This window comes from Rhinatrema bivittatum, chromosome 1, assembly GCF_901001135.1.
Source record: "Rhinatrema bivittatum chromosome 1, aRhiBiv1.1, whole genome shotgun sequence".
Lineage (NCBI taxonomy): Eukaryota > Metazoa > Chordata > Amphibia > Gymnophiona > Rhinatrematidae > Rhinatrema > Rhinatrema bivittatum.
In genome coordinates, this window is record NC_042615.1 from 212,659,418 (window position 1) to 212,731,506 (window position 72,089).

The 72,089-nt window shown below is 44.5% G+C and overlaps 2 protein-coding genes across 2 annotated transcripts; one reads left to right on the top strand and one right to left on the bottom strand.

The window, feature by feature from the left end:
- Positions 1-7,447: 7,447 nt before the first annotated feature.
- CCDC96 (coiled-coil domain containing 96) lies at positions 7,448-9,212 on the bottom strand. Its single transcript, XM_029591600.1, has one exon. It carries the CDS (start codon positions 9,179-9,181, stop codon positions 7,700-7,702), a length of 1,482 nt encoding a protein of 493 aa, XP_029447460.1. The 5' UTR covers positions 9,182-9,212; the 3' UTR covers positions 7,448-7,699.
- Positions 9,213-9,288: 76 nt separating this feature from the next.
- Positions 9,289-38,093, top strand: TADA2B (transcriptional adaptor 2B). Its single transcript, XM_029591613.1, is given in 2 exon segments — positions 9,289-9,820; positions 34,429-38,093. Coding segments are annotated over 2 exon segments (1,503 nt in total). The 5' UTR covers positions 9,289-9,310; the 3' UTR covers positions 35,422-38,093.
- The last annotated feature ends 33,996 nt before the right edge of the window (positions 38,094-72,089 follow it).

Genomic DNA, 72,089 nt, shown 5'->3' on the forward strand with positions numbered 1-72,089 from the left:
CTAACTGCACTAACCACATCCTCTGGCAACAAATTCCAGAGTTTAATTGTGCGTTGAGTAAAAAAGAACTTTCTACGATTAGTTTTAAATGTGCCCCATGCTAACTTCATGGAGTGCCCCCTAGTCTTTCTACTAACGGATCGCCCAAAGCTCCAGGAAGCTGATCTGGCAATGAGTTTCCTAAGCAGGCCACAGACCCTGCGTGCAGAACCCCTCCACATGGGTATCCCACCCCAGGGTGGACGCATCCATGATAAGCACAACTTGGGTAGGGGAAGACTGAAACAGAACACCCCCCCCCCCGGCTCCAAACTGGGCAGGCTTTCTCACAAAGACAAGGAAGTTCGGAGAGCCGGAGTAACACGGATACATACATAGAGGTCCTGAGTGGCCTGCTGCCATTGGAACCGCAACATCCATTGAGCTCTGCGCATATGCAAGCGAGCCAAGGAATAACATGCACGGATGCAGTTATGTGACCCAGGCGTTGGAGCTTACGGTTGGCCGAGACCTGCTGGCTCCAGAGAACCACTGCCAGAGTGAGCGCCCGATTGCGAGGAAGATAGGCTCTGGCCTGAGACGTGTCCATTCGGGCGCCGATAAAGCTCAACTGACGGAGTAAGATGGGGCTTTGTGTAGTTGATGAGAAACCCCAGTGACTCCAACACCCGAACGGTCAAGTGCAGGGACTGAAGTGCTCTCTCCTGGGTGGGGCTCTTGACCAGTCAATCGTCCAGGTAGGGAAAGACCTGCACCCCCAGACAGCAGAGGTATGCACCCACTACTGCCAGACACTTGGGGGTAGATTTCCAAAAAATACGCGAGCACGTACTTTTGTTCGCTCACCCGGCGCAAACAAGAGTACGCCGGATTTTAATAGATACGCGCGTAGCTTTTAAAATCCGGGGTCGGCGCGCGCAAGAGGGTGAACATTTGTACACCTTGTGCACGCCGAGCCCTGTGCATGCTGCCTGTTCCCTCCACCTCCCCCCACCTTCCCCTCCCCAACCCCCCCCCCCCCACCTTTATTATAAAAGTTATGCCTGCCTGAGGCAGGTATAACTCGCATGCGCCAGCCAGCTGCCAGCACGTGATTCCCCGGTCCGGGAGCAGTTTCGGAGGCCTCGTCCACGCCCTCAAAACACCCCGGGGCTGGAACCACGCCCGCCACAACCCGCGTCCCGGGGCTTGTGCGTGCCGCCGAGCCTATTCAACATAGGCTCGGCGTGCGCAGGGGGAGCTTAGGGCAGGTTTTCGGGGGTACACGCGTATCCCTTTGAAAATCTGCCCCTTGGTGAAGACCCGTGGTAACACCCTGTACTGGAAATGCCTCTCGCCCATGACAAACCGAGGATACTTCTTGTGATCGTGGAAGATCTTGATATGACCGTAGGCAACCTTCAGATCGAGGGACCAGGAAGAGAATCAGGGTGCCCAGAGAGACCATCTTGAACTTTTCTCTTCTTAGAAACCTGTTCAAGGCTCTCAGGTCGAAAATAGGATGGAATCCACCTGTTCTCTTTAGAAACAGGAAATAGCAAGAGTAGAACTCTCGCCCTTGCTGCTGCAGTGGAATGGGTTTGACCACTCTGGCCATTATGAGGGCGGAGAGCTCCATCAAGAGTATTTCCTGATGCGAGGACAGACGCCAAGAGAGGGGCATGGGAGAGAGTTCAAGGGGAGACCCAGGAAGTTCAATCGATACTCTCGACAAATGATGGACAGTACCCACTGGTCCGAGGTGACACTTGGCCAGTGGTTCATGAAGAACCATAGCTGGCCTCTATCCGGAGGGTCCGGCATTGAGAGTATGGCTGATTGGCTTATGCTCCCCTGTGGCCAGTCAAAACCCTGTAGCGGGGCTCAGCAGAGGTGCCGGCTGAGGCCTAGGGGTCTGCTGCTGTTTGGAGTGGCCCCTAGAGCCCACATGCTGAGAACGGGCATGACAGACAGGAGGATAATACTTCCTCTGGCGATCAAAGGACCTCCTTGGGCCCTGCCATGAGGATTTTCTGGCAGAGGCCGGCGGGTCCGATTTACTGGAAGAGAGATGCTAAAGGATCTCATGGTGCTCCTTCAACTGAGTCATGGTATCGCTCACCTTGTCACCAAAGAGGTTCTCTCTAATACACAGGTCTGTGAGCTTCTCCTGCACCTCTGGCCAGAGATCAGAGGCTTGGAGCCAGGCCATCCTGTGGGCATCAATACCTGCTGCTGCCACCCTAGCTACCCTTTCAAACACGTCAGAGGTGGCACGCACCTCGTGTTACCCACATTCCAGGTCCTGCTGGACGACTGCCAACAAAGTGTCCTGCTGCTGCAGGGGTAGGCGCTCGGAGAACTCCTGAACCTGTTTCCAGAGATTCCTGAAACACCTTCCTACCCAGTGCATCCAGTGCCCTGGGCTCTCAACCCAGGGGGTGCGGAGGCATGGGTGCAGGAACACTTGGTCTTTTTGAGTGCAGACTCCACTACGACCGACTGATGAGGGAGTTGACGCCTCTCACACCTTAAGGCATGCTGTACTAAATAAACAGCATTAGCCTTCAGAGGCACGGAGATGGGATGTTCTCAAATTCTAAGGAAATGAAGATGTCATGGACAGAAACAGCCACCGCCTCCTTCGGGACATTGACAAATTAGAGAACCTCCAGCATCTTATGCCTGGCATCCTCTTCCATTAAGAAGTTGAAGAGGATGTGGTTAGTGCAGTTAGTATAGCTGTGTTTAAAAAAGGATTGGATAAGTTCTTGGAGGAGAAGTCCATTACCTGCTATTAATTGACTTAGAAAATAGCCACTGCTATTACTAGCAACAGTAACATGGAATAGACTTAGTTTTTGGGTACTTGCCAGGTTCTTATGGCCTGGATTGGCCATTGTTAGAAACAGGATGCTGGGCTTGATGGACCATTGGTCTGACCCAGTATGGCATGTTCTTATGTTCTTCTTATGTTCTTATGTAATGATTTCTGCCAACGCCTGGACAAACCCTGCAAAGGTCAAGTCCCCAGGCGGGTACTGACACCGCTCTTCCGAAAGAGACAGGTCCAAGGGAAGTGTTGCTTTCGTGCCTCTTCTCGCCCTCACTCCACCCTCTCTACCTTGGGAGTGACTCCCTTCGGCTCTGACGGACAGATGCAGCCGTGGCTTCTTCCTGCCTCTTGGTCCCGTTGTCCCCGGGCTGGCTTGACGCTACGGATCCGCCATGTTCCTGATGACGTAAGGGCACAAGCTACAGACGGGCGCAAATCTCGGGGGCATTCCCCCGTAGTGACATCATCCATTTTCACTGTAAAAGGTCTTTGTTTGCTAACCTCTAACGAGTTAGCAAGGAACTCCAACAGGACTTGCTTCGGCAGTCCACGCTACTTGCAACAACGATCCGAGTCAGCCAGGGGAATTCTTCTCCACTGCGCGGCCTTTTCAAACTTACCAGGAGTACCCGCTCCACGGGGGCTCCGCTCTCTCTTCTTGATTTCAGATTGCCAAGACGGGATCCGGTACTCGCTCCTCGAGGGCCTACGTCCCTGAATATTCAGAAGACTCCTCATTGCCTGGAAGCGATCGCAGACGTGAACACAGTGAGTTCTATTGTAAATAGGAATCGGTTCTCGCTCCACGAGGGCCTACATTCCTATAGCTCTGAAGACTCCCTTCCGTCCAAGACGTTATCGCAGGTACGGAGATCGTGAGTTATATTGGCAAGATTGCAGATAGGAACTGGTACTTGCTCCACGAGGGCCCATGTTCCTAGAATCCTTTACAGACTCTCTTCTACTCCAGAAGCCATTTCATATACAGCTATTGTGAGTTCTTATTACATTCTTATTATAGGAACCAGTGCTCGCCTACGGCTCCTGTTCCTGAATATACTGAAGACTCTCTGTGGCATAGAGACCATTGCAGACATCTACTATTGTGAGTGTACCATCTTGTATCCAGTATACCCCATCTACTCACTACTTCTAGTCTCTCTCTACAGCTTAGCAACCCAGAGATTATATTTCAGTATCAGAAGGACTTCAGCCCTGCTGGACACTTCGACTCACTACTGCCACCACTGGTGGTTCAGCTTCCAGCCTAATAAAGAACTATTTGTGTTTATTTCATATTCCAGCCTAGCCGGTGGTTCCTCTCAGGATCTCCTCCTGGGGGTGCTGTCATCTGCCATCGGCCCAGGGATTCACCATTTCCTCCAAGTGATCATGCCTTACACTACTGTCACTCTGTGGGAGCCAACCACTACAGACCACTAATATCACTTTCGGAAGTATTATATAGCTAACTCCTCTTTCTATGGGACTTGCCAGCAGCCTATATATAACAGATTGCTACTCCGCAGCGGAGGCATGATAGATTGCTATCTCAGTAGTGAAGTACAATATACCTATTATTAGCTCCTCTCCTCAGAAGAGTATCATTGAACAGATTGCCAACTCCTCTTCCCTGGGGAGTTGATCCATAACAGATTGCTACCTTCTTCCCTTACAGGAGCATCTAACAGCAGTTCGCTAACAGATTACTAACTCTGCCCTCTTGGCAGGGTAAGCACTACAGATAGCTAACTCCTCCCCTCTGGAGGAGCAGATCCTGACAGATCATGCTAACTCCTCCCCCTTTCAAGAGGAAAGCAGAACAGATTGCTAATTCCGCCCTCCTGGCGGGGTGAGTGATGACAGATTGCTAACTCCTCCCCTCTGGAGGAGGAGAGAGTAACAGGAAGATCCCCCAAGTCATCAGACAAAGACTTGGAGGTATCATCCCCCCATGGGTCATATGAGGCATCTTCCTCGCTAAGATCACTCAGAGACACCAGTGAAGGGCCCCTGCCCAGGCCCCTCATCTTGGACACCAAGGGCCGACGACGCCATGATAGAAAAAGACCCGGTGAGTGATCGATGACCAGCAGCCACAGAGGAGAACTACCGGGAATCGACAGCACAGAAGGGAGAAAATGTACCGCGCCGCCCAGTAACTAAGCCGGGGGATGGAGAGGAACCCGGCGCAGGAAAACTTTTGATGAATTGACTAGAAAAAGCTTTCCGATCAGAAAAAAAAGAGCACGAGCTCCACAACCGCTCCGCAGAAAAGAAGCTGGAGAGAGACCACGTGTGGACAGTAGCATGCTCAGTGAGCCAGTTTCTAGAAACTTTCTCAGAAGTTTCCTATGCTGGGCTCCATCTGATGATGTCGCCCATGTGTGAGGACTAGGAGAATACATAAAATAATCAGCTTTCAGCTGATTATTGTTGCTGTTCACAAGAGACCGTAATACTGGATTAACTACTGAACAATGTTCAGGGCCCAGGAAATAGTCTTCCCCTTTACCTGACAGGGAATCTTGGACTTTCAGAGTACATCATGAAAAAAAAAAAATGACACACTTAAGCCCTATTTGAGGTATGGTCTTTGGGGTTCTGTGAAGAGACACTAGTCCAAAGAATAAGACAAGACAAAGGAACTTCAGAGTCATCACCATCACACAGACCTGAGCACAGGAACCACCTGCCAATCTGATGTACAACAGAGGTTTGGCCAAACTGCCAGAGTAATTCTATTATTACTTGCGAAGATTATCAGAACACTACTTTTTGTTTACATGTTCTCTCCAAGATCCCAAATGTATGCATATTTCTAAACTTCTGTATAAATATATTATATAATCTGATTGATATTGTCTTTGTAATAATTATAATAAAATGTGTTCCAATATTATTCCTTGAGTGGTAATTCCCCTCACAATGGGGCGGATTTTCAGAGCCCTGCTCGCGTAAATCCGCCCAAAACCGGGCGGATTTACGCGAGCAGGGCCCTGCGCGCCGGGAAGCCTATTTTACATAGGCCTCCCGGCGCGCGCAGAGCCCCGGGACTCGCGTACGTCCCGGGGTTCTCGGAGGGGGGCGTGTCGGGGGGCGGGGCCGGAGCGCGCGGCGTTGCGGGGGCGTGTCGGCAGCGTTGCGGGGGCGGGTACGGGGCGTGGCTACGGCCCGGGGGCGTGGCCACGCCCTCCGTACCCGCCCCCAGGTCGCGGGCCCGGCGCGCAGCAGGCCCGCTGGCGCGCGGGGATTTACGTCTCCCTCCGGGAGGCGTAAATCCCCCGACAAAGGTAAGGGGGGGGTGTAGACAGGGCCGGGGGGGTGTAGACAGGGCCGGGGGGGTGGGTTAGGTAGGGGAACGGGGGGAGGCAGCGCGGCTCAGCGCGCGCAGGCTATACAAAATCGATAGCCTTGCGCGCGCCGATCCAGTATTTTAGTGGATATGCGCGGCTCCGCGCGTATCTACTAAAATCCAGCGTACTTTTGCTTGAGTCTGATGCGCAAGCAAAAGTAGGCTGATCGCGCTTCTTTTAAAATCTACCCCAATGTCTTCACATCAGGGATACAGATTAACATTTGCCTCAATATTTAATTCTGAATGGAGATAGAGATGTCCAGGTTCTTTGTATTCAATGAAATGAAAACTTGAAGGAACCCCTGATGCAAGTGTTTTTTGCTGAAACATCATATGGTGTTTAATTATTAATATTTATAGTCTGCAGGTCCAACTGTTGTATTGAGCTGTTCGAATATTTTAACCAGTTTTCTAGAGTGATGTTCCATAAGCGAAATCAAAACAGTTTAATACTTAAAAAAAAAAAAAACCCAACAAAAACCCCAACAACAAAAACTCCCCTTTTTCACTAAAGAATAAAAACGAACTATGGACTATTGATATATGATTATCTCTTTTTCTAATGTGGAACACACTTTCTAGGGTATGCACATTTAGATCTTAAGACTCTTGTCATATGCTTTATAATGAAGACCACTGACCATTTTAGTAGCCACCCAAAAATTAGCTGTTTTCAGAAACATTATCTTGTATTTGATGTGATTCAGTGACAATTATAATGACTTTACAAGAGATCTAGAAAAGAAATATTTTAGATTATGTCGGAGAACTGTCCTTTTGAGAAGGCTTCTGTAAGATCATCTTTTAATTACATTATTGTTTGTTGTTGTCAATGTTTAAGTAAGTTCTGTGGATTTGTGATCTTACAAATTTAATTTTATTGCTCTGAATATTTAAATTTAAATTTATGTATTTTGTTGTAAATCATTTTGAGCACTTTATTTAGCACTTAAACAGTATACAAATTGAAATAAACTAATTGACTTTTTGTGTCAAAACAAGCAGTGTTGGGGTTCAAATTGTTCTTTACATCCCCCCAAACTGATCTGGTTGTCAGACAAACTCTAATGAATATCCAAGATATGCCTCAGGTTAAACTAGCCCAATTTGGGAAACGGTGATGGTGTGGTAGGATGCTTTGAGCACAACTCTAGAACAATTCCCGCAGGCTGCAAGCTTGTGTGATTTTCAGGACACTCAGGATGCCTAGTCATCATTTACATTTGCCATTGGTCCAGGAACTGTGCTTTTCTGGTAAAGGCAGACTACAAATGGAAAAATAAATATTGTTTAATTACTCTTAAAAGCAAACCTGTTTGTAAACTGATATTAAGAACCCTTGCTCAAGAGTGACATTATTGCAGCATATGTATCACCAGTCCTGCTATAGCCCTGTGTGACACTACATCCTGTTTTTAGGATTCAGAAACCTTTCTTTTACAATCAAATAGAAATGTTTAGTTGTGTTTAATTACAATATATTCACACCTTTCAAACTGAGCCACAAAAACGAGCCATCTACTGTGTCACTGCTGTGAGGCTGCTTTAGCCTCCTTTGCTTCCTTAGCCTCCTTGATCTTCTTCTTGATGCCGCTGCAGTTGAGGGTGAGCTCAGCATGGCGGCGTTTTAGTGTCTCCAGGCGGCGGCCCAGCTCCTCGCTGGCATCCGTCTTCTCCTCAAAGTCACGCAGCAGTGCCTCGTTGCCCAGCAGCCCACACTTCTGGCGCAACTTGACATTGCTGATGCGCAGGCTGTCGCGGGCCTGCTTGGTCTTGGTGAGGATGTCGCGCCGGTGGGCCACGGCAGCCTCTACCTCTGCCAGCTGCTCCTTCTTGCCCAGATTCTCAGCCTGCACGCACTGGAGCTTCTCCTTCAGGTGAGCCAGGATGTGCACGGTGTCCGTGATCTTCCGGTGCAGCTTCAGCAGCTCCTCATTCCGCTCCTCGATCTTCTCGTTGTACGTCTGGTTCTCAATCTTGAGCTGCTCAAAGTCAATGAGGTGCAGCCCCCCAGCTAGCTCCTCGCTGGCCCGCAGCTGCATCTCCAGCGCACTGACTCGCTCCTTCAGCTTGATGTTCTCCAGCCGCACCTGTATCACTGCGTCCTCCTTGCGCTGTTCACGGGCCTGCAGCTGTTCCACCTCCTCGGCAGCGGCAAACCTGCTCCCACGCCGGCTCAGCACGGCCAGAGCTACCTGCTTCTTGCGCTCTAGGTAGCTCTGCCACTCCTCGCCTGCCTGGTCCAGCAGCTCCTTGCAGTGCACGCGCAACTCGTCGCTCTGCTGCTGGCAGAGGGCGGCATCGTGCGCATACTGTGCCCGCAGCTCCTTCAAGGATTCCAGGGCGTGCAGGTAATGCTGCTCCAGCTCGGCAGCTGGGACTGTGGTTGGGGTTGGGGTACTCGGCGGCCTGACCGCGGAGCTCCGCCGCGGGTCCATGCTCTTCTGCCGCCGCAGGTGATTGCAGAGCTTGTGCTGCAGCAGCACCGACTGCTGCTGCAGCCGGTCCCGCTCCGTCACCAGCGCCATGTATTGCAGCCTCAGCTCGTTCCGCAACTCCTCATCCCTGTTGGGTTTCTCCTCTTGTTCCTCCTCCTCTACCTCTTCCTCCTCTTTTTCCTCTTTTTCGCTCCCCGCCGGGGAACGCTGTCCCTCCACTAACGGGACCTCTTGCTGCTCCTCCTCCTCCTCCTCTTCCACTCTTTGCTCCGGCTCCTCAGCCCCCGGTTCGCTCACCCCGGCTTCCTCCTCCTTCTGCTCCGCCTCTTCTGCGCCTTCCTCCTCCTCTGCACCGGGGCCCCCGGCATCGAGCGGCTCCTTTGGCTCCTCTGGCAGCAATGCTCCTGCCTCTGGCTGTTCCTCCTCCCCTGGCTCTCTGATCGGCGGTTCCTCCTCCTCAAACTGCAGGTTTTCTTGCTCTGGCTGCTCCACCGCGGTTGCAGGAGGCAGGTCTTCTTGCTCCTGGAGCGCGGTCAACGATCCATCCCCCGGCGGCTCCTCGGCTGCCATGTCACCCCCGGCTTCTCATCTACCGATAACGCTTTCGCTCGGTAACCATGGAGACGGCGCCGCCTCGGAGTTCGAAGAAAAACACACCCAACGTCCGAGTGCGTGATTATTATTCATAGAGACCGTGTGATGTCAGGATCAGCGCGAGCTCCTAACATCGGAGGAGTTCCCGCCGAACAGCATAGGCGGAGACATCTTAAAGTGGGACGGATTGGTCAGCGTGTTCCCGTTGAAGGCGTAACGAGGCGCGAGGCACTGCGCATGCTCATTGAAGGTAGGCGGTGGGCGCGCTGCGCTTTGGGCCGAAAGAATACCGAGTGGGCCAAGATGGCGGACCTGGGGAAGAAGTATTGTGTGTACTGCCTGGTCGATGTGACGAGCCTGCGGCTTCGTTGTACCGAGTGCCAGGATATCGAGCTCTGCCCCGAGTGCTTCTCGGCTGGTGCCGAGATAGGGAATCACCGCCGCTGGCACGGCTACCAGCTGGTGGATGGCGGCCGCTTCACTCTGTGGGGGCCCGAGGCGGAAGGAGGCTGGACCAGCAGGGAAGAGCAGCTGCTGCTCGATGCCATCGAACAGTTCGGGTTGGGAACTGGGTAAGAGGCGGGGCAGAGAAGGACTAGGAGCCCTCTAGAATGGGTTGAAAATGGTCAGGTTATATTTACAAAGTCATGCATAGCAATGCATTTCCAGTGGAGCTTCCTATTATACATGTCCGTTATAGGTAGTACCCTACCAACAGTAGGATAACCAGGTGACCTCGGACAGGCTAAGCCGCTCCTGTTTGTCCCACTTGCTGTTGTGGATATGGAGTTCTGTTTTCTGTCCGAAAAGAAGGCAATGGGGCAAAATCAGAACTGGCTCAGATTTGTCTCATATACTGGTGGCAGGATCAGAGATGACAGAAAAACGTAAGATGTGCCATCCTGAGTCAGACCAAGGTCCATGAAGTCCAACATCCTGTTTCTGGACAATGGTCAATGTGGCAGATCCCAAAAAGTAGATCCATACCTTGTTGCCCACTTCCAGGATAAGTGATGGCTTTTCCAAGTTTATGTGGCTAATAATTCCTTAAGGACTTCTTCCACGAACTTGTCCAAACCACTTTTAAACCTTGCTTTGTAACTGTTATATACCTTGCCCAGGTCTTCTGGCAATAAATTCCACAGTCTTCACTTTGCGCTGAGTGAAATATTGTCTCTGGTTTGTTTTACATAGAAACATTATGGCAGAAAAAGCCCATATGACCTATCTAGTCTACCCATCCTCACACCAACTGAGCTCTACAACCCTACCATTCCCTCAGAAATCCCTTGTGTTTCTCCAGTGCTTTCTTGAAATCAGATACTGTCCTTGTTGCCACCACCTGCACTGGGATGCTGTTCCATGCATCCACCACCCTTTATGTAAATAAATACTTCCTTAGATTGTTTCATTAAACTACTCTCTTTCACCTTCATCCCATGACCCCCTCATTGCAGTCTTCTTTCCGTTGAATCTGCCACCCTATGCTTCTCCAGTACCTGCATGTTCGATTTTATTGCCCTAGTACTTTGCTAGCTGTAAGACACTTTGTAGCATGACATTGATTTGCATATGTGTACCTTTAGTCACTCTGTTGTGGAAGAGTGAAAATGAAAGATGAAGACTTTTTTTTGAACCAATATAGTGGAATGGAATAATACTTATTCGATGATGTTAACTGCAATCATTCATGAAAAATCACAAATGTTTTCTTTCATTTTCAGTAGATAAGAATTTTATTTTACAGAGTGCTGCTTTTTTAAGCATTGAATTATATAGATATTACTTTATTTGCAATGACCCAGGGATTTTCATTCTGAGGGGACCTTTTTTTTTTTTTTTTTTACTATATCCCCATGTCATTGTAGTGAGCCTTTGGCTTAAGGCCACAGGCTGCGGCTCTCCAGAATGTGGTAATAACATGCATAGAGAGAGACTGGTAGAGTGAGATGCTATGCTGTGAGTTGTGTTTCTGGGAGAGTTAGGCTCAGTAGGCTAGGCTCTAGACTGTAAAACCCTAACAGTTCCACACCCTTGGGAGATCAGTAGTATCAAATCTCTATTGGTAAATTCCAGTCTTCTTAAGGCCCCACAGTTTAGCATATTTTATTTATTTCCATATGGTGTTCCTCCTTTTCCTAGGAAAGGCACAAGGCAGATTGCAAAGAAAGATCTGAATTGCTGAACATATGTTTTGAGGTGGGGGAATGGGATATAATATAGAACTGCGAACTGAACAATGCAAAACTATACAGGCAGCAATACCCAGAGGTTTGGAGTAGTTCCTAGAGGAAAAGTCCATAACACATTATTCGCCAAATAGACAAAGGAAAGCTATTGCTATCCCTACCGATTTTAGCTGCACCTTTTTCAGTAGCTAAGGCTTTATCGCATTTTGCGATGTGCTCTCAAAGGCCACTCTGAGGCTCATCAAATCTTCACAAGAGCACTGTTCTGCTCGTACGTCTCACTTTGAATGTCAAAGTGACCCCTAAACTAATACATAAACCTCACCTTGAGTTACTAGGTGGGCCTCCCATAGAGATATAAATACCTATCTAGTGTTAGGGCATCATGGCTAGTCTCTCTCTCTCTCTCTCTCCCTAGGCTGGTTCTCCGGGAGCTTCAAAACTACTAAAACAGGCCTTTGAGAACACATCACAAAATGCGATAAAGCCTGACCTGAAAAAGGTGTAGCTAAAATCGGTGTTAAAGCCGTGCGATAGGACTTCGCAAAATGGTAAACCCAGCCCACTCCCGCCCCTAACTCCTCCTCTTTTTCGGATTTGCATCGTACCATACGTTATGGTGCTATTGCAGGTTACCCAGGCAGAGAGTCCATCAAGCTAGGTTAAGAAGAACATTGCACAAATCTCATCTTTGAGTGAGTTTCCTCACTCCGATGCTCATCAAATCTTCACAAGAGCACTGTTCTGTTCGTACGTCTCACTTTGAATGTCAAAGTGGCCCCTAACCCGTACACTAATACCTAAAACTCACCTCAAGTTACTAGGTGGTCCCCCCAGTGGGTTGTATGTAGGAAATACCACATTCTGGCACTTATCTCAAAGTGTGAAAAAGTTATCGCAATTTGTGGTAAATTAGTGCTTTGCATAGGTATTACCGCAAATTGCGATAAACTGCCTATTACCATACAACATGCCCCTTTTTCTATCGCAGGCGATATTTAGTGCATTTTGATAAATCAAGGCCTTAATCGAGACTTGCAGTCTGAGAGTTTGCATAATTTTGCCTCATCCAGTATACTTGTTTTTAAGTATGAAGTGCTGTTTTGGTGTTTTGTGTTTAGGTTGATATATTTTATATTTACTAATTGCATTTTTTTTAAATTTCTGTTCAGTAATTCTGTTTTATGAATGTTATTTTGTGAACCACTTTGCTAAAATTCATATAGAATACATTTTTAAATAAATTTTACTGAAAAGGTGTCTCCATCTGCTAGTAGGTGATGTAAATCTACACATGTGGGAATAAAAAATTTTCTGTGTGGATTGTTAACTTGTTATAAGAAGCAAACAATAGGACTGAATGCTCAGAGTTCTTACCAGTGTTATCGTTTTTCAATAGATGTTATAAATTGCTAACTTCAGACTAAATATGTGGGCCGAAATGTGTTTGATAAACCATTCTGAGGTGGGGATCACATATCATATGAAGGTTGTGGGTGGGGTGGGAAGATCTGGGACTCATAGATCCTGTGGGTGAAAAACTGATCACTATGGGTATGGTTTCTTGCGTAGTCTGACTACAAAAGAAAATGTATTTGAAAGAGAGATCTCTACTATTGAAGCTGTTTGCAGAAAGGGTAAATATAGAGAACACAGCCCTTTAAGATTAATAAAAGAATTACACTTAATGAACATCATTTGATTAATCCCCACTTGCCACAGCTGATTAATACATGTCAGAAGTATTGCCATTAAGACCATGCTGCACTTCAGTTTCATTGTTGATAAACAGGCTGATATAGTCTACCTGGTGGAGACTTCCAAATGTGATCAGGCTATATATATATATATATATATATATATATATATATTTATTTAGGGTTTTTATATACCGATTTTCTTGATACAGATCAAATCAACTCGGTTTACATAGAACGATAGTACATTAACAATAACTAGTCAAACCTCAAAAGAGGAGACAGATTGGGAGCAGAAGGTAAAAAGTTACATTATAACAAGGGTGAATAACTTGGAATTGGAAATGAAGAGAAGGATAACCAAAGTAGAGAGATATAACAGAGAGAAGGGGCTTGGAGCCAACCTCAGGAGAATAACTCTAGCATTATAACATGATTATATGATACTCTGCTAGTTAATGAAGTAATATGAGATGATTGAAGCACAGCTGATTGGATAATATCTTAGGAGAATATAGTCTAGGAGACCGGAAAGGCTCGACCGAACAGCCAAGTCTTAAGTTTCTTTTTAAAATTTATGAGGCAGGTTTCCTGTCAGAGGTCTGGGGGTAGTGTATTCCAAATGGTGGAATATATGTGTGTGTGTGTGTGTGTGTGTGTGTATATATATATATATATATATATATACACACACACACACACATTTACAACTCATTATATATATAAATGGATAAAATAGGGGGTGGAAGTGTAATTGTATATAGCACTCACTCCTTTTAATAACTAAAGGGGGGAAATAAGAGAGACATTTCTCCCATTTGTTTGGTTTACCGAGTTCCAGTATCTGAGCTACTTACAGAAGATGAACAACATAGGATTTTATTTTTAGGAGATTGCAATATGCATGTGGATGAACCAAACGATGTATGTGACAGATTTTGTGACTACTATAACTGCGTTAGGGCTTACCCAGATTATAACTAGACACCAGGCAGGACATATCCCAGACTTAATTTTTAGACCATCCAAGGAAGCTCAATAGCTGAATCTTGCAGAAATATATTATTTCTGGATTGGTCAGATCATTTTTTTGATCATATGTAAAGTGGCCCTTCTTAGTATATACAGTGCCTTGCAAAGGTCTTGATATCCTTGTGTATTTTTCACATTCTAAAAAATATAAATCAAAATGCATTAAAGTCAGAGGAGTTTCACTGATTTACCCAACAGACTCTACCTTTCATTATGAATGAACAATTATAGCATTATTCCAAAAGTAATTAAGATTAAAACATCAAAAAGTCTTGATTGAATAAGTTTTCATACCATGCAACTCAGTACTTGCTGGAAGCCCTTTTTACAGCAACAATAGCCATGAGTTGTTTAGGATAAGTGACTACCAAGTTTGTACAGTGGAATGGTGCAGTTTTTGCCTATTCTTCTTGGCAGAAGAGCTGGAGCTCTTTCAGGTTGACTGGGGATCGTTTGTGGGCTGCTGTTTTCAAGTCTTGCAATAGATTTTTCTTTTGCATTCAAGACTAGGCCACTCAAGGATATTCATTTTCTTCTTGGTGAGTCACACTATTATTACTTTTGCTTTGTGCTTAGGATCATTATCCTACTGAAAGATGAATCTTCTTCCCAATCCCAACTCTCTAGCAAACTGGAACAGGATTTTATCCAGGATCTGCCTGTATTTTGCACCATCCATCTTTTCTCTTGATCTTCACAAGCCTCCTAGTCCCTGTTGCTGCAAAGCATCCCCACAACATAGTACTGCCATCACCAAGCTTTACTGTAGGGCTGGTGTTAACAGGGTGATTGATGTGCTGAATCTGTTTTATGCCATACACATCTGTTAACGTTGATACAAAAAATTTCATTTTGGTCTCTGACCACAAAATCTGCTCCGACTTGAGTGCAGTGTCCCTTTGTTGCAAATATTATGTGGCTTATTAAATGGCTTTTCTTCAGCAGTGGCTTCCTTGTTGTCATCTTCCCATACAGACCATGTTTGTAGAGTAATCTTGAGAATGTTGAATGGTCAACATTTTCCGCAGTCTTAGCCAGAGACCTCTAGGTTTTTTGGTTTTTTTTAATTAATCTTAAGCCTCACAGTGACCTTCAGCAGTTTCCTTAACTCATAGCTTCTCACTTTGGAGGAATGGCATTATCTTGATGTCGAACTGTTTACAATGATAGCCCTAAGGGATATTCACATATTTAAATTTTCTTATTTCCTTGCCCCAATCCTTTCCTTTGAATAACTTTATCCTGGCGTTGGCATATTTTGACCTTTGCTTCAGATTTGCTTCATATAAAGAACCTGTTTTTCTTCATCCAGCAGTATTTGAATCGGCTCATCTACTGTGATTAGGTACAGGTGGGCTTTGTTTAACTTATTATGGCCTTGTTAAGACAATGTTTTCAACTAGAGCTAATTTGGGTTTGTTCTTACAAAGGGTGTGAAGACTTATGCAAGCAAGACTTTTTTTAATATTCCTAATTACTTTTGGAACAATTCTATAATTTTTCTTTTCAATGAAAGTGTAGTGTTCGTTGTGTAGATCAATGAAACAAACGCCTGCTTTAATGCATTTTGATAAATATTTAGATAGTGTGAAAACATCTACGAGGCATTGGTCTTTCAAGGCCAATGTAAGAAGTTAATTGATATTAGTATAATTTGATAGGGGGCTGAAGCTCTTGCTTTTGCTATTTTTAAAGGCTGGGGTTTCTTAAAATGTTTATGGAATATTTTGTAATTTTAGGTTTTTTTAGTAATCTTAAAATTTTTATGTATATATGTACATTTTCTTGTTTTACATGTAAACCACATTGAATTGTTTATGGATTTGTAGTATTATCAAGGAAATTAAGCTAAATTAAAACTTGCCACAGAAAAAATGTTACATGCTTGATATACCATTGGATTTACAGAATATGCAAATACATTTTAGTTAATGATTGGAATGATGACCTGGTTGGATGTGTAAATATTATTGCCCCACTAAAATATTGGCATGCTAAATGAAAATGGTTCCTTGATTTTACAGTCCCTTTGTGCTTATTAAAACGCAAACAGGCCGATGCATTATGGGTACTCATGATTGAGCGCAATCCGATCAAGAGCACCCATAATGCAGATGGGTTGCCGCAGTAAAAAGGAGGCGCTAGGGGAAATTGTGTATCCCTAGCGCCTCTGGCAGTAAGCACCCAGGAGAGGTGGCAGTCGTCAGGTTAGGAAAATGGATGCTCAATTTTACGAGCATCTGTTTTCTGAACATGTGCACAGCCACAGGTTAGGAACATGGTTGCTCATTAATTAAACTTCCCTTTCCCTAACCTGACTGCTGGCACACTTTATTAAAAAAAAATAATAAATTTTTTTTAAACCTTTTTTTCTGTTCCTCCAACTTTAATATCACCAAGATATTAAGTTGGAAGAACTACAGAAAAGCAGTAATAGCCTATCAATATGAATTTAAATGTGATGAGCGCTATTAGCTTTGTGGGGGTTGGATGTACATTTTGGACCCGCTATCCCCTTATTGAATAAGGGGTTGTGGACACGCGTCCAAAACGCGCTAACCAGTGTGCTTGGCTGAGCGCACTGTGTTGCATTGGCCTGAAAAAACGGTGGTTAGTATGGAAATGGCAGAAGTTCTTATTAGAAAATTCTTTTTCACTCTGTGCATAGTTAAGCTCTGGAATTCATTGCCAGAGGATGTGGTTACAACAGTTAGTGTAATGGGGTTTGGATAACTTCCTGGAGGAAAAATTTGTAAACTGCTATTATGGTAATTAATAAGAGATAGTAGCTTGTGATTTATCTGATGTTTAAGTACTTGTGAGGTAATTGTGACTTGGATTGACCATTTTTGGAAACAGGATACTGGGCTTGATGGACCCTTGGTCGGACCCAGTATGGCATATCTTATGTTCTTATGTAAAATGATAAATTGTCATTCAAAGTGTTCCACATTGTATATGGGTAAACTATCTTTTAAATGTTAAGAAAAAGTATCCCTCAACCTAAACTGGACAGACATTTCTACAAGTGCTTTAGACAGTCAATGTAGTAAATCCTTCTGCAAGTTCCACATTTGTGCTACTCCCTTTACAAGACTGTGAAAATTGCAGTCATTTTCAACAAGGTCACTAGGATCAGACAGATTTATTATAGACAGACTTTACCAAATTAAATAGTCTTAGGGCAGGCAACTAGGGAAACTATAAATACCTTTCAAAAAGTTGATATGTACGCTATGAGTAAGATCGTAACATCTACAAATTCAGCTATTGTCTGCTTGACCCATGCCATCATTTTTTATTAAAACTTCTAAAAATCAGCTGTCAGAGTGGCTTGTTTATATTACAGACACCTTTCTGAAGAGCATTATCTTCCCCTCCTCTTTAAAAAAAAAATAAAAAAATTGCAGTTATTTGTCTACTTTTGAAAAATGATTCTTTAGACCTGAAAATATAGGCAATCTACATCTAGTTTCAGGTATTCCTTATGTATCGCAGCTTAATAAAAAAGCTGGACTACAATTATGGGAACATGTAGAAAGCAGTGAGCTATTTGGCCCAATTTTAGCCTGTGTTTAAATCCAGATATTGTATTGAAATGATAGTTACAGCAATGATAGACAATTTACTTGTATTGTAGGGTGAGGGCTTTACTTTATCAGTCCTCTTTTTCGATCCAAGTCCTGATTTTGATACCAGAGAATAAGAGATAAGTAGATATGCTGGTACATACAAAAAAGTGAGGCTGTCTGTTTTATTTTGTGTTCCACCCCCGACATAGGATCTGAGGAAGGCTGTTTCATATTTTTCTCCACTTGGCGTTGCCCCTATTTGGCTGCTCTTATTTGATGTGTTAGGATGTCATACTTAACTCCTTTTCATATGGTGTTCATGTCTTTATTGCCGTCACTATGTATGACGTGCTTGTGCTCTTTAATTACAGGAAAAACCCTTCTTAAATCAGGGTCCATATCTAGTGTATTCACAGCTGTTGAGGGTCTGATTTTCAGGCTATCCAAAATAAATATTCATTAGGGGCCGGATTTTAAAAGGGTTACGCGCATAAGGTACGCGTGTAACCCTTCTAAAACGGCCCTGTGCGTGCCGAGCCTATATTGCATAGGCTTCCGGCGTGTGCAAAGCCCCGGGACGTGCGTAAGTCCCGGGGCTTTCTTGGGGTGGGCGTGTTGGGCGTGACATTGGCGAGTCATCCGGAGGCGTGTTGGGGGGCGTGACACGGTCGGCGCGTCATCCGGGGGCTGTGCTGCGGGCGTGGTTTCGGCCCAGGGGCGTGGCTGCAGCCTCTGGACCAGCCCCCGGACCAGAACATGGTGTGCGGCAGCCGGCCCGACGTGCAAAGTTACGCTTGCCTCTAGCAGGCGTAACTTGTGCGATAGAGGTGGGGGGGGGGTTAGGAGGGGGGAGGCGGAGGGAACGGGCAGCACGCACAGGGCTCGGTGCGCACAAGTTGCACAAATGTGCACTCCCTTGCGCGTGACAACCCCGGATTTTATAAGATACGCGCGGCTATGCGCGTCTTATAAAATCCAGCGTACTTTTGTTCGCGCCTGATGCGCGAACAAAAAAGTACACGCGCGCGCTCTCATTTAAAATGTATCCCTGCATAGATTTAATCTGAGAACTAGATTAGTTTTGTCTATTGCAGGTATTCTAAAATCCTGACCTGCATGTACTTCTGGAGGACAGGAGTTCTTTTTACTTCTGGATTTCAGATTTTTGTATGGGGTGGGTGGGTGAAAAAGATAATTTTATAGAGAGATGCCTTCAGTGTACTGTTGGTCACTAGTCTCATAGGTAAGAACACTAATTGGCTTAGGATACTTATTGTCATGGTCTTTGGAGCACTATTTTCTGAAACTTTTTTTTTTTGTGGACAGACCTAAGAAGGGACACTTTCAAAACAATTTCCGCAAGTAAAACTGATTTAACTAGTCAACTAAAATGTGGTATTTGTTAAAATCTCCTGTTTATAATCATTATTGCAGAGAGAAAACATCTTAGAAATTTTAGCTATGCTGAGAGGAGGTGATGTCACCAGGCTTGATGGCTGCTTGAATGTGGGGCTCCTCTCTCCACTTGTCAATATCTGTTGATAATCAGGGCCATTCAAATTCACTTCTCACCCAAATTGCGTCAGTGGATGTGTAAAAGCTTTGTGATGTCTTCAAGAAAAAAATCTGTGGATTTTGGGTGCTTCTCATACTCCAAACTGGATAATGAGGCTTGTTCCAAAAGTGAGGAGGCAGAGGAGATGGAGGGCCTCTCGGAAGCAGGCCTAAATGGCGCAGCAGCTGAATTGACCTGAGACACTCCGTCCCGTGCCAAATTTTGAGAATGTTTTCTCGAACTAAAAAAGATATGAGACAATAAGCAGGAGTTGAACTTAACATCGGAAATAAGGGAATAAATTGATGGATTTGGGCTGGAGGGTGGACAAGATTGACAGTCGCATAGATGCTCAGAGGCAGCCATTAAGCGAAGCACCTCCACATGTTATCATTTACAACTGGAACATTTCAAATTAAGAGAAGCATGCTGACTTAGAAAATAAAGCATGGTACAGTAACCTTGAGGTGAAACTGGAAAATAATGATTGTGTATCACTGATATCGAGATTTTGTAAGTATTGTCTTATGCTTTGGAGGGGAGTGAAAATGAGGCTGACAGATTAAAATCAACATAATTCTGTTTCCATGATTATGCCATGAAGGAAAGAATTGCTTTGGTGGTGCAAAAGAATCTTGAAGTCCAGGGAAGAGCAGGAGATCGCGGTCTTCACTGACTTATCCCAAGCCACCCTATCTAATCATCAGGAGCTGAGGGAGGTCATGGCTTTTTTTGCAAAAAGAGAATATAACTGTATTTACTTGTGTATAAGTCAAGAAATTTATGCCTGAAAATAGGCCCAAAAAAGCCGGATCGACTTATCCACGTATACTTTCTGTGCATACTTTCCGCATATACTATAGCGTTCTTTTGGTATGCACGTACATACGTACCAGCCGCCAAAATGGAGCGGAGGTAGCCATATAAGTTAAGCGGCTAACTCTGATATTAGCAGTTAGCCACTTAACTTGTGCAACTAACTCTGGTCATGCCGCTGACCTTTTTTAAAGCTCCGTGTGATGTTTTTCAATATGGACATGACTTTTCTTGAATTCTTATCTTCCTGATAGATTGCTTATACATGGCTCAATGGATTTTAGCCTCAAAATTGCCGATCGACTTATACATGAGTATATACAGTAGATATTGGTGGATGCACCCCTTTGGGTTTATTTACACGGTTAATGGAATGTCCACAAAGATTGAATCAGCAGAAAAGGCAAGTTCAGTACTTAGGCAGAGAGGCTATTTTGGGTCCAACAACTTGCCAATGGCAGCTTGAACTACTTACCCTAAAGAGCACTTTCCAAATTGGCAACAAGTAGGCAAGGGGACTAGTTGACTATGATGCCAGTCGGGTGGCTCGGCTTCTTATAAAGAGCAGACTTGAACTGGAGTTTATCCTGTCAAACTGTTTCTATCCTACTCATGAGCTCATGTTGACACAAAATGGGCATGATATTGGCTGGAAAATATCTTTACTATATTTTTGCGCTCTAGTTTAAAATTTTACATGCTACAAGTATTTTATATCTTTTCATTTCCAGGCGTATTAGAGCTCACAGTTCATGGTGCAGTGTTTTCATGATTTTGATGATTTTGTGACTTTGAATTTGGTGGTTCTGTTAATAAGGTGCTTGTGACCCTTCTGCAGTGGCGGTTGGAAAACACTGCTCGAAACCTGGGAGAGGGCAGGAGATCATGATACCTGCAGCTTTATCAGAATAATGTTACATAATTGCTAGGAACTGAGAGAGATCATTTATCTACTGAGGACGGTGAATGTTAATAACTGTGGCCTTATGGTTAAAATTGATGGGGGGGTTTCATGAAAAGCTGGTCACGTGATACAGGGTTTAGTTTTTAATCAGCAGGGATAAACTAGCCAACAGAATGCATTAATGGTATCACAAGCAGCATCTATAACAGCTGAATACCCTAAGCTGTAGTTTATTGACAAAGGGTAGGACCAACTGGGGAAATATTTTGGGGACTAGACTTTTTCGATGGAACTGAAGTGAAGGTCTGTTGCTCCTGTTTTGTTTTATCAAGGGTATGGGTGACAGTATCATGCATATGCTTTGCTTTTTCATAGAATGGTTTTCAAGTTTATCTCCAGAATGCTATGGCTTATTCACGTCCCTATCCTAATTTTGGGCTAGTTATATTTCTGTATGATGTCATTTCACCGATATCTCTAATACTTTATGGACTTTAACTATTTATACTATCAGATTGATCTATTTTGGGGCTTCTTAAAGCTGTGTTGGTTTTGACGCAGCTTGGAGAGGTTCCTTACTCTTGATGGAGAAAAAGATCTGTAGGGAGTTGCTAGCAGAATAGTTTTGGGTGTTGGGGGGGGGGGGGGGAGAAGATGAATGTGAAGAAAGAAAGGCACAATTTTTAATTATTTGTATTGAGAATGTCGGTATATAAAAATATTGAGAATGTCGGTATATAAAAATCCTAAATAAATAAATAATTAATTAATTAATCTCCAGGATCAGAAAGATGATTTTGGGATATTTGTTTTTTAAGATGTTTGTCATGTTTTCTACTTATTATTCCTATAGCTGCAACACAATTTCCTGATTATAGGGATGGTAGGGATTTTCTCTGTTATAAGGGCGGTGGTATTTGGTGGATTTTTATGAGAGCTTTTAATCTACTAATAGATTGTCATGGCTACTTGTAGGATAATCTCCTTCAACATGAAGGCAACTCTTGTATAGAGAGATGGAGTTGCTTAAGGCTTCCATTACATTTGTGCAGGAAGCACATTGGAAGAGTCGATATGAACATCTAATGCATGCCAAAAGTTATACACAATGCTTTTTTGTTCCATATTCCAAGTATGCGTGAGTGGTACATTAATTACCAAAGAGCTTATTTTTGAATTCAAGAACTGTATCAGAGATCCTATTCTCTGGGTAGTACTGACCGATTTTCACTAATCAACTTGGATATAAAAACTTTAGCAAATTGGTTGAATAAAATTATTGGACTGTTGATACATCCAGACCAAGCGGGATTCATAACTGGGAGAATGGCTGCAGATAACGTTAGAAAGATAGCAGATATAATTTGGTGGGCACAAAAAGAGGCTATCCCTTTCTTGTTTCTAACTGTTGATGCAGAAAAAGCTTTTGATATGGTGTACTGGCCTTTTCTATTTCAGGTACTTGAGAAAATGGAATTTGAAGGTTTTTTTTGTCATGGCTGCAAAAACTTTATTTCAATCACAAGCCTGTATTAAAGTAAATGGGGGATACTCTTAATAACTTTCAAGTGGAGAGGGGGACTTGGCAGGGGTGCCCTTTTATCCCCTCTTTTGTTTGTAATTTTCTTGGAACCATTTGCAATCAGGATAAGAAACAATCCCATTATAGTGAGTTTTGGAATAGGGATGGCCACTTATAAATGATCCCTGTTTGACGATGATGTATTAGTAGATGCATATAGGGAAAAATTAATGTAGTACGAGTGCTTGGGGCCAGGCCCTCAACTGAATGCCAAGTATCCCATGGTTGCCAAAGTAATGCTGTGAGAGATTTGACCCCTGCCCAGCATTATTCCATAGATGCCTATTTAAGGTTTTTGTTTTTATACCAATCTATAACAGCACATAATTGGGCAGCAAGATACTACTAGCATATATCAGGAACACTAAGTCCTCCATGAATCTTCATTTGATACATCACCCGTTTAACCACCCTTGGGGGCTGTTTTTCTCCAAATAAAATAAAAAAAACTCTCCTGTGCCACAATCTTAACAGTGAATTTGGGATATCAATCTGGAGTGTTTGAAAGGGAGAGCCCAACCTAGGATGTACATTCATCTTGACTATTTGATCAGCCCCCAACTAGGAAAATAAAAGATCGTTCCATTTCTCAAAATATGTTGTATAGTAGAGGTGGGTAATTTAGTTTACACAAATCCTCAACCCATTTACCAATAAATACCCCCAGGTATTTAATTTTTTGTGCTGCCCAATTAAATGGATGCTTTTGTTTTAAAGATTACTCAGGCTCAAATTAACAGGAGTTGTTCAAAATTTATTTATTTATTTATTTATTTAACACTTTTTTTATACCGACCTTCATAGTAATAACCATATCGGATCGGTTTACATAGAACAAGGGTATAACTGAAGCAATAAATAAAATAGTAATTAACAAGAGAGGTGAATAAGGCAAAGTTACATTTAACAAGGAGTAAAAAACTTGGGAAGCTTAAAGCTGGAAGAAAGAAAGGCAGGAGGAATTATAACATAATACAAAAGGAATTTAGGTTAGAGCATAATGTGCTTTAACCTGTGATTGTCCTTCATTCAAAAGGATAGTGGACCTCTATCCTCTATGTCCAGGAGAGATAAAATATGTTTAGTGATTGTCTGGAGGGTCATCGAATGCTTGGTGAAATAGCCACGTCTTGAGTTTTTTTCTGAACGTAATTAGACAAGGTTCTAATCGGAGGCTTGAAGGAATGTTGTTCCATATAGCTGGTCCTGCTATTGAAAAAGCTCGGTCTTTTGTCGAGGAAAGGCGTGAGGCTTTGGTAGGGGGGAAATTCAATGTGCCTTTGTGGATATCTCTAATTGGTCTGTTGGAAGAGTGTAATTTGAAGGGGATTTCAAGGTCGAGTTGGAGTTGATGATGGATAGATTTGTGTATTAGGGTGATTGATTTGTAGAGGAATCACCCTAATACACAGATTTGTCCCAGATAATTTTAAATCCCGAAACCCTACTGAAATCACCCATCTCTCCTACCACAGCCTCCAATGATACCTCTGGGTTAGTCAAAATAAATACTACATATTCTACTGAATTATTGCATAATACTTCTTTCCCACCTTGTGTATCATTGGGTACTTTTAAAATTTGGAAAGCATGTTGCATTACACTCTTAGAGCATATTTGGGACTCGAAGGGGTTGGTGCCCTTTGATGTTTTATGCTCACAGTATGGGCTCCCCAAAGAGGAGTTACTGTCTTACATACAAATTTCCCATTTCTTAAAAAGTAGCAATATTAATATTCACCTGAACATGGGAAAATCTTTCTTGGAAGGGCTGTGTATGCAGGCTTGTAAAATAAATGGAATAATCTTGAAAATCTGTGCAGCATTGAACATAGCTCTTAAACCAGCTCCAGCTCATATGAGAGCACGGGAAAGAGACTTAGGCCACATTATATCTGAAGATGAATGGAGCTTATCTTTTTTGCGAATCACCAAGTCTTCTATTTCTTCATTATTGATTGAAAACAGCTATAAACTTCTATTTCGATAGTACCTTAGGCCAGACAAGTTACATTATATGTATTCCAGCATTAAGGTAAATGCTGGAGAGGTTGTTTACAAGTGGAAATGTTTTTCCATGTCTGGCTTGAGTGTGGCATTATTAAATCCTTTTGGAGGGAAATGAACTCTGGTCACTGAAATAGTACAGGAGTTGGTAATTCTAACTCCAAAAACTGTGCTCTTGAATATTGCAGACGAAAATCTTAGTAAATCAACACAGTTGCTGGTATAGCAGATAGTGCTGGCAGCCCACTGTGAACAGTGGAGCAGGCTGTTTCCTACAACCCTACCGATGCCTTCACTGACACCAGTGGAGGGCTCAGTTCCCCTCGATCCAGGGAACATCCTGATTCCGCTGACTCCTCCTCAGGCCGTTCTATCCTCGGTGGCCTTTGAGGAGGAGTTAGAGAGAGGCGCGTGTGGTTGGCTGGGCCCTGCAGGGCCTCTGGTTCTCTGGGTACCACCTTCGCCGCAAGAGCCTGCTCCACCAGTGCTTGTACCTTTGCTAGAGCAGTTCGACATGCTGCTCGGTATCTTGCCGACACAGCCGGATCCGGTGCCCCAAGCCCCTTCGCGGCCAATGGGTGTACTGCTGCCACCGCCACCAGCCCCCCATACCGGTGAGCGACTCCTCTGAGGAGGAAGGGCCATCGGGTTCGATGGTGGCCCGGAGACACACTGTGCCACCTCACCTGCCAGTTCTCTGTATCAATTCCACCGATGCCTTCAGAGCCCCCGATCCCACCAACACTGTTGGATCCTTCGCTGCTCTTGCGGCCTCGAGGCCCATCGATACCTTCGCCCCCCTCCCCCCCCCCCCTGCATTCCTGGAGGGTCTCAGTGAGGAGGAAGCTCCCTATGAGCCCTGGGAGGGGAAAGTGTCTGTATCCTCCTATGAGGAATCAGAAGATTTGCCTTCCAAACGCTGTCCACTGGAGGAAACTGCGATCTCCACCTGAGGATCTTTCCTACACGGGATTCTTCAAGGCCTTGGTAGAATCTGTGCCTTTCCAACTGTTGACAGAGCAGGAGTCCAGGCATAATATGTTTGAGATCCTGCAATTTGTGGATGCCCCGAAAGAGGTGATGGTGGGTACCAGTCCATGACATTTTCAAGGAGCTGGTGGACCCGCCTGTGGAAGCATCTCATCTCTGTGCTGCCGGTTAATAGGAGGACTAATGCGGTATACCTAGTCCAGTAGTCCATTGGGTTCGACCGCCGTCAACTACCCCACCAGTCGTGGTGGTAGTCAACCCTGAAAAAGTCTGAAAGGATACCCATGTCTCCGCTACTTCAGGGCACGAGCATAAAGCTCTTGTTGTGTTGGTGCACAGAGTATTTCATGGCACCATGCTCGCTGCCCACATAGCTTGCTACAAGCTTTACATGGGACAGTATTCCCGGAACCTGTGGAAGTAGAGCCTGGAATTCAGTGAGAATCTGATTCAACAATTCCAGGACTTCCAATCTATTGTCCAGCATGGCCTGGAGTGCGATAAGCACGAGGTTCGCTCGGCTTACGTCCTCTTCAAGACAATCATGAGAACTGCCACAGCAGGCATTGGAGCCCGACGGATGGCATGGCTATGGGCCTCTGACTTGCGCCTTATGTCCAAGGCCATCTGAACATAAGATATGCCATACTGGGTCAGACCAAGGGTCAATCAAGCCCAGTATCCTGTTTCCAACAGTGGCCAATCCAAGTCACGAGAACCTAGCAAGTACCCAAACATTAGAGCACAAGTTACTATTGCTTATTAATTACAGTCATAGCAGTTTATGGATTTATCCTCTAGGAACTTAGCCAAACCTTTTTTTAAACCCAGTTACACTAACTGCTGTAACTACATCCTCTGGCTGACTTGCCTTGTACAGGGGGAAATCTGTTTGGAGACAGAATTAAGGAGGCTGTGGTACCGCTAAAGAACTATCAGGAAACCCTTCAGCAGTTGTTGGCTAGTACTTTCCGACACCCAGCCTACCAGAAAGCCCCCATGACAATATCCTAAATAGCCTTTCTATCGACCTTGTAAATATTACCCACCCGCACAGAGTTCCAGGGCTCAAAGGCCTGTCCCCCAAGACAAGACAGACACCCTAGGCCACCTCGGGCACTTGCAGTTCCACTGCAGAACCCCACCACGGGGTTTTGACTGGTGGCTAGGGAGCATGAACCAGCCTTCTCAGGGGTTGACTTCAGCTATTCGCAGATCGGTGGATCTCAATCACATCAGACCTCTGGTCCTATCCATCGTCTGACAGGGTTACAGCCTGCATTTCCAGCAACTTCCACACTGCTCCCATCTGTGTCCCCAGTGGAGAGCAGCAGGGGACTAACGGATACTTTGAGTGGCGCTCTCCGCCCTCATTTCTGCTCAGGCGATCGAACCAGTTTCACCCAGCCAACAGGTTGAAGGATTCTACTCCAGGTATTTTCTAATCCATAAGAAGATGGGGGGCCTCCGGCCCATTCTAGACCTGAGAGCCTTAAACCGTTTCTTGGTAAAGGAAAAGTTCAGAATGGTCTTGCTGGGCACTCTGATTTCACCCTCTCAAGGCAGGAGACTGGCTTTGCTCCCTCGATCTCAGACACGTACGACCATATTCCCATCTTTCAGGCGGATCGACAATATCTGAGATTCCTAGTTGAAGGGAATCACTATCAGTATCGAGTTCTGTCCCTTTGGCCAGGCATCTATGCCCTGGATCTTCAACAAATATTTGGCAGTTGTCTGTGCCCATCTTCGAAGGCAGGGAATTCGTTTTCCCCTACCTTGATGATTGGCTCATCAAGGGCAACTCCCGACAAGGGGCTCAGGAGTGCCATACGCCTTACGATTGATACCTTGAAGACTCTGGGTTTCTTGATAAACTATCTAAAATCTTACCTCCAGCCGTCTTTGCAACTGGACTTCATTGGGGTGCACCTGAACACTGTCCAAGCGAAGACTTTCCTGCCTCAGGACAGAGCGGAGACCCTCGCGGCTCTTGTCCGACACATTTCCAGTTGTCCCCACAACTCCACTCACCAGTTCCTCTGACTCCTGGGCCATATGGCCGCGACAGTGCATGTTACCCCATTTGCTCGACTACACATGCGCGGGGCACTCAATGGTGTCAGGCTATGCAGGACCTGAGTGCTCATATTCTAGTCACCAAAGGTTGCAGCAATCTCTCCAGCGGTGGACATTCTCCTCATACCTGGGCAGGGTTGCCCCCTTTGGAGTGCTGAGCCCCAGGCCACACTTACCACTGACCCTTCTCAGACGGGGTGGTTCTGGGCTTCCACATCCAAGGGTTCTGGTCAGTACAGGAGTCTTGGTTCCAGATCAACCTCTTGGAGTTGCGAGCGATCCACTACACCCTGCGGGTGTTCTGAGAGCAGCTTGTGAACAAGTTGGTTCTTGTTCAGGCAACAATCTCTTGACCCGGCGCCACGACCCTCGACCAGATGGCTCGCGCAATCGGCGCACATCCACCGGGGTAAGAGTCTCTTGGCCTCGCTAGGCACGACCTGCCGCTACCGACGCTGTTCCCCATCGGCCCTGCGGACCGCCCATCCTTCCCACGATGTCAACAGGGGCGGAGAGGAGAAAAAGCCCTTAAAGCCACCCACAGGCCACCATCCGACCTCTCGACCCGACGCCACGACCCTCAACCGGACGGCTCACTCAATCAGCACACGCCCACCGGGGTAAGAGTCTCTTGACCTCGCTAGGCCCGACTTGCCGCTACCGACACCATTCCCCATCGGCCCTGCGGACTGCCCATCCTTCTCATGACATCATCGGGGGGGGCGGGCAGCGAGGAGGAAAAGCCCTTAAAGCCACCCACCGGCGCCGCGTGCTGAAGGAGCGCGACCAAAGGGGCATGCCCCTTAGTGCGCCCCTTTTTGCTGCCCCTGTCTGTGCCGCTCTCTCTTGCCTTAATCAACCACCACCCTTTGCAGCCGTCCACCCCCCCACAAAGCTCCCAACCCATCTGAACTTACTTGCCTCCACTGTCCTCCACCCCCCTGATCTCCTATAACAACCCCCTAGGCTCCATGAGGTGGAATCTTTCCCACCGGTCCTCGGACCATCGTCCTACCCCACCTAACCAGTTACCCAGCTCATAATCGCTCTAGCAGTCGGATCCCCGCCTCATACCCCTCCCCCCCCCCCTTTCTTTCTTTTTCCAACATCAGACCATCCCATCAAGTGATCCACCGTCCCCACTTGTTCTTCTCCCAACAACCATATACTTACATCCTTCCATAGGCACAATGCAAATCCCTAAAAACTAAACCCTACCCCCCTAATCTCTAAAATCCATCCCAAACATTATAGCAAAACCAATCGCAGACACTAATCGAAATTGGTCTATCTGGCATCACACTACAATGGTTCTGTTCTTATCTAGAAAACAGATACTACAAAGTCAAAATTGGCAATAGTGAATTTGAGCCCATCAAACTAACTCAAGGCATCCCACAAGGCTCCTCCCTATCATCCACACTCTTCAATATATATATATTTATATATATACTCCCCTTATGCAAACTGCTAACTGACCTAGGACTCACATTCTTCATATATGCAGATGACGTCCAAATCTTCATCCCCATCTCCGATTCAATTTCCAAACCTCTCTAGCTCTGGGATGACTATCTTAACTCCATCAATCAACTACTCACTCAAATGAATCTAGGGCTACATACCACCAAAACTGAACTCCTAATAATAAGCCACAAACCAAATGATGAAATCCTCTCTGGCCTCTCCCCCCAACCAATCAAAACCCCCAACTACTAATGAGGTAAGAAACCTAGGCGTCACTCTAGACAACGAATTGAACCTAAAAAAAATTCATAAACACAACCATGAAAGATTGCTATTATAAACTTCATGTTCTAAAAAAACTAAGACACCCCCCCCCCCCACACCTTCATCACAATGACTTCAGAATGATCCTCCAGGCACTGATCCTATCCAAAATAGACTACTGCAATTCCATATTCCTAGGACTCCCTGCAACTTCACTAAAGCCTCTCCAAATGTTACAAAACTCCACCACTAGAATCCTCACCAACAGTAGAAAAAACAAAACACATCGCCCTTATACTAAAAAACCTTCACTGGTTTCCTATACACCTGAGAATACGCTTCAAGAGTCTTACTCTAATTCACAAGACCCTATATAATCAAAATATACACTGGTTCAACACCTCCTTCTACTTTCACTCCCCCCCCCCCCCCCCCCCAAAGAACCACCAGATCTGCCAATAATGGCACATTACCTATAACCCCACCCAAACGTACGCACCTATCCTCAACTCGGGAACATGCTCTATCACTAGCCGGCCTGCCATCTGGAACAGAATGCCCCCTGACCTAAGGCTAGAACCAAAAACACAAAACTTCAAAAAAAAAAAAAAAGTTGAAAACTTGGCTATTTAAACAAGCCTACCAATAACTCTCTCACACACTTATACCCAGACCCCCAAGCGCTTATCCCCCTCAAGCCATTATTTAAATTGGTTGTTCTCTTTCTAACTTGTTTACCTCTCCAGTTATGAAAATTATAATCAAATGTTCTTATTATCTGCATTTTGCTACCTTCCTTACCACCCCCTTTCCTACACTATACCCCTCCTGCCCCAAAATTCTTTGGAGTTATTCAATTGGTTAAGATGTAATTTCCTTTCACACCTCTGTTTTACTGTAAACCGACATGATGTGCAAACGAACGTTGGTATAAAAAAGCGTTAAATCAGGTGGCCATGTGGTACCTGAACAAACAGGTGGGCGGGGTCTTCCCACTCTGCCAGTTTGGTCGTGGGCCATTGAAAAGGGCATCACCCTCCGGATGGTGTACTTCCCGGGGTGGACAACATGTTGACCAATGCCTTGAGCCTGACATTCTAGCCCCACAAATTGTTCCTTAGTCATGAGGTAGTGAACCATATCTTCCACTCCTGGGGGACCCCAGACATAAACCTCTTTGCCCCCTTGGAAAACAGAAAAGTGTGCCACTTCTGCTCCCTTGGCAAGAGGGGCAGGGGATCGATAGCAGATGCAAAGAGTTGCTGTATGCTTACCCTCCTCTTCCTCTCGTATCCAAGATGTTTCAGAAGTTGCAGCATGATCAGGGCTCCATGATTTTGATTGCCTGCTGCTGGCCCCATCAGGTCTGGTTCCCAACTCTTTGGGACCTGGCCTTGCGCCCACTGATCCGATTGGGGATGGCTCTGGACCTAATCACCCAGGACCAGGGCAGGCTCTGCCACCCCAACCTGCAAGCCCTGGCTCTCAAGGCTTGGATGTTGACCAGGTGATGGTAGGAGCTCTTAGCCTGTTGGAAGGGGTATCTTGTGTCATTTTAGAGTCCAGAAAACCTTCCACCGGAAAATTCTATAATTTGAAGTGGAAGTGGTTCTCAGCTTGGTGCGAGGATTGCGGTCTGGATCCCTTCTCTTGCTCCCCTCCTGCGGTCTTGGACTACCTGTTGTCCGAGTCTGGTCTGCAGACCACGTCAGTGAGGGTTCACCTCAGTGCCATCAGGGCATACCATCAGGGTTCGGATGGTTTTGCAATTTCTTCCCAATCTGCTAGTGGGCTGATTCATTAGGGGCTTACTACATCTAAAGCCCCCCATTCGCCCCTGGCAGTTTCCTGGGATCTCAATGTAGTCCTCTTGTGATCTAAAGTACCTCTCCTGGAAGGCAATCTTCTTGGTCACAGTTACATCAGCTTGCAGGGTAGGTGAATTGCAAGTTCTGGTGTCGTACCTGCCTTATACAAAGTTTTGTCACGACAAGGTGGTCCTATGGGCACACCCGAAGTTCCTTCCCAAGGTAGTTTCGGAGTTCCATCTCAACCAATCATTGTGTTGCCTTCTTTTTTTCTGAGGCCTCATACTCACCAAGGTGAACGTGCTCTACACCCATTGGATTGCAAGAAGGCGCTTGCTTTTTACTTGGAACGGACAGCGCCCCACTGCGTCTCCACTCAGCTTTTCGTCTCTTTCAACAAAAACAGCTTAGGAGTCGCTGTCTCCAAGCAGACTCTGTCCCACTGGCTAGCGGATTGCATTGCTTTCTGTTACACACAGGCAGGTTTGCAGCTTGATGGCCACGTCAAAGCTCACTCTGTCTGGGCCATGTCGGTCTCTGTGGCTCACTTGCGTGCAGTTCCCATTCACAAGATTTGCAGAGCGGTGACCTGGAGTTCCCTCCACACATTCGCCTCACATTATTGCCTGGACAAGGAAGGCAGCAGGACAGTCGTTTCAGACAGTCCGTCCACCGTAATCTTCCAGCCTTAAAAATCCAACTCTTCCTCCGTGGGTCCTATCCTTGGGGGCAGGCCTGCTCCTGTTTTGGTAGCTACATGTGTTGTGCATGTTGGCACCCGTTTTTTGGTGCACATGTTTGGAGCGGCCTGAAACTACTTAATCACCCATGTGTGAGGACTGCCATCCTGCTTGTCCTTGGAGAAAGCAGAGTTGCTTACCTGTAACAGGTGTTCTTCAAGGACAGCAGGATGTTAGTCCTCATGAAACCTGCCTGCCACCCCACAGAGTTAGTTTTTCTCTCGGTTTGTTTTATTTTTTCGCAAATTCTATGTTATATGACTGAAGAGGGACCCCATGTGGATGTGTGGTTAGTGGCATGCTGGACATGCTCAGTGTGCCTGTTAAAGTTTCTAGAAATTTGACAAAAGCTTTCCATGCCAGGCTCCATCTGATGATGTCACCCATGTGTGAGCACTATCATCCTTGCAGTCCTTGGAGAACACCTGTTACAGGTAAGCAACTCTGCTTTCTGTGAACTAAGCATTTTTTTCCATCGAGAGAGAGTGGGGGAACCTTTGGTACATAGGTCCTTGGATTAGATAATTTGTGGTCTAGTTACTAATGCCATGTTGGGCTATGCTCTCACCAGGAGCATTCTTTGTCTTAGTGCTTTTTATCTTGCAGATTGCTTTGGGTCTGTTTAGGTGAACCAGTATTAGATAAGAATCTTAAACTAGTTATCTTAAACTACAAATTATTGCTCAGGCCATGGAGTGAGATGGTCCTGTGACTGAATCATGACAGTGCTGCTGTTGATATATTTATTTATTTATTTATTTACACCATTTATAGCCCTCAGATCCACCATTCTCAGCGGGCAATCAAAACATACTTACAAATATACAATAAAATAGAATAAAGAACAGCTTAAAATAATCAGTCTGGTGATTATACCTCTGACAGTTATTATCTTAAGTAGAAAAGGTAAGGCTAAAAAAAAATGGGCTCAGGAGCTTTCTGAAACAAAGTCCTGTTCCAATCTAATCGCTTCAAGGAGTGAGTTCCAAAGTCTGGGGCCTCCTATACCAAATATCCGATCTCTGAATTTGGAAAAATGGGCTATTTTAAGAGATTGTACTAACAATTTTTGTTGATGAATATAATTGCCATGAGGAGAGTACTTTCAAATTAATGCTTGACTATTAGGAGGAGCAAGATTATGAAGTGCCTTAAAAATATGTGGATTTTAAAACAAACTCTCCACTCTACTGGAAACCAGTGGAGATTGGCTAAGACTGAAGTTATGTAATCCTGATGGGAGGCATCATAAATTAAATGTGCTGCAGAATTTTGGATTAGTTGTTGTACTTGCAGTTGAGTTTGTGGTAGGCCTAAAAACAATGCTGTGCAATAATCAAAAGATGCCAATACAAGTGATTGAGTCACTGTACGAAAATCAAGTGCTAACAAGAAAAGGTTTGAGAGAACACAGGATTCGCAATTTAAAAAATGAAGACTGAACCACAGAATTGATGTGAGGGTGCAATGATAGTGATGAGTCTACTATGATACCTAAATTGCGAGCCTGGAGTTTAATAGGAATAGAGTGGTTATCAAAAGTAAAGTTAGCAGGATAGTCATCTGGAGGGGGGTGTGATAACCTTGGTAAGACTGATATTGCATTGTTAAGTCAAGTCTGTTGGATGTAAGCTATTTCTTAATCTGATTCAGGCAAAAGGATAACTTCTATAGAGCTTGATCCATAGTTGAAGAAACTGGGGAAAAAAACTGTATATGTTTGCATATAGTTTAAATGAGATGTCTAAGCTGTAAGAACTGAATAAAGATTGAAGTGATTCTCACTGACCTTCATAAGCTACTTTATCTCCAGGGAACTGACTGACACTCATAGTTGAATGATATTTGGTGGGGGTGGGGGGGGGGGGGGGCACTATATGATGTCTTTCTTTAGGTCCTGTGAAGGGTAGGAGTGCTTATGCAAGCATAAAAATGTTTCACTTCCCTTTTCTTTGAATCTGAAGCATAGCATGTGCAGCCTATGGCTACCTTTATAGCACATTAGGAAGCAGTCAGTTTAGTTGGTAGCATTTTGTTTTATTTGAAGCTTTATATACTCAGAGTTGAATAGCCATTTCCTGCTTTGCTGATCTTAATTTCTGTCATCCAGATTTATGATAAGGCTTTCCTTCTTGCAAGACAAGTTAATTTTATAGGATTAAATTATGTGTTGGAATCCTAAGTTTTGTTTTCTTTTCTTTTGTTTTTGGGAGTAAGGGTGGGATGGTAAAGTAGAGCTTGTTTTAGCTTTTGAGCATTATTATTAATAAAAATGTATTGCACATTCCACAGTTATGGCAAGTTACATAAAAATGTCCATATATTAAAACAATCAAAAGCAACAAATAATAAACCATGACCAGACCAGTGAATAATTCAAAATATATATATATATATAGTGAAGTGCTACTCAGATGCCTGCTTAAACAAGTAGGCCTATCCCTTGATCTCTTCATAGAAAGAAAGATTACTGAAATTGTACGTGTCATTGCCTAACCTTTTTCCTTTGCTTTTCCCATAGGAGGATATGGCTGCTCATATGGGAGCCTCGCGGACTCCTCAGGAGGTGATGGAGCACTACGTGAGCATGTATATCCATGGTAACCTTGGGAAAGCCTGCATCCCCGGTAACATCCCCAACAGAGTGACAGATCATACATGTCCCAGTGGAGGCCCCCTCTCTCCCAGCCTTACTACCCCATTACCTCCTTTGGACATTACAGTGGCCGAGCAACAGCAGCTGGGCTACATGCCACTGCGTGATGACTACGAACTTGAATACGACCAAGATGCAGAGACGCTCATCAGTGGCCTTTCTGTCAATTACGATGATGATGATGTGGAAATAGAGTTGAAACGGGCTCACGTGGACATGTATGTGAGAAAACTGAAAGAGAGGCAGCGGCGGAAAAACATTGCCAGAGACTATAATTTAGTGCCGGCTTTCCTTGGGAAGGACAGAAAGGACAAGGAGAAGGCTCCCAAGCGTAAAATTTCCAAAGAAGAGAAGGAGCTGAGGTTGAAGCTGAGACCACTGTATCAGTTCATGTCTTGTAAAGAGTTTGAAGACTTTTTCGAGAGCATGCACAAGGAGCGGATGCTTCGCACCAAGATCCGGGAGCTGCAGCGATATCGGCGGAATGGCATCACCAAAATGGAAGAGTCTGCAGAGTATGAGGCTGCCAGGCACAAACGGGAAAAGAGAAAAGAGAACAAAAACATGGCAGGTTCCAAGCGAGGAAAGGAAGATGGGAAAGACGGGGAGTTTGCTGCCATTGAAAACCTGCCTGGGTTTGAACTATTATCGGACAGGGAAAAAGTGCTCTGCAGTTCCCTAAACTTAAGCCCAGCTCGCTATCTTACTGTGAAAACTATCATCATCAAAGATCACCTCCAGAAAAGACAGGGCATCCCTTCTAAAAGCCGCCTTCCTAGTTATTTGGACAAGGTCCTAAAGAAAAGGATATTAAATTTCCTGACAGAAAGTGGTTGGATTTCGAGGGATGTATCTTGAAAGGTATTGCTCAGCTACAGCAGCAATATTGACAAGAGAGCTGATCCGGGGCCAAATGACTCATTTCTTGCTAATGGTATTGTATTTTTGTCTAAAGACGGGACTTGTGAATTGACTCTTCCCCTCAACCCTACAAGGGCAGTAGTCTTGTTTACTCAGCCAGGCTTTGTTCTGAATGAAGCAGAAATAGCATTATGTACGAGACCAAGGATCAAAATTATATATTAATGCTTCTGAACTTTGGCATATTAAGATTAAAGACCTGCCCATAAATTAATTCCATTGGGATACCGAGGGTTATGTTTTATATTGTTGTATTGACTTATAACAAACCAAATGATTTGTTTTTCACTGGACTTTCTTACTATGTAATTATGTTCTTGTGTTCAGGTCACTGGAGAATTAGAAAATGATAGTGCCTGGTCTCTAACTACCCTTGCACTATTTGTTTATAAATCTCCAGTTGAATATATGGGAAAATGTTTTTCCTATTATTGGGTAGTGCATGCCATGCAAATGCAGCCTGCCACATGGCAGCATCCTTACTTCAACAGCAGTTCCAGGCAAGGCCGAAGATCTCCAATTGCAGATAAATTCCTCAAATGCAGATCTGAGAACTATGCAGAGCTCTGCAAGGACATACAGGACACTTGAGGTGACTAGTTTTCCCTGCTCATGAACTTGTTTGAGGGGCAAAAAGAGCTGTATTGGAAGGGCTGCATCCTATTTTATTTAGGAAGGTCACAGATTAGTTGTCTAGATGAGAGAGGAACCTTGAGATGACCAAAAATCCATAATCACAAACTCTAGTCATTATTCTTATGGTACTAATGGTTGGGTAATAATGTCTGGAACTGCAGAATCAATTTGGTCTTGGAAAACTATAGGAAAGTTGGCTGCATTCCAGATCAGATGGAGGATTTTGGTTTAAGTTCCTGCCGTTTTCCCTTGTTAGATTGTTTTCATCTGCAGTTAGTGATTAAAACTCTGCACTGTGTGGTTCAATACAATGGACTTGAGTTCATGTCTTCTATCCAATAGGGCTGACAGGTCAGTTGTGCTATGGAAGCAATGCACATCATCCTGGGGAGGGAAGAAAGAGCTGCTGCTGGTGAAGTGACCCATTGCTGGCAATAGAGTGGTCTTGCAGGAGATTTCAGCCATCTTGGCCAGTGAAGGCAAATATCACTTGAGTATGTTGCCTTGCCTAGGGAGTTTAACGAAAATGGTGCTAACAACAACAAAAAGTTTAGCTAGGAATGACCAAATGGAGATTTTGATGGTGGATAGTGAAATTGTAGCCCACCCCTGAAGAAAAGCAGAGAAAATACAGATTTTGGTGCATAAGAGTCCTCTGAATTTTGTAGTTAAATATGAACTGCGGTGCAGGAGAGCCCTCTTGAGTTTGGTGAAAAGGAAGAAAACACGCTTAAGAGCAGGATTACACATTCACATTTTACTTTGTTACATCCTGAATATAAAATGTATGTGAATGCTGTTTGCTGTGTTTATTATGATGTACTTCTGGTCATCAAATTGATTAAAAAAAAAAATCTCTAGGGATCTACCTCCCCTCCAAATTGGGGATGGACTAAGGAGACAAACTGGATCTCGCCAATTTCACTTCACACGTTTAAAGCTGGGTTCAAGTATTCCTGTGTAGTGGAGCTTTAGTGCTGAAGAGATTTGAAGACAAATCTATGGAGTTTTGTTCTCTATCTTTAGGAGAGAAATGCCTGTTTTTGGACAAAGTGTTCTGTTTTTCTGAGATTAAGATAACTTCTTGCTTTACCCAGAACAGCCTTTAGGAACATAAAACTGGCATGTAAGGAATTTGCCTTTCCTGGCCTGTAAAACCCCTTCTGGGGGAGAGATTCAGGCTTTGCAAGTTCATCTGAGACCATTGGTTGACTTTCTTTCAGAGGGGTTGCAATGTAGGCATGTCAAAAAAAAATCAGCTAGCCCTCAAGACACTTTCAAGCTAGGTCCCGGAGTCATTTTAAGAATGCATCAGAACATGGACACCTGCTTAAAATTAATCTGGAAAAATATATTAGCTGATGCTTCAGTCCTTCAGTGGAATTTGGTTTTATTGAGGCTTTTATGAGAATTGCACTGAAAGATGGAAACTGCAGCTAATAAATATTTGTAGGTTGTCTTTTCTGCTGTTAGTGTATGGGTCTGTTGTTGATGCAAGACCTTTGCTGTTGCACATTTTAAACCTCTTAAGTCCACCATGAGCCAGAGCATTATTTTATCTAAGTCATTTGACTCCTAAAAATGAGTACATTTTTGTTAAAAAAAACAAAACAAAAACCCTCAGAAAGAAGTCAGACATATATAACATTGCAAGTGCTGAACTATGCTACATTACTTAGAAGACAAAGGCTATTGCATAAGTTGACGATATTCAAACCATTCCTAATGCAGCTGGGCAATGCTTGTGCCTGTGAATATGTCCCCTCTGAGAATAAAATATGAATAGCTGGGACCTTATTGTAAATCTGACATCCTTAAGAGAGGCACTAAAAAATGAAAAATTGTGTTTTAGCAAATGTTTTACATCAAAATTACCTCTGGGAAGAATCTAAAAAAGCAGGGTTTTCCAAAAATGGTTCACCCTTCTGAGATTGTTCATACTGATTTGCAGTATTAAATACCTTTTAAAAAGATGACATTTGTTTAGAGGCTTGTTTGTGTCAGTTCAGTTCCTAGAATGCTGGTGATGCAGTAATCTACTTATTCTCACTGATCTATGAAAGAGGGGATAAGCTGTTCTCAGTTTCAAGACAAAGCATGGTAGAAACTACATGGAGACAGTATATGCTGGAATTTTGAGAAAAAGATGAATGAGTACCCATCAACAGGAAATATAATTCAACAGATGTATGCATTTTTTTTGAATGATAATCCTGACAGATGACCAGTTGCCACAGTGTAAAAATCACATGGCGTTTCCTAGCGTGTAGCAGATGGACTCAAAACAAGTGGGTATAGTGTGCTCGTGCTAGCAGTTGGAGACGGATCTGACGTCAGCACGGGGTACATATACCCCCACAGGAAGTGCAGCAATTCAGTAATTTCCGTCTCCAAAGCAGTTTGGAGCTACCTCACGCTCGCTGAGCGTTTTTCCAAATTCTAGACTAAATTCATAGAAGAAGCCTACCTGAAGACGAGCCCCGCACTCCTGCGGTGATACCATTCGGTCCCTCCCCCAGTTGAGTTTCCCGAGGTGATTTCCGTGGTCCCTCGGAGGTAAGAGCCTTGGTCCGGTGGCCGACTCGCGGCAGGGACCTAGCCCCCAAGTGAGAAGGGCTCGGGCGCGGCACAGAGGCAGCCTCGGTCCCGGTGAGGACTTGGCCCCCGAGCGAGACGAGTTCGGGCGCGGCCTAGAGGCAGCGGGTGCACTTCCTCGAGCGCGGCGGTGACGGTAATCACCCTCTCCCCCTGCAGTCGGAGACCGCCCGGGTCGCAGCCGGGAAGCGCCGAAGACAAGTTAAGGCGTACATCTTTACTTGCTGGTCTCCGAGGAAGCGAGGATTAGCGGGGTCTGCCTACGTGGCAGCCCGCCAAGGAGGTCGCCATTTTGCCTGCCTGCTCGCCGACGCCATCTGCCCTGGTTTGTCACCTCGCTCTAGCGCTCAGGTCAGACTGCGTGCATAGGCGACGGGCGTATATGTTAAGCGCCCGAGAATACTTGGGCGCATATTCAGTAAAGGCGTACATTGAAGTCACCTTGATTCATGTTGATAGGCGCACGTTGCTAAGCGCACGCTGCTAGGCGAATGTTGCTAAGCGCTCGCTGATTGGCGCACGCTGCTAAGGCACGCTGATAGGCGCCCGCTGCTAGGCGCACGTTCCTAGGTGCATGTTGATTGGCGCAAGTGGACAGGCGCACGTGGATAAGCGCACAGCTTTCGCGCATATTACAAGGCGCATACTCCAGCTGGCAGGAGATAACAGACGAGATGGAGCGTAAGAGAGCCCATGCGTCCGCAGAGCCGGCACCTCCAGAATCAGACATAAGAGCTCTAAGCCTCTGCTCAGCATGCAACCTCAGAGCCACACTGAGCGAGGATGCAGACTCCCTATGTGCCCAATGTGAGGAGGCCCTGGGAGTTCCAGGACCGGTCCCAGCCCATCGTACTTGCCAGTTCCTCAGGGAACACCCCGGACTTAGCAGGCTGCGGTGAGCAGCCAGGGAACCCGAGAGACCTGGTGCCCCTAAGGCCAGATCCTGCTTCGCTCTCCTGTGTGGAATTATTCAAGGGGATTCACGCCTTTGTCAAGATGCAGTCTGATCCCCGAATGGGTCCATACGTACCGGATGACCCGGCCCCTGGACCCTCAAGACCTAGGACCCGGCCCCTAGGCACCCTCAAGACCTCGCCACCCGGAAGCCCCACTTATGGGGGTTCAGATTGTTCTGAGGAAGATGACGAGCCCCCCCGAGGAGGGAGAACTTCCCTCGGGGATAGAACCATATCGGACCATGAGAGACTCTTCTTTCGGAAAAAGGATCTCCCAGGCCTGGTCTCTCAATGCCTGTCAGAACTGGCTATCCCGGGCCAGGACACCCCAGGGGAACCTAGAATGAACCCCCTGCTGGAGGGCCTGCGCCAAACGGCTCACCATTTTCCCCTCCTACAAGCAGCACAGCAGCTAATCGATCTGGAATGGAATGCGCCGGAGGCCTCATTCAAAGGGGGTCGGGCCTTGTCTGGCATGTACCCCCTGGACCCGGCGACCAAGGAGCTGCTGGCGTGCCCCAAGGTAGACGCCATAGTTAGCGCAATTGTGAAACGCACCACCATTCCGGTGGCGGGGGGAGCAGCCCTCAAAGGATGCACATGACCGGCGCATGGACGCCATTCTGAAACAAGCCTTTGAGGTGGCAGCCATGTCCCTACGAATTGCGACCTGCTGCACCGTGGTGACGCGTTCCTGTTTATCGCAAGCTAGGAACAACACCCTGGGAGAAGAAATGGAATCAGCTCTCTCGTTCCTCACTGACACAGCCTCCGACCTAGTCCGTACGGCAGCCAAGGGAGTGTCATCCTCAGTGGCAGCCAGGAGACAGCTCTGGCTACATAATTGGGCGGCCGACTCTTCCTCCAAGACATGCCTCACAAGAATGCCCTTTAAGGGATCCCTCCTGTTCGGCAGCGATCTCGAGAAACTGGCTAATAGATGGGGCGCCTCTCCATTACCCCGTCTACCAGAAGACAGGTGTAGGAGGAACCAGTGTTCTTTTCCTAGGCCATCCAGAGGTAGAAACTCTCAGCGCTTCAACCCCTACAGGGCTCGCTACCAGGAACCAGTCCTTTCGGACCAAGCACAACAAGAGGAGAACCGGCTCGGGTTCGGGTCCCGGCCGCACCCCACAATGAGAATCAGCCGACTCATCTGAGGGTAGAAGCAGGCTGACCCTCTTCTACCGCAGGTGGGTCGAGATTACCTCGGACCAGTGGGTCCTCGCCATCATCCGAGAAGGGTATTACCTGGACTTTCTTCGGCTCCCTCCGGACAAGTTTGTGGAATCTCCTTGTTCACCCCTCAAGAGGGCGGCACTGGAAGCGACCTTGCGGAGGCTCCTGTCCCTAAAAGCCATAATCCCAGTGCCTGCATGGGAGATAAATTCTGGGCATTATTCCATTTATTTCATAGTACCCAAGAAAGAGGGCACTTTCAGGCCTGTCCTGGACCTCAAGTCAGTCAACCGACACTTACGGGTCCCCAGCTTTCGCATGGAAACTCTGCGATCAGTCAAGAGTGCAATACAGCCAGGGGAGTTTCTCACATCCCTAGATCTGTCAGAGGCCTACTTGCATATCCCAATCCATCGCGATCACCAGCGCTACTTGCGCTTCAAAGTCCTGAACCAACACTTCCAGTTCCGAGCTTTACCCTTCGGGTTAGCCGCCGCGGACCTTTACCAAGGTCATAGTAGTAGTGGCGGCGTCACTCAGGAAGGAAGGAATTCTCGTCCATTCCTACCTGGACGATTGGCTGATCAGGGCGAAGTCACCGGAGGAGAGCCACCAGGCAACCATCAGAGTTATATCTCTTCTGGAAAGCCTAGGATGGGTAGTCAACACAAACAAGAGTTCCCTACAGCCTTCTCAGTCGCTGGAATACCTAGGAGTCCGATTCGATACCCAGGGAGACAGTCTGACCTCCAAGAGGAGATCAAAGCTCCGGAATCGTCTGCAGGCCCTGCTGAGCGCCACCCGGCCCACAGCTTGGGATTACCTACAGGTCCTCTGCCTCATGGCATCCACTCTGGAGGTGATACCATGGGCGCGGGCTCATATGAGACCATTGCAACGTGCCCTCCTATCTCGGTGGAGCCCACAATCCGAGAACTACACCGTACACCTACCTCTACCAGCCAGAGTGCGGAATCAGCTACGGTGGTGGTTGCAGCTCGGCCACATGAGCCGGGGGTCAAGAATGTCCTCCCCAACCTGGACCCTGCTCACTACAGATGCCAGCCTGAACGGATGGGGAGCACACTGTGAAGAACTCACCGCCCAAGGGCAGTGGAACAAAGAAGAGTCGGGGTGGAACATCAACAGACTAGAGGCACGGGCAGTCAGGCTAGCCTGCCTACGATTTGCCCACAGACTTCGAAACAGAGCGGTCAGGGTGATGTCGGACAACGCCACCACGGTGGCATACATCAACCGACAGGGCGGAACCAGAAGCCGACAGGTATCCTTAGAAATAACGCCCCTGATGGCTTGGGCGGAGGCGAATCTCCAGGACATCTCCGCCGTCCACATCGCCGGGAAGGACAACACCACGGCAGACTTCCTCAGCAGAGAAAGCCTAAACCCGGGGGAATGGCAGCTGTCGCCCACAGCTTTTCAGATGATTGTGGATCAGTGGGGGACTCCGGGCATGGACCTATTAGCGGACAGGTCAACGCTCAAATACCCAGATACTTCAGTCGCAGACGAGATCCTCTCTCCCACGGGATCGACGCTCTAGTACAGCCATGGCCTCGGGATCCTGCTATATGCTTTTCCTCCATGGCCCCTGCTGGGCGTCATCATACACAAGATTCAGCGGCACAGAGGCCTAGTTCTTCTAGTGGCCCCGGACTGGCCAAGAAGACCCTGGTACGCAGACATGAGAAGACTGCTGGCAGGGAATCCACTACCCCTGCCTCCACACAGGGACCTGCTGCGGCAAGGTCCCATCCTCCACGAGGATCCAACTCAATTCTCTCTTACGGTCTGGCCATTGAGAGGGCTAGACTGAAGAAAAGGGGATACTCGGGGCCAGTGATAGATACACTCCTCCGAGCACGCAGGTTCTCCACATCACTAACATATATAAGGATCTGGAGAGTATTTGAAGCCTGGTGCGATACTCACAGCACCAATCCACATGCCGCTAGAATCCCTATCATTTTGGATTTCCTGCAAGATGGTCTTCAGAAGGGTCTGTCCCTCAATTCCATCAAGGTTCAGGTGGCAGCGCTATCCTGCTACGGTCCCAGGACTGAAGGCAGCAGCATTGCCACACACGCAGACGTTTCATGTTTCCTGAAAGGAGTCAAACACATTCGCCCGCCACTGAAGTGGCCAGTGCCCCTGTGGAACCTCAACCTAGTTTTGGAATTTCTAGCGGGACCCGCCTTCAGATCCCTTCGAGGCCTATCCCTCTGTTTGTTAACCTTGAAGATGGTGTTCTGCTGGCCGTGTGTTCAGCTCGCCGCATCTCAGAGCTACAAGCGCTGTCCTGCCGTGATCCGTTTCTCAGAATCACTCCAGAGGCTATCCATCTTCGCACGGTTCCTTCCTTCTTACCCAAAGTAGTCTCACACTTCCACCTCAACCAAACCATATCCTTGCCAACCACGGAAGGTTTGAAGAAGTCGGAAGAAGGTCGAATATTGCGCCATCTCGACATCGGCAGACTGCTGTCCAGATACCTGGAAATGTCAGAAGCAGTACGAAAGACGGACCACTTCTTCGTCCTTCACAGCGGGAAGAAGCAAGGAGAAGCGGCCTCACGGGCAACCATCGCCTGCTGGATCATAGAAGTTATCAAGGCGGCCTACGTAGAAGCGGGAAAACCACCACCTCTACGGGTCAAGGCTCACTCTACCTGAGCGCAGGTGGCCTCTTGGGCAGAAACTAGGATGCTGTCGCCGGCAGAGATATGTAAAGCGGCAACGTGGTCCTCCCTCCATACCTTCTCCAGATTCTACCGTCTGGACATCCAGGCCAGGGAGGACACAGCATTTGCGAGGGCAATCCTAAACGGACCTCGGGCAGCCTCCCACCCAATCCGGGAGTAGCTTTTGTACATCCCACTTGTTTTGAGTTCATCTGCTACACGCAAGGAAATGTAGATTACTTACCTGATAATCTCGTTTTCCTTAGTGTATGCAGATGGACTCAGCATCCCGCCCGGCTGCCGGTATACATGGGGATTCACAGACTCACGGTAAGCCATGTTTTCATATATAGGGCATCCACCCTGCCGGATGTTGACGCCTTCCGGTTGAGGACACTGGCGGTCTCCAGCTACTATCAATCGGTCAGGGTAATCCTGTTCATTTAATCGATCGGTCAGTCACACACATATCCATAAAGCTTTTGCAAGGAAGATTACTGAATTGCTGCACTTCCTGTGGGGGTATATGTACCCCGTGCTGACGTCAGATCCGTCTCCAACTGCTAGCACGAGCACACTATACCCACTTGTTTTGAGTCCATCTGCATACACTAAGGAAAACGAGATTATCAGGTAAGTAATCTCTACATTATCAGTGCTTTTTGATGTGTTTACAATTGAGAAGAGCAATTAGTTTTGTATTTCAAAATTACGATTTATGTGTTTTCTATGCTCATAGCACAAAACACCCAAGGCACTGCACTGCATACCAACATTGCTGGGTAGAGTTATGCTCTCAGCAGGACAGCATAGTAGAAAGAAATAGCCTCTCTCTGACCTCCTGAGACCACAGGGAGGATAGATCAGCAGATGCAGTCTGAGGCAGAAATTTACATCCAATGAGTTAGTTTTTGTTTTTATAACATTTCCTAATTGGTTGGAATTTTAATTTACCTCATATGTTAATAGGCTGGGATTCTTGTAAGTCATGATCTCTTGTAGATTGAGCCCAGAGGGCAGGAATGAAACTTAAGGCTAAACTCTACATACGTTTTTGACTTTTGGCCTACATTCTAATATTTTGGCATGCCAACAATCTTGAATAATTCTATAAATCTAATCAGTGTAAATTCACATAGGCCAATGGAATCATCTGTGTGGTAAGAAAATGAGAGCTTGTTTTTAGTGCACATTTTTAACTCCAAGATTATAGTTTTTTAACTCCTGATGAAATGCTAATGCGTCAAGAGTGGGGGGGGGAAAGGCACAAAAACTTTAAAATGTGTTTGGCACAGGCTGAACGCCTATTTTAACTCAAGAAGAGGGGGGACCTGTCCCTGACAGCTATGGTATCATAGGGGGCCCAGTGCCCAGAGAGGACAATGGAGATGGCAGGTTAGCCATTGGATCCCATACATTTAGAGTATACTTGTTCACCAACAATGGGTGGTGACTGTTGCTGACTGCTTTCAGAGGTGAGCGAGTGTGCAGTGAAGGCATCTACCATTTAATCTGGCAGTGGGATGATGCTGCCAGCCAGATAAGTCAGTACTTATCTGGTGCGGGTCACGGCTACTGAGCCGGATAAATACTTTATCCGGCTAAGTAGCAGTAACCACTGCCAGATAGCCAGATAAATACTGTCTTAACCAGTTATCTGGCAGCTGGTGTCCTTTGCCAGATAGCTGGATAAGTCAGTACTTATCCAGGTAAGTGGTGGCAGCTCCTACTAGCCAGATACATCTGTATTTATCTGGATAAGTGGCGACAGCTGTTGCCGCATACCTAGAAAAGTCTATTCTTATCCACTGACAATTTTATACTTTCTAAAAACTCCCCCCCCCCTCCTTTTTTTAGGGGTTTTAAGTGCCAGTGCTAAAAAAAAATGCACTGTCCAGATGCAGTCTTTGTGCAGCAGGGGTACTACTTAATGCACTTATTTGCATGGGATTTCCATGTGAGGGCCCTAAGCAGTACCCCCGATTAAAAGCGTGCATTGCACGCTTGCTGCAACAGGAGTAAGTTTTGGGTGTAGAAAATGCATTCTGAAGTGCAGGCAAAAAGTTGCATCCACTCTTCCGATATTCCCATTTCCTGATCCCTCCAGCACCAATGACCAAGATCCATTTTCCTGTAATAAAGATCTACATAAATTAACTGGACACACAAATGTCAGAAAATGACTTTATAAAGGTAAAAAAACCAATACATTTAATTTTGCAAAATTATGCAAATTTGCTACATAATTTTCCAGAATCTTGAAAAGTCTGCCTGCAGGAAACAGGCTCTGCATTTAAGTCCACCGGTTCTAGCGATCATCTGCATGGATTCTTTTGTTTCATCATAGTAATTGTGTTTCTGCAGCGGGTTCTGCAACTAGGTCAATCTGAACAGCCCCTAAAAACTTTGTTCAAAAGCTTCCCTTTTTTAAAATTGGAATTAAATTCCCATATGGTAAGTGTGAATGTTATTTCTAGGCTTTTAAATGTCCCAGTATGACACTGTTGGCTGAAAAGTGAATTGGGGAATCTCTTTTGCTTTTTATTTTTTAGCTGGAATTCATACACAGATACAGTTTGCGGCATGTAGTGAAGGTCTATTGCTAACTCCTACTTGTTACCCCCAAAACAAGTCTAGTTTCCAATGTAAGCAAAATAAAAACAAGTTAGGTTTGCATACACTTGTTCTATATAAACTATGTTATGTTTATTCTTTGAGGTTATCCAGAAAAACAGACCTTTGTGAGGGCCCCAAGGATCAGATGGATGAGAGCTAAGAATCCCTGGCCTCTTGGCCACTTGCAGCATCTGGTGTTTTGGTCCAGCTTTGTACTCATTCACAAAGTAAGACAGTAGAACACGTCTGGGACTTTTTTCAGTAACCAGTTCAGTGACGCTCACACTATGAGACCTGTAGTAGTGGTATCATTTTTTGCAGTATATCAGCATCAATTTGAAGAGTTTTAGAATGAACTGTTTGTACCAAGTATGGGATTAGTTTAGCATCTAGATGTCTGTTTTTGTTTTTACACCATAAAAAGGGTTTAAAATTTAACAGCCAGATTCGGACCTCATAATTTATTTATTTATTTTGAATTTTTCTATACCGGCGTTCATGTGGCACGTCGGTTTACATTGAAACAGTTGTTGAATAATAGCATTACATGTAACAGGGTTTTGCAACTGAGAGCCAGGGAATAACTGGGTACATACAGTCTGAAACTATAACAATCAAGAGTCGCAACAAACATAATTTGCGATTACATTAAACTGAAAAATAAGATTGCAAAGTAGACCATTTGGTTGAAATAATATGCATTATTTCAACCAAATGGTCTACTTTCTGGTTCTGGAAACCCTGAACTGAATTTATTGAAATTAGAAGCACCCAGCACCCTTATTTACCAGCAAACAGAATTAAAATATCTCTATAGGTGTCAGTTCTCTACTAAAGACAAAGCAAAAACTTGTCTTTAGTAGAGAACTGACACCTGTAAGTAAAGGTCAAAATTTTCAAGCACTGGTCAGAATGGTAGATTTGGGGATTCTTGTTATGTGAAACTGTTTTTCCAGCTTGATCTGGATGACTTTCTGGCAGCTCTTGGAATGAAGCTGTACTGAGAACACTCAACTAGACAGAGCAGAAGCAAAGAGCAGAATAGCAATAGAGTTGTATGGAAAGGATTTTAAATGTACAGCCTTGCAGTTGCAAGGCAAACCCATTTGATTTGATATTTGAAGTCATTTGGTTTTGGGACCTGAATGGCAAAGTTGGGAGCCATTGGTGTAAAATGTCATCCTTTCTAATCTGTCATAACTGAATGTTTGCAGTGCACTTAGGCCCAGGGATTCTTTTCTATAGGTGCAGACAGAATAAATTGCTGTGAATGCATAAACCTAATAAAAATATGGATGGCAAACATACAGATTATTTGTAATTTGAGTTTTATAAATTTAATGTTAACTGTGTAACTATTTTAAATATTTATTCTTGTTTGGAAACTAAGGTGCAGATGACCAAAAGCAATACAACTTGTAAATATAATTTTGTTTTTTATTAAGAGGATTTCTTTTGTTTTCTTTTTAACCTCCTGTGTTTAATTCATATATTAGCTGGTGATCTTTCTTGTATCATTGCTGGTTTTTGTTTTTACTGCTTTTAACACATGATACAAGTGATATCTTATTTGCTAATTGTGTTTCTGTAAGTTAAATAGATTTGGACTGAAAACTGGGTAAGAGGAAAGTAAAATACTGCAGTACTTAGTACAGAACACACTACCTCAGTAATCCTTGCATGTGTCAGTTTTCAACTGTTACTAAAATATGATATAATAAAAGGATGATGTTCAATACACTGTAGCAGGATTAATCTTTAAACAAGGCAGCATGCATCAATGCCAAAATCAGTATGGCCAAGGAAAATGATCAATCATTTATTAAATTATAAAAGTTGTTCTGATTTTGGTGCAGATTTGCATTTTCCATCAATGATTGAATTAGCTATGCTGTCTTGGATGCGACGTCATCCAGCAGCCTGCGGCTTAGAACCTTCTCAGAGTAGCAGAGCTTGATGCTCTGCCCATGTGTGGATGATCCCACGCGATTACCTCAGTCTGTCTTCAATTGTGTGTTTTCCGCATCTCGAATTGGACGAGAATCTTCTCACCTCAGCCATTTGAGAAAAACGGCACTTTTCATTGCTTAAACATGTCAAACTCCCTCTCCCCCCCTTGCGATTCAAATATTGCTCCTGTGGGCACATTATGTTCACGAGGGGCAGAATAATTATTATTTGTCTTGGCCTGGATCATGATCAGGCCACGAGTAGGGATTGTGGCTGCATATTCCCCTGGCCTGATGGCAAAGGGCCGAAAAAAATTGCAAGGCTGCATGAGACGGAAGCAGGTTCTTCACCATTGGGAAACTACACACCCTCCCCTCGGCATTCTGTCCAGTTGTCTAGCACAGAGACCCCCAGAAAAGAGTTTCATCAGAAGACCCGAGAACATTGGTGCAGTCTAAATAGAGTAAACACCCCAAACTGACCAAAGCCAAGCCCCAAAAAAGTAAGGGTGGTGCTTTGATGACACAAGCAAAATCTGTGTCCTCAATGCCAAGAAAAATGGCTCAGGAGTTGGATAGATGCCTGAAACCCGCATCAGGGATCTGCGCGATCAGCGCAACCACTCACGATGTGCCACAGCTTGATGCACATGCATTGTCCCATGATGCACGTCACAGCAACATCCAAGCTACGCAATGCACAACAGCCGCAAATAAGCATACAGCTCCATGTGACACAGACCAATCCAGCCAAGCTGCAATGTGATGCAGAACTTCCGCAGCTAACACAGTCACGTTTTCCGAAGTCACCCTGTGAAGAGTTCAGAACCCATGCATACATAGCAGGGATTACAGTTACGGCCTATTCTTCAGTTCCATGACCATCAACAGACCAAAGAACCCCCTCAGCACCTTGGGAATCACCAAAAGGAAGAGCATCTCTGGACATAGAAGTCTCTGTGGATGTGGAGCCTGTCCTACAGCCTTACATGCCCAATTCATGGTTGTCCCCAGCGAGATCACCTTCAATTATCTCATCAGCATTATCACAGAGTGGCCTTCAAATGTATTCAGACTTATCCAGACTGTTGAAACAAACACGAAGAACCCCAGCTTCAGGAGACCACCTTCAGAGACACAAGATTTCGAGGAGCCTAGAAGCGGTAGGCCTGTACATTCTCCAATCTCAGATATACATCTTGCAGCCATTCCTATGTCAAAACTATGTAATAGACCATATCCTTCATCTCCCGCATCCAGAGAAGTGACAAACCTGCTTTGGTTTTGCCAAGACTGAGTTCAGCCAAGGCAATGGCACAGATCTCATCTATTCTAAAGGTTTTTTTTTTTCTCATCCTGGCATCCGAATGTCAGCCCACCAAAATTTCATACTCCTACACCAGACAGGGAAGAACAGGGGCAAGTCTATTCCCAACCCAAGGTGGACAGCCCGAGGAGCCTGGGATCAACAGAAAGTTCCCCTACACGTAGAGATGAGCCAGATAGACCAGACTCCCCTCTTTCTTATCATTCTCCACCATTATTACCGACCTCATCCCCATGACTTCCGTTAGACGAACCAGAGGGAACCTCCGGAACATTTGTCTCCCCCCGAGGATCTGACACATTCAAAATTCATAGAAAAGGTGGGAGGAAGTTTAAATGTAGAAATCAGAAAGATCCCAGATTCCCCCCCCCCCCCCCCCCAGAAGTCTTCGGAATTTTAAAGATCTTAGATATCCATTTCGAGCCAGCAGCCCTGCCATCGCATTCAGTTTTAGATACAGTACTTCTAAAATCGTGGGAGTCCCCTCAATCCAATCTACTGGTGGCCAGGAAGTTAGACTTGAAGTTTTGCCTCAAAAAGTCTGTTTTATGGCACAGTTCTCCTACCACATGCATTGGTCATGGTGGAATTGGCCTTGAAAAGGGCAAAGAAATCTAAACTCGATGTAAATTCCCCTCCAGGTAAAGATGATAAGATCCTGGATGACTTTGCAAAGAAAACTTTTCAAAGCTCCATGCTGAATTTGCGCATTCATCAGCATCAGTTTTGTATGGTACAATATACGTTTGAGTGCTTACAACTCAAGCCCTTTCTGCACTATGATACTGATGAGCAAATGATACCTCAGCCACTCCAGGACCTAGAAGAGGGGATTCGACATCTCTATTCGGTTTATGAAGTGTTCGAAACAACTTCAAGGACCTCTGCATCTTCAATAGTGGCTCATAGAACTGCCTGGTTACAAGCGAGTGCAATCAGGGAGGACATACACGAAAACTTGCAATTCTCCCTTGCTTAGGAGACAACTTGTTTGGAGACCAGCTCCCTGAAACAGTGGCACACACAAAGGAACAGAATGTGGAGGTGCAATCCCTCACACTGCAACCAGACCACCCCACCCCGTTCAAACAAAAAGCCATATTACCAAAGGAAGCCTTACAAACAGTATACTCAATATAGGATACCAGTCTACCAGCAGCCTCACCCGCAGCCTCCACACAAGCCGCATCGAGGACATCAGCGAGACCGTAGAACTCAAATACCACAACAGCACACACAACCAAAAAAAACAACAGTTTTTGAAGAGTGCTAGGCCACAGCCACCACCTCAGGGCGAGGGCAGAGTCACTAATGACTTCTCAGCTTGGACCCAGGTAACTTCCAATTGATGTGTATTGAAAATAATTCAGCAGGGTTATCACTTGCAGTTCAAGGTACCTCGACCCAATTTCTTTCTTAAAACAAGAAGCAGAAAAACTAATAGAGCAAAAATCCATTTAGTGCATCCCACCTTTCTACAACAGCAAGGGATTCTACTCCTAATACTTCCTCATCCCCAAACAAATGGGGGATCTTTGCCCAATACTGGATTTCCATCATTTTAACAAAACATTGAAAAGGGAGAAATTCAAGATGACAACTCTTGAGGTCCATTTTGCCCTTCATACAACTGGGCAATTGGATGTGTTCACTCGATCTAAAGGATGCATATACTCATATTCCAATCCACTTTTCCTGCTGGCTGTACCTCTGCTTCCAAATAGCGAATACACATTAACAATACAAAGTACTTCCCTTTGGACTCTCCTCTGTCCCGAGAGTATTTGCAAAGTGTTTGGTAGTGGCTGTGACGCATCTTCACCACAAGCGATTATGAATCTTTCAATACCTGGATGACTAGCTGATAGTTCCTTCCAATCCACCAGATCTCTACAAAGACCTTTGCACCACAATCCAGAGGCGCTAGGTTTCTTCATCATTTATGAGAAGTCAGTCCTCCAACTAACCAGAATCTTGCAGTTCATAGGTGCAAGGATAAACTCCATCAGGGAAAGTGTGTTCCTACTCAAAGACAGAGTAAAATGCCTGTGATTGCTAGCTTTACATTTAAGAAGCAGAACCAGGAGAATAGTACGCAAGCTGTTAGCTGTTGCCATATGGCTCAACAGAACTATCTCTGACCTGTCTGCATATGTGCAGATTGCAATGGGGTTTAAAGAAACAATGGTCTCAAATGTCCCAACCTCTTTCCGCCAAGGTCTACGTCACAGCTTATATGAAGAAAGACTTGTCTTGGTGACTAAGACCAAAACTTCTGGCAGAGGGAGCACCCTGTGATAACCTCCTCACTGGCTAATTCTCACCAGAGCTGCTTCCACCACAGGTTGGTGAGCATATTTCCTCCATTACCAAAGTCGAGGGTTGTGGTCAAGCAGAGAAGCATCATAGCGTCATATCAGATCAACATCCTGGAGCTCAGGGCAATTCTCAATACCTTAATAGCATTCAAACACATCCTAGCAGGGAAAGTGGTCATGATTCACACAGACAACCAGGTGGCCATATTTTACATAAACAAGCAAGGAGGATCAGGTTCATTGAGCCTCTGAACTGATGCAACTCTGATATGGGAATGGGCAACCTAGCAAGCTTTCTCATTGCAAGCAATGTACCTGCCTGGAATAGCGAACATTCAAGTGGACAAACTCAGCAGCGTTTTTCATCCACATGAGTGGGCTCTAGTCCAGGCTATAGCCAACAGCATTTTTGACAAATGGGGCAAAACTTACCTAGACCTCTTTGCAACTCAGTACAATATGAAACTGCAAAGATTTTGCTCTCTTCCCAGTCCGAGGATAGGGTCTCAAGATGTGTTCCTTCTCTTGAGGGTCAATGGGTCTACTCTATGCCTTTTCACCAGTTCCACTCTTAACACAAACAGTACAAAAGAAATCCAGGATCAAGCAGAAAGTCTCCTCATAGCTCCAGCAAGACTGAGGCAGCTATGGTACGTGTATCTTGTATAACTGTCAACACAACCACTGAAGCCTTGTGAAACCAACTGAGCCTCTTGATGCAAGAGGATGGAACTCTTTCATCTGCTCCTTTCGTCACTCCACTTCATGGCTTGGAGGTTGAGTGCCAGGTCTTAGAGCCATTATGCCTCCCTCACCCAATTCAAGAGGTTCTATTGTCCTCAAGAAAACACTCCACTCATCATAACTACTCCTTCAAATTGTCTTATATACAGTGGTGTCATGTGCAGTCAATTGACCTGTTTCAGTGTTCTCCAAAACTCCTACTCAACTACCTTTACCATCTGTCTCAGACAGATCTTCAAACTTTGTTAATAAGAGTGCATTTGTGTGCAGTTGCTTACCACCATCTATCTCAGCACATCCGTTGATATCTCATTTTATGAAAGGCCTCCTGCACATTGGTTAAGAAGTTGCATTCATGACTGTTATGCTTCAGCTTCTGTGCCTTTCTCTGGAACAGTAAAAGTGCATCAGATATGAGTGGCCACATCATACTTAGCACACTTTAAAAAATGTTCCTCTAATGGTTATCTGCAAAGCTGCAACATCGTCATCAATCTACACCTTCATGTTTCACTATTGCCTGCACAGACTTGCCAAAACAGAGTGTGGTGGGCAGAGCAATATTGACCACTGTAGAAGTAAGTTAGAGACTGCCACTTAGGGGGAACTAAGTTGCAGAGCAATATGTATGAATTACAATAGGAATGGACTACACTCACAGAAGGACTTATAAGCCTTCTTCTTGGAAAGCAGCAACACTCAGCTTGGGACTCCCCAAGACAGCATGGCTAATTCACTTGCTTATTGATGGGGGAAAAAGCAAGTTTGCTTACCATAAATGGTGTTTCCATAGGTAAAGTGAATTAGCCATGTGGACCCACCCACCTCCCTGGCAGTCTCCAGATAACTTTACTGGACAGAGTCCAGGATCTTTGACTGAAGACCAATGACTGAGGTAATCACACGGGAACATCCATGCATGAGCAGAATGTCAAGCTCTGCTACTCTGAGAAGGTTCTGAGCTGTGTGCCACCGGATGACGTCACACACAAGACAGCATAGCTAATTCACTCTATCTACGGAAAACACCATTTACGGTAAGCAAACTTGCTTGTGTAGGAATGAGGAATGTATATGAATATAGCATCATAAGAAGAAATGTATAGCACTGGAGAATCACGGATCCTTGTGAGTTAATCAAAAAATGAGAACTTAAGGCCGCATTTCCACCTTTTATTTAGGGATACTTAAGGCAAAGTTTTGGTCCCGAAACTTGGGGGACTGAAACTTTGCTTTAAGTATCCCTGAATAAAAGGTGGAAACGTGAGCCTTAAGTTCTCATTTTTTGATTAACTCACAAGGATCTGTGATTCTCCAGTGCTATACCATTTCTATTTATGGTTAATCACCACTAGTGAATACTGCTCATCATCTCCACTTCCTATTGGCTATGAATGTAGTACTTCATATAAATGCACAGGGTACTAGCAATTCACATAGTTTATTTTAACAATGAGAACACTTGTTTGGTTTTTTGTTTTTTTTTAATGACAACACTTTTACATTTGCATTGCTTTGCTACATTATCCATTTCAGCACGGCAGAGGGCTATTACAAAATGTTAGCATTCATCTGGGAAAGGACATGCGTGAATAAGACTGTATGGTTTAGGTGGAGAGCTTGACCTTGCTTGTCATTCATTAGAGACTCTCCTGTCTCCTATAAAGACAATTATGTTCTTGATGCTTGTACTACAATGTTCTGACAGGGTTATCCTTCATAGAAGGAAAAAATATAACTCAGCCAAAAATATATCCAACATACTCCACTGGCCCTAAAAATCTCTACATAAAGAAGTAGACAGCCAAATAAGTTTTTCTGGAGGAGAGAAAAACTATTTGAACACTTAGGGGTAGATTTTATAAATTTATGCGCGTGTGTACTTTTGTTCTTGCACCAGGAGCGAACAAAAGTATGCTAGATTTTATAAGATACGCGTGTATCTTATAAAATCCGGGGTCGGCGTGCGCAAGGGGGTGCACATTTGTGCAACCTGCGTGCGCCGAGCCCAGCGTGGCCTGCCTGTTCCCTCCGAGGCTGCTCCGAAATCGGAGTGGCCTCAGAGGGAACTTTCCTTCTGCCTCCCGCCTCCCCTCACCTTCCCCTACCTAACCAACCCCCCCGGCCCTATCTAAACCCTCCCCCTACCTTTGTTGGCAGATTTACACCTGCCAGAGGCAGGCGTAAATCTGCACGTGCCAGCGGGCTGCTGGTGCGCCATCACCTGACCCGGGGGCTGGTCCGGAGGCCTCGACCATGCCCCGGTGCTGGTGTCACGCCCTCGACACGCCTCCTGCCCTGCCCTGAAATTCATGCCACCCATCTGATGTGCCCCGACATGCCCCCTTTGCAAAGCCCTGGGACTTACGCGCGTCCCGGGGCTTGCGCGTGCCGCCGAGCCTATGCAAAATAGGCTTGGCGCACGCAGGGGGTGTTTTTAAGGGTTACGCGCTTAACTTAAGCGCGTAACCCTTTTAAAATCCGGCCCTTAGTGGTGAAGGATAATTGTACTTAAAGAACCTCCTGCAGGCATTTACTCCAGTCTGTTCCCTCTGTTCAGCTGAGCCATTCCTTCTCATCATTCCAACTTTTAAATCCAGCTCTGTATAGGTTAAGTGTCATCAGGCTTTCTCAGTTGTTGCATCATACTTGTGGAACACCTTTCTTTTAGCTCTTAAAGTAAGATTGAAGTGTCCCACTTTAGGAAGAATATAAAGACTTGCTTACACAGGCTTATCACATTTGCCTTTGTGTTGTTTTTTTGTTTCCCTCAAAGATAGGCATGCTTTTTCCTGTAATGTCCATGTTTTATCTGGTGTTTTATGTTGCATATATTTTAATGTCTATGTTCCAGTTGTCATACAGTTTGAAGAACAGTTGGCAGAGTACAACATTTTGAAAAAAAAAATAACTAGGCTCTCATAATAGCATAAATTGCTCTCATTTATTTAAAGTAATGTTGCCTCCCTTTTATGCAAGTTTGAGATGTTATAACCATACATTATAAACTTGCATGAGAGGAAGAATCCCCAAACATGGCCCCAACACTTGAAGCATAGGGCTACACATTTCGCTTGGAGAGGGGAGCCAATGATGCTTTTAACAAAAGCAGTGATTTGTACCTTTGCTGTGTTGTGTGGAAGAGTCCCTTCTCTCTTTATTGGCTGTTCCCTCTATGAGAAAATGATAGGCCAGCCTGGTGACTGAGTGGCAGTGCTGTGCATTACAATTTGGAGAGGGACCTGGATTTAGTTCCTTGGTCAGGTCTTCAGCTCTCCAGATCTTCGAGGGTTGGGCATCCTGCAGAGACAGCATTGACAGCTCCTGGCCACAAGGGAGCTCTAATCATTGTGCGATGGTGACACCAAGTGGCCAGAGTTAAGATGCATGATAGCAGCGTAACAGAAGGGAGTGCTGGTGAATGGATCCTGGTTGAGGACTATCGCTGCAATGACTAATAAAGTTGGAAGGGGGATTATACACTAGGGCAAAACTTTCCAGGTAGTTGCAAATGAAGATTTACAGTGACAGATCTCAGCCTTCAATCTGATTGAGCTGGAACCCCAAAGGAATAGAAAAATTGCTGTGTCAAAAAAAAAAAAAAAAAAAAGATATACTGCGGAAACCCTTCTGTTATATTACAAAGGGGATGTTACTTTATACAGTTCTAGAATCTCCTGGTTTGTGCCAATACGTTTATCAGAAAAGAAGTGAAATATGCTCTGAGTAGCTTGACAAAGAGAAATCTGAAATACTTAACACCAAAATACCATGAAGTGACACTACTGGTTCTGATTTTTCACACAGCATACGCTGGGACCTGATTTGCTAGCAAAGCCTGCATCCGCCACAGCTTTCCTGTGCTTAAGGTCATAACAGATGGTTCTAAAACACATGAATTTGATCCTTTGTACAATCAGCAGCATTTGTACAGTATTTGTTGAATTGTTTTCCAGGTCTTAAAACTGTTCATCTTTTCTTAATAGGAGTTCCTTATGAGTCTTCACTCCCTTGTACATTTTTCAAATTCTGTCTAAAACCTACAAATCAAAATACAGTAAAGTAGGAGTTTTTCCACTGATCTACTTAACATATTCTATACTTTCAGCATGAAAGCACAATTATAAAAATATTCCAAAAGCAATTAAGGATACAAAAAAAAAAAAAGTCTTGGTTGTATAAGTCTTTACACCCCTTGACTCGATATTTGGTGGAAACACCTTTTGCAGTAATAACAGCCTTGAGTTGTTTAGGACAAGCATCTACCAACTTTGCAGAGCTTCACCATGAGCGGTGGTGTTCACCACAAATTGATAATTGTAGATAATGCACTATGAACTGTACATTGCAGAACAGAAGTCAAGGAAAGCATTTTAAGTTAAAATAAAAAAGGGAAAAGACCGGTGACTGAAACAACTGGCTTTAAGTTTCTGTATTTAACAGATCCTGTGCCAGTACTGAGGTCTTCCCTTTCATTAGAAATATAAAAAAAATACATATAATGGATAAGAAATTTAATATAACTTTTAATAAGAAATTAATTGAATTGAAATAAAAAAGATGACATTTTTAAAGTTAAAATAAGTTCAACACATGACCTAATGAGATTCTTATAGCATCATACCAGAGGAAACTAGGCAATATAATATGCCCAAGAATTTTTTATTTATTGTGTATACAAAATTATCAATGCATACAATATCTAGACATGTATGGGACACTTGTGCATATACAATGAACTTTAAAATCTAATTAATTTAACTATTTATTTATTTATTTTATTTGCGTTTTTTCTATACCGGCATTCATGGTTAGAAACCACATCATGCCGGTTTACATGTAACAAGGGGTGAGAACAGAAAACGGAACATAAACAAGTGCAGGGAGATCAAAAGTTACATTACAACAAGGGTCTTAAACTTGGAGGAGAGATAAGAATAAGAGAGCCGAACAGTAAGGATTACATTATTTACATTATATACATTATACTGTGAAGTCTCTTGTATAATTTACTTAAATTATAATTGTATATTATAATATATATTATATTTTATAATTGTATATTATAATATAATATATATTATATTTTATAATTGTATATTATAATATAATATATATTATATTTTATAATTGTATATTATATAATAATATATAAGTCTCTTGTATAATTTACTCTTGTATAATTTAACTATTAAACCTGCATTCATACTCCATACACACCATGCATTCATAAAACTCCTCAATACATATACATTCATGTAAATATGTACATCATCTGTGATATGATATTATTCATCAGAGAAAACCCATTAACATATTTTAAACTACTCCGACGAGATTTCTCGTTTCGCCTGCATAAACAGGCTTCTTCAGGGAAACTCCACGGATTCCACACAAGGGTTTAGTATAATAATGTTTACAAATCAATTTTCATGATGTAGTTTGATTATAAACGTTCCTTCTACTGATCATATATCATGAATTAACGTCGTTTCTTCACAGAATTATGTCATATATCTCTCCATGACGTGCATAAGGTCCCCACACTGCCTCTGACCAAATTCATAAAACGATTTTTTCCGTTTTTATACGCCTTCAGTGAATTACCGGCATCTAACTTGCCTCTCACAGGAATTTTGCTTATATTATTTTTTACTTCAATATCTTAGATGCGTCACCACACAAGACTCTATGGCAATGTCTCGAATGTATTTAAATGTCTCTTCACTTCAAACAACCGGTTTGCCATGAATTCCGGTCTTAAAACCTTCAAATTGAACTACAACTCCAAGACTTTACCAACTCTGTTACCGGCAGCCAGTCTCCAACATTCAAATAATATTTTCAAAAGTTTTGCCGCAGCCTAGCCGAATTCACTGTTGCTTCCAACCTTCCAACAGCACAACTCATGAGATTCTTGACATTAGATGTCAGACTACGCTAACTAGTTAATTGTTGATAATATTTTATCACAGACCTGCCAGACAAACCCAGCCACAGATAAGATAGATCAGTGTTTCCCAACCTTTTGAAGCCCAAGGCACACCTATATTAACAAAAAATGTGTGTGGGACACCAAGCTCCATGGAGCAGGCAATGCAGACATGGAGAGGATTCATATGGCCAGAAGAATAGGTAGGAAAGCACTGAAAAACCTGCCAGTCTCTCTTTGAAATTTTAAAATAAAGAGGGGGAGGGCAGGGAGGGGCCAGAAACACATGATCCCACACTAGTAAGGACCAGTTCTCTCTACCTATAAGTGCAAGACAAAAAAGAAGTCAGTGTGGCATGGGTAGCCAGCCTAGTTCGTTACCTTGGTCACCCCATGTGGCTGTCAGAGCTCCTCCATTGTTGCTGCTCACAGCACTCAGAGTAAGTCCCATCCAGGGGTGGATTGTGGGAAAATAGTGGCCTGGGGAATTTTTCTCCATACTGGCCCATGGGTACCCAATTACACATACAAGTTGGTGAGTCACCAAATATACAAAGAAATGCACAGACAAACTGAACTAGAAATCAGAACAAGTTAGATTGTATGTAATGCAGCAATGGAAAAACAGAAAATACCATCATTCCTCATAAAACATCAAGCAAAAAAATCAAGAACTATAAAACATCACAATAGGAAAATCATACTAAAAATATATGTTTCAAAACTGCTGATGAATGGAAACTCCAGTAATTTAACTCAGGGAAATTTTCTAAAATTTGTATATAACACCAATAAAATATTTAAAAAAGAGCAGACAAATAATATTCAATAATTAAAACTAATAAGGATTTTAAAAAGTCCCTGCTGTCCCCTTCTGTGGGAGCTCTTGATTTTCAGTCACCCTGATATTGTTGAGGATTAGGAGGTTATCCTCTCTCTCTCACACACATACTCACATGTCCATTCTCTCTCACACATACACTGTCACATGCTCTTATATCCATCATAACCTCTTGCTTTCACTGACACTGACACACTCTCAGGCTTCTAAGACATTCTCTCCCCCTCCACACACAAACTCACTCCCTTGGATTTTCTCATATACACTCATGCTCTCACACTCACTGGCTCCCTCACATACACACAAACACACACACCCAGGCAAGCTCCCAGTCATTCTCACACACACACACACTGAACCCCAGGCAGGCTCCCATTCATTTTCACACCACTCCCTCCCCATCCCCCAGGCATGCACACATTCATTCTCACACACACAGGCCCCCAGGCAGGCACCTATGCATTCACACACATACACACCCAGGCAGACTCCCATTCATACACATGCACACACTAAAGGCAGACTCCCCTCTCTTTTGCCAGCAACCTCTGAACCTCTCTCATTCCTCTGCTGCCACTGTCACTGCTGCCGCATGGCTATTGGGGAGGCGCAGATTGCTGCTACTGACACTGAAGCCCATTCTGCTGCCTCCTCTGTGCAGGCCCCGTGGGCTTCCACTTTCTCCATGCTGATCTCGTACATTGTGAGATCCACATAGAGAAAGTGCTACTCTTGCACATTCCCAAAGATTACATGTGCCAATCAGTAAAAAGTAATTTATTTATTTTTTTACCTTTGCTGTCTGATCTTAGTTTTCGAATTGGTTGGTTACAGGCTTTTTTTTCCCACCTTCCCTTTCTTATTTTTTTTTTGCCAATTCCTTTTATATTGTCTCTTTTCTCTCCATCTTCTTCCCTCAAACACAGTCAGGTTCTCATTCTCACATGCATTTCTCTCTCACACACACACACACACACACAGGCTCTCACTGTCACATGCTGTCTGACTCTCACACCCAGGCTCTCTTTCACTCCCACATGCTGTCTTGCTCAAGCACAGGCTCTCACTGTCACATGCTCTCATACAATCATTCATACACACACACACACACACTCTCTCTCTCATACAATCATTCATACACACAGTCTTTCACTGGTACATGCTGTCTGACTCACACACAGAGGCTCTCTCTCACTCCCACATGCTGTCTTGCTCAAGCACAGGCTCTCACTCTCACACACACAGAGGCTCTCACATGCTGTCTCTGCAAACATTCAGGTCCTTGCTCTCACACACAATCTCTCAACTCATCTCATACATGCACACATACACTCTACAGACCCTCAGCCTCTCTCTCACCTCTTGGCCTCTTCGCGGGTCACCGCAGGATGGGCTCCGCAGCGGCCCTGATCTTCTCGGGCTGCGACGGCCCCACTACCGGGCCTCTGCCTCTTCTCGGGCCGTTGTGACTTGGGCTTCGCGGCGGCCCGTAAACGCTGCTCCTCTTCTGCATGCGCTGATGCTCCTCCTCCTTCCTGCCCACGCGGCTCCGGCAACGTTTACTGCCGGGGCCGCACAGGCAGGAAGGTGCCCCAGGCCCAGGCCTAGTGCTTCCACCGGCCCTGCCCGCAGGTTTCTCTTCGGGCCGCAGCGCCAGCAGACCTTCTTCTTGTCTTTGGCCAGGAAGTTTAAAAAAAAAAAAATCACGTGATGGGAGTGACCGGCCCACCGGGGGATGCCTGATCCCCCGATAGGCCAATCCGCTCCTGGTCCCACCTAGTGTTCAGTGCATGTTCTGCCTGTCTCATAAAGCCTAGGGATAAGACAGAGGCTGGAAGGACTCAGAGGAAGCTCAGAAGCCACAGCTATGTGTGCTAAACAAAGTGGGACTCATTCATTTCATAGTCCATGGCTCATACTGTAGTGAGCAAGGGGTGGCATATGTAATTATACATGTCACGAGAAAGGAGCTTCTCTATCTTTAAGAACCATTGCTGTTGCCTATTGTGGCTGTGAGGTGCTAGTATGGATCAGAGACTCGGGCAGTGGTGACTTTTCCATGCCACACCTGATCAGGTCTGAAGGCAGAGTGGTTGGAAAACACAGATAGATAGATTCGCATAGCATTGGTGCTGGTAGAGGAAGACATCCCATAACTCTCCAGTCTCATGTGCTGTGCCACTTTTTGACTAAATATTTCTTCATAAATTTTATACGTTTAAAACTGATGTTATAAAATCCTGTTCTGTACTCTGTTGGGTCCAAACCTTGTGGAAACTGCTGTACAATCCGTGAAGCGATGCTAGCAGTGGCGTGCAGGCGAGAAGAGCTCCTCAGGTTAGTTGTTTCTAACACCTTTTCAGCAGTAGCTCAAGATGATTTACATTCATATACAGTAAATGTTTCCTTGTCCTCAGCGGGCTCACAGTCTATTCTACAAATGCATTCACAGCACTCAGGCTTTCAAGATATATTTATAATATACTTTTCTTTAAAATAAAAAAAAAGGTAAAAGGTAGAGCTTGTGAATTTTAAACCCAGGGGAATTCGCTCACTACTGTATAGACTATTCACAAAATAAATATTTTACTTTTTGATGTTCTGTACAAAACCCCCTTCTACCAAATACCCATTTACTTCACTGTAGAAAACAAAACAAAACCCCCCAAAAGAACAAAAAATAAAAAAACCCCTTAAAACCTACTTTATTTAGTCAAAGTTTTAAATATGCATATCCCATTCTAATATACCTGACGAGGACTGACAGAAGCAAAATAAAACATTTTTATCCAAAATGAATGGAAGTTGGCAGATTTTATTTCACAGACCTGAGCCTCCCAAAGAAGCCTGACGTTGGGAAGTCTGACTGAGCCCAGCCCTGCATTAACGTCCTACCTTTAGAGACTACCTACTGTTGCTTCTTGTACCAGAGCACGCTGAAATGTGCGTCTCAAAATTTGAGGTACATATGACCTAAAACTAAAGGCAAAGGCCCCAGCGAGAGGGCGAGCTGGCATCTCCTACTTCAGTGCAACACACGCTGGCAAGCACCAAACGACACTTGCACTCCACGCTGTGGGGAGAGTCATAGGCTAGGGGTGACCGTTATTTTCCAGTGGAGGAAAGTAATCCCGGAATTTGCAGATGGCGGCTCACTTAAGACATCGGAAGGGGCTGAAACTGGAAGGCCCGTACCGAGTGGGGGATATGTATTCATTTAGAATGAAATCTTGCATTTTGTTTAAAAAGAAAGAAAAAAAAAAAAAAAAGAACACATTTTATTGGGTTGAAAAATAACCTTCCCCTCTACAAACACCCACCCAGGCATTCTCCAGCCTCAGACCCTCCTCAGTCTTGCCCCCACCACTGCCACTATTGGAAATGGCACCAGTAGACTGAGGCTGGCACCATTTATATTGTAACAAATGACACTGGCATTTCCAGCAGCGAGGAAGGATCAACCAGACAGGAGTTCTGCCTTGTGAAGAAAGGGTCAGCTTTAGGGAAAGAGGGTCTGCTAGTATTGTTTTTGTTTTCTGGCTGTGGGCTACTTGGTTTTTCAATTTCATTTGTTTGCATTTTTTTGTTTTAAAGAAACAAAATGAAAAAAACAAAAAGTATGTGGCCACCCCTAGTCTATATAGAGCAATAAGGAGGTAGTGGGAGAACAAAAATAAGAACTCCTCTCTCTACCCCCCCCCCCCCCCAATGTTAATGTTATCTGCATTTAGTATTTCCAACCTGTTTGAGCCAAGCTGCAAGTGATCAAGCTCTAGCTGGCTCAAGGATTTTGTGTGGACACATCCTTATCTTTGCAGAAGTTCACCGTGGATCCGGACTTTTAGCGGGGGAAGACTTCCAGTAACTGAAGAAAATGAACTGGAGTGAAAAATACTTCAACCAGATCAACATAATTAAGGCCAAACAGGGTCTTTGGTATAAACAAAATACTACATTCATACAAGTCCATAAAAGATGAAATATTTCTGGGATGGAGTCTACGAATGCTAGCTCAAAAATGTGTCAAAAAGACATCTATAACAAAGTAATCAACCCCGCGTATCATGAAACTATGGAAAACAAGGAAATAAATGAGCACGTCACGACTCCTTCTTTACTTCAGCAATCTGCAGGTTATCATTTGTAAGGTACATCACACCTGTACACAGTGCGGTACAAAACACGAGAGATGGTAACTTTCCAAGGGGTGCTTAGGCACACACTGATGCATGAGCGGCAGTGCCCACCCAGGGGTGTGGCTATTCTAGAACATAGGTGCATGTCATAAAATAGCCTGGATGGGCATGTGCCAACCCGATTTTGCAACTGGGCACACCCAACTGCGCACATCCTGGCAGGTGCAGTGCAAATGAGGGAATTTTTATAACCGGCCCCCATCCCCACCCTGACCAGTTTCACCAGGTCTGCCCAGTGTAGCGCTAGGTTCTCCAAACCCCTCGTTTAATAGCCTGCACTCCCCACAGATCTTTTAAACCTCTCAGGGAGGGCCATGTGTTTCCCCCTTTAAACGTACACCTCCTTCCTAGAAGTTATGCAGCACTGGACCTGGGTGCATGTCTAGACATGTAAGTATTTACGTGCACATCTTTTGACCCTGACCCAGAATGCCCAAGCCCTTTCCCAAACCATGCCCCTTTTTGAATCTGAGTGCAATATTTGCACATCAGGATATACACATTCATGAGGGCTGCTTTAAAAATCCGCTGGGGGTGCATGTCCTACATCAGGGGTCGGGAACCTTTTTGGCTGAGAGAGCCATGAACGCCACATATTTTAAAATGTAATTCCGTGAGAGCCATACTAACTACAAACCCCCCCACCCTTCTGACTCCCCCAAGACCTACCAAATTAATTTACTACAACCCCCTACTCTCCTGACGCCCCCAAGACCTGCCAAATTAATTTACTACAACCCCCCATCCTCCTAACCCCCCCCCCCCCCCAAAGACCTGCCAAAAGTCCCTGGTGATCCAGCGGGGGTCCAGGGCTCGCAGACAAATCTTTAATAAAAAAGTAAAAATCTAACAAAAACCCCCACCCTCCTGACGCCCCCCCAAGACCTCCAAAATGAATTTACTACAACCCCCCAACCTCCTGACGCCCCCCCCCAAGACCTCCAAAGTTAATTTACTACAACCCCCACCCTCCTGACCCCCCCTAAGACCTGCCAAAAGTACCTGGTGGTCCAGCGGGGGTCCGGGAGCGATCTGGATTTGGGCTGTCGGCTGCCAGTAGTCAAAATGGCGCCGACGGCCCTTTGCCCTCACTATATCACTGGGGTTGACCAATGGCAGCGGTAGCCCCTGTGACATAGTAAGGGCAAAGGGCCGTCGGCGCCATTTTGACTACTGGCAGCCGGCAGCCCAAGTCCAGGAGATCGCTCCTGGACCTCCGCTGGACCACCAGGGACGTTTGGCAGGTCTTTGGGGGGGGGGGGGGGGGGGCAGGAGGGTGGGGGTTGTAGTAAATTAATTTTGGAGTTCTTGGGGGGCGTCAGGAGGGTGGGGGATTTTGTTAGATTTTTACTTTTTTATTAAAGATTTGTCTGCGAGCCAGATGCAGCCATCAAAAGAGCCATATCTGGCTCCTGAGCCATTGGTTCCTGACCCCTGTCCTACATGGACACCCATCTCCCAATTTTGGAGCACGCCAGGCTTTTACAATTCACCTCATAATGGGGCCAATGTAATAAGGTGCGCTGAAGCAGCTGCGGGTTTGTATGTGCCTGTACACGTTTTCCTGCGCAATGTCCCATACGGGGATATAATAAGGGTTTTGTAGGCGGGGAAAAAAAGCTCACACAAGCACGGTTACAGTGTTTTCTTCTGTGCGAATGCATGCTACTGGCACGCAAAAGAGGCAGTTACCTAATGATGGGCAATGCAGGGAGCCGCGCTGCTAATGAGGGTTTTTTTAATGCAGCTTTTTTACCGCCATGGTCAGGGCACGAGTTAAGTGACAGCAACAACTCGGGGGCCATTTTATTCCTTGGTGCAGTTGTGTCCGTGCAGCTCTGGTGTGATTTCAATGATGGAAATTTCTGATTGTGTCCAGCTATTCCCTGTGGGTTCTCCAAAGAATGACAACAAAAGGTTGCTGTCATGGCACACAGTTAGTGTTGCAGAACCCAGTTATTCAAAATATTGAGAATACATTCCAGGGTTATACTTTCACTGAATAGGGAGACCCATTCGCTTGCTCTTATGCGCGTATTATGGGCACCCGAGCGCCCAGATTCACACCTCTCTCAGCACCTGAGCGGTCAGATTCATGCCCGGCTGCGCACCTCTCTCACTGCCATGCATTGTGAATTATCACCCATGAAAATATCTGGCTCATTTTCTGCAGCAGAGTTATTTGAAATATTAAAAATACATTCCAGGGTCATACTTTCAGTGAATAGGGAGACTCGTTCGGTCGCTTTTATGTGCAGATTATTGGCACGGTCTTTCACAGCAACTGCAGCTGATTATTACATAGGGCCTTACCACACTTAGATACACGCATTTCTTCATGAGTGCACACCAATCATTTGCATGAATTTTTCACATCCCGCTGAAACACCAGCTTTAGCCACGCACAGTGATCAAACCCCACGCTCATAACTAGCACCTGTTTTGTCACGGGTCTTATTACATCGGCCCCCAATGAATTTTCCCTGCTCGCTGGCACTTATAACCTAACTTGTATTAGGTTTCACTCTAATTTGTATTGTACGGTTACTGCTTTTGTTAAGCAGCTTGGAGTCTTTATGAATGGGTAATATATAATTTGAAGACATATTTTATATGTTCAGGTACAAGTATTTCCCTAACCCTAGAAGGCTTACAATCTAACAGCGTGATGGAAGAAGATGCACATAAAAATGTGCACCCAAAATGGATGCTTTTTTTTTTTTTTTTAAGCACGTGCACAGCTACCTCTCTTGGCCACCAGATGCAATATTTAAATGAGCTGCTGCTTTAAAAAGGACATGCTAGGGAAGATTTGTGCATCCTTAGCACTCAAATGTATCAGGCTCCCAGCAGACGTGGCTATTCACCCACAATTGCGACAGGATTTCAATACGAGCATCGTTTGTCCCACCTCGGTTGATTTTGTACAATATATGCACCTGGAACATGTATATTGTGCATCTAGAATTTTTTTTTTTTTTACATTAAAGAAATGTAATCTTGACCACCGGAAGCAGTAGATGCAAGCATTACACCGCTACTTAGGAGGAACCACACAGAACAGTATTTTTTCAGTTCTCAGGAGCCCTTGACTGGCAGAATGACAATGCCAGCGCTGTGGCTGGAGTTAAGTTTGCCCTGTTAAAAAGTGTGCTTTGGGTGCCTGGCCATTTACTGCCTCAGGGATAATAGCGAATAGCCTCATCTACATGGAATTTAGATGCGATGAGCACTATTGGCTACACAGTTTGGAGGTTCATTTTGGAAATGCTAATCCCCTTATTGGATTGGGTCCTAGTCTAGCTTGCTCAAAACACGTCCAATTGCTCGTTAATCAGTGTGCACGTTATTGCGGCAGTCCCTAAATTTGTCGGAGGTAAGAGAGGCTAAAGAGACTTGTCCAAGTTCACAATCAGCAGTAGTGGGATTATAAATAAGAAAACAAAAATAACAGCTTTACGTTAACAGGGAGGTCCCGATTTGGAAAAAAATTAACGAAGCAGGGTATGGGTAGGAATTACTGAAGAAAGTACAAGAGGTGAAATGCGATTCATTACAACTTTTAACCAAGAACACAGCCGCTTTCAAAATACTTCAAGATTACCACAATATGCTCTGATCTCATTACAATTTTAGTTAAACTGGCCCCTTTTCCCTATAAGAAGGCTCCATAAACTCAATCAAGGGCCAAAGACAGTTTTCCAGGATTTCCACAATAAATATACATGAGATTTATTTGCATACAATGGACACAGTGGGGCAGATTTTCAAAGGATTATGCGCTTAACTTACACGCATAACTGAGAAAGTGCCCTTGCATGCGCCGAGCCCATTTTGCATAGGCTCGGCGACACACGCAAGCCCTGGGGCTTTGAAAAAGGGGCGGGACGCCAGTCCGGGAGCGGGACCGAGGCCTCCGGCACAGCGGCCGTGCCAGGGGATCGCTCCCCAGTAACCGGCCGGTGCACACAAGTTACGCCTGCCTCTGGCAGGCGTAAAAAGGACAACAAAGGTAGGGGGGAATTTAGGTAGGGCTGGGTTAGAAAGGGGAAGGGAGGAAAAGGGGGGGGGGGGGAGTGGAAGGAATGTTCCCTCCACGGCTGCTCCAATTTTGGAGCGGCCTCGGAGGGAACGGGGAAAGCCATCGGGGCTCCCCTAGGGCTCAGCACGTGCAAGGTGCACAAGTGTGCACCCCCATGAGCGCACCGACCTCCAATTTTATAACATGCGCGCATGTTATAAAATCTGGCCCAGTGCATGCAAATGTATTGCATGCATATTCATTGTGGAAATCCTGAAAACCTGATTAGGTTTCCACTCTGGGGTATAGAGTTTGAGGACCCTGCCCTATAGGAAACAGATTTTAAATATCAAGAGCATGGGCATAGGCACATGAAGAGTGTGAGGTAGGGTTCATAGGAAGCTCCAGTTAATGCAAATGAATGATTAGTTAGTAATTGGAGCAGAGATTTTGAAGGGGGGGGGGGGGGGGGGGAATGACAGAGGGACAACAGATAGATATAAAAGTATAAGCCTTGATTTCCTGTAAGAAACTAGTGTTCCATGGTGAAAAACAAATGAAAAAGGGAAAAAAAAAATCTAAACAGGCAAAAAGTGAAAGTCCAAAGATAAAACCTACTTAGAAAGTGTTAGTAAAAATATCTTACTTAGTGTGTATATGAAATCTTAAGATAAGAAGCTTCTCTATCAAGCAGGTGTGATTCCAGGAAATCTGCTAAAAGTTTACCTGCTTTCTCTAGGGTGGCCAGGTTTTGCTTTTGTCAAAATATTCCATTATTTTTTATCATGACATCAGATTTTTCATATTTAGAGATAGTCATCGTTTGGTTGTTCAGGAATGTGTGCTTAAGGAAAGCCCACAGCTTGCTGCTTTGGGTTTTCAGCTCCATCAGAACCAACCTTTCCTGGGGTCAGAACACCATGAGCCCTCATTTCCATCTGAGATTTCCCCCATATTTAATTCCTTTTGCCCTCCCATCTACCACAACCATTGTACCACAAGCAATGGATCCCTGCAGATACTAGTGCACAAGAACAAACCAGGCCATAAGTGTTTGCACAGTGTAATGACCAGGGTTCCCTCTGTCCAAGCACTGGGACCTCTACCTTCCCAGCAGCACTGACATGAGCCATCATGCCAGCCTCTCCTGCAAATCTGTATACATTCCTGCCACACAAGTGTACAGTTTTTGAAAGCTTTTCATACTTGGCAACTCCTGGCATTAAAGGCTCAAGTAAACCAAAAGGCAGCTGTGTTGATCTTCCTCAACATTGCATGAATATCCTACAAAAAATTAATACCACAACTAGAAGGAGAAAGAAAGTATGTGCTCTTTAAAAACAGGATCACTGTCAAAACGAAGTTTACACATACCAGATGATTTCCTTTTCTTTAGTCCAGGCACATCAGTCCAGACAAGTGGGTAATCCTCACTGACCAGTTGAAGGAGACAAACAAAAGGCTTGCTGTCGTCACCCTAATACAGGTATCCATGCTAATCTCAAGTCTGCTATTATCTGGAACAAGCTAAGCCTAAAATTTAATAACCCTGTACCAACCAAAGGGTTTCCAACATCTGTAATCAACTTAATCAAGTCATACAAACATACTTTAGAACAAAAAGGCAACTCCTGGTTACACTGACCTGCACCTTTTTTTTACTCTTTTTTTTTTTACACAAAAGACAAAAAAAGAAAAACTAATTTCACACACTGAAATCAAAATATATAGTCTGGCAGCAAGAATCTGGAAAGGTTCTGGACTGGTCTACCTGGACTCAGGAAAGGAAATTATCTGGCAAGTGTATATTTCTTCTTTGTCCTTGCAGACCAATCCACATGAATGGGATGTACCTATGCTACTTCTGATCGGGCATGAATCCGCCAAACTCACAGCAAAAATGATTTTTTTCTTTGGCCTGCATATTCAAATGATAATGTTTTGAAAAGGAATACAAAGATGATGTTGTAATGCTTCTACGATCCACTCTTTACAGCTCTTGCAAAATGCAGCAGCTCGGCTTTTAACTGGAGATAAAAAGTACCACTATATCACCCCAATCCTGAAAGAACTTTATTGGCTTCCTATTTTTTTTTTTTTTAATAGAACTCAGTTTAAATGTTTAACTCTAATCCACAAATCATTGTATGGTGAAAAAATCGAATGGTTAAATGCGGCTTTACACATCCATACTCCCCAAAGCAATCTACGATCCTCTGGCAAGGCTTTACTATCCATTCCATCTCCCAGATTGGCACACCTAAACACAGTCCACGACAGGGATCTCTCACTGGCAGGTCCAAAAATATGGAACTCACTACCAGTTGTCTTAAGGCTTGAATCTCATCCACATACTTTAAAAAACAAAACAAAAAAACTCAAGACATGGCTTTTTGAACAGGCCTTTCCACATTGAAGTCAGTCCCTCCCTTCCCCAATTTAATAATTTTTGTTCACTGTTAATCTTTTATTTCAAATATTAGTTTTACAGGCAGTTAGAGAGTATTGTTAAATTTTGATTGTATTATTTAAAATTATTTTAATGTATTTTACAGCTTGTTTTATTTAAATTATGTTTCATATTTTGGTTTGAATGTCTCAAGATGTAAACAGATATGAAGTTTTTTTATGAATACCGGTATACAAAAAGTGTATAAATAAATAAAATAAACACTAAGGGCCTGATTTTAAAAAGCATTTACTCGAGTAAAAACCAGGTTTACTGGAGTAAACTCACTTTACTTGAGTAAATGGCTTTTGAAAATTGCTACAATAGTAGCTACATTTACACATGTAACTCCTTTTGAAAATTACCCCCTATGCATACAAAAATGTAGAATATTTCCTCACTTTCAATAAAGTATCCACTACTGGAAGAGAATAACTAAATTAGTCATGATCTCTCAAGGGCCAGGCCATAAGACAAAATAAGAGTCGGATCCTCGTGAAGAACTAGTCCCAGAGGCAGAAGATTCCAGTTCTGAGGCATTTGCAAGGGCTACCTGTCCAATGAATGAAGTTTGCACAACAAAGTAGTCTTGACCAATCTGGAATCACCAGAATTGCCAACCCATGGTGACAAATTATCATTTGAAGAATTGTCCTTATCATAGGCCATGGAAAAAAAACATACAGGAGTACTTCTAATGGCCAAGAATGAACTAAAGCACTCAGACTTGATGACCTTTCTTCCCTCCAGTGACCGAACAAACTTTGCACTTTTGCATTCCTGAAGGTCACCATTAAATCCATCACAGGAGGGCCCCAAGTTTGCACTATCATACTGAAAATTTCCTGAGAAAGAGACCACTCTCCTGGCTTTATGACATTTTGCCCAAGAATGCTCTCCACTCTGGCTATGTGCAAGGCAGGGAGACATTTCACATTTTTCTCCACCCACTGAAACCTGGAGGATTCTTTATGCTTCCTTGATGAATCATATATGCCAGAGCTGCAGCACTATCTGATAACATTTTGACAGTCTGAACTCTGTAGACTTGAAAAGCTCAGAGTCAACCAAACTGCCCTGGTTTCTAAATGATTGATAGACCTTGCCACTTGTGCATGCTGATCCAGGCAATAAGCTCCCAACTGGAAAGATAAGCATCCTTTATCACTATGATACCTACCAGTGGGTACAACATCAGAATCTTCTTTTCCTTTTCTTTCAATCCTAGTACCCTCTTTGCTAATTTATGCAACCGAAGAATTTGCTGTATTTAACAGCCTCACATGTATATAATCCTTTCCTCCCTGACCCTCTATTTCTCCATCAAATTAAGTTTATTCCTCCCCGCTAATCTCTTCCTACAGTTTTCCCTCGTTCCTATATTAAGTTGTACTATTATAGCTAATCCCTGTTTTTATTATCTATATAATCCTTTCTGTTACTGCATTTAACTGTTTTAATGTATCCTTTTTTCTATTAACATACTGTTTTATGTACAACGCAATTGCGTATTTTTCGTTCTCTGTACACCGACGTGATATCTCTGATGAGCGGCGGTATATAAATACCAATAAATAAATAAATAAATAAATAAACAAACTCTACTTCACCAGCCAAGTTCTCAGTATACAACCACCAGCAAAGAGCAACCTTTACCTGCTTTGGAACTGGAAGCCTGAAAAGAGTAATTCTGCCTCTGTGGATCCCACCTAGATAGCAACGCTCTTTGAAGAGGCCTCATATTATTTCACAACATTCAAAGTTATTGCCATGGACCCCAAAAGCTGTAGATAACTCCATACCCTCAGATAGCTGATTGAACTTAAGGAAAAAAAATCTGATACTGCAGCTTTTAAATCCTTCAACTTATCAACTGAACACACCCTCTCTCTCTGTGTCGAAGACAGCTTCCAAGTATGCCAAAGTCTGCAATGGAAGCCTAACTCCTGCAAGAAGCACTTCACCTTTTGGGTGGCCCACACATTTTCTTCTGCAGACCTTTCCCTGGTTAGCCAATTGTCCAGATAGGGGTGAACCAAGACTCATCTGCCTTTGCAATGCAGCTGCCATCGTCACCAACTTCAATGTGGTCCATGAAGCCATGGCCAGTTCAAATGTCAGAACCTGAAACTGATAGTGTTCCCC

Bases quoted from the DNA above. Each gene is read 5' to 3' on its own strand.
- CCDC96 (XM_029591600.1), bottom strand. From the start codon at position 9,181: ATGGCAGCCGAGGAGCCGCCGGGGGATGGATCGTTGACCGCGCTCCAG.